The 72,089-nt window shown below is 46.7% G+C and overlaps 1 protein-coding gene across 2 annotated transcripts; it reads right to left on the minus strand.

The window, feature by feature from the left end:
- Positions 1-11,460: 11,460 nt before the first annotated feature.
- LOC147117490 (sterile alpha motif domain-containing protein 9-like) lies at positions 11,461-42,356 on the minus strand. Of its 2 annotated transcripts, none has more exons than XM_085988511.1 (2): positions 42,095-42,356; positions 11,461-24,276 (listed from the first exon to the last, which is right to left on the minus strand). In XM_085988511.1, the coding sequence occupies exon 2, from the start codon at positions 24,260-24,262 to the stop codon at positions 19,283-19,285; it is 4,980 nt and encodes a 1,659-aa protein (XP_085844637.1). In that variant the 5' UTR covers positions 24,263-24,276; positions 42,095-42,356; the 3' UTR covers positions 11,461-19,282. The 2 variants fall into 2 exon arrangements, with proteins under 2 accessions (XP_085844637.1, XP_085844636.1); XM_085988510.1 differs by lacking the exon at positions 42,095-42,356 and adding an exon at positions 41,751-41,879.
- Positions 42,357-72,089: the final 29,733 nt, after the last annotated feature.

Here is a 72,089-nt window from a genome sequence, read left to right on the forward strand (position 1 = left end):
CAGTGTTTTAACATTAGAGACAGAAATGCTGCAATTAGTTTACAAGGTAACTTCCATATAACAAAAGAAAGAAGAGAATCCATTGCGACTCTGCTTAGAGCCCAAGGGGTTAATTTATCAAATCATAATTTTCCTTCTGTCACTGTGGGGAAATATTAACTTAAAATTAAGAAACTTAAATTTAATAATGTCCAATATCTTTAAATTTCATACTTAAGTTGTTGCTTGGTGAACTTAAACAGTTGTTAGTGGGAAGGGTTAACTCCTTTGCAGGTTTTTAAGAAGGTGGAGCAAAACATTATCAGGCGCATGCAATTACGTTACTTCACGTAAATTTAAAAAAACTTTTCCGATCGAATAAGACAGTTGTGTTTTCACACTTTAACTAAACACGAACAGAACAGATAAAACAATACAAAATAGCACATTCTTGCAGAAAATAGTAAATTGTGTCATATTTCTTATTGTCCTTTCTTCAGATGTCTTTCCAAAATACTGTAAAAACATTGAATATATCTGGAGAAAAATTAGTTTTTCACATTTAAACAAATCAAATCAAACTGCTTTAGAAGATTTCACCATAGCAACCGCGACTCCAAGGTTCAATCTTAGACTGAAACTTGATCTTTTGTTAAACAAACTTTTTGTTGTTCTTCTCAGTTTTTACACACCAGCTTAACTTAAATTAGTTCAAAAGTTTTTTTCCAATTCTTGGGGCACAATCTTACTCGCACATTCTTAAAACTTCCAAAATCCAAGACAAGACAAAAGATTTAAACGCTTTTAACACAGAGAAGTGGGTGAAGCTAAAACACACATAACAGAATCTTTCTTTTAAAGACAGACTTTTCAGACAAAAGATATACTGTAACTTCTTAAACATTCATAGTCAGGAAAACATTCACACTTTAACACACATTATCATACAAACTGAAATTCTAGCATTTTTTAAGGTTCCTTTCACTCAGCAATCTTGTGTTTTATTTGTCTCAGCACAGATGTTAATAACTTCCATGTCGGTAAAACTTTAAATTTATCTTTTTTTCCCCTTTTAAATCGGTGTCTCAGCAGCTTTTTCTGGCTTTCCAAATCCTTGTTTTTTCCCTTCCTTTGCTGAGTTTTCAGATTGGTTAGCCTGTAAATTAGATCTTTTTCCTTCTTTATCTCTCCCTCTCTCTCCTGCACTTTATGCTTTACCTCCTTCAGGCTATCTATCAACTGTTCCCGGTGATATGCCAACACCATTGTATTTCTGGTTTTACCTTTCAACAAGCTCTTTACCGCTCCCTTCTTTCAGAGAGAAAAAACACTAAACACAGTCTAACCAACGATCACGTGCATTCGACCGGACCACTCCCTTCTTTCAGAGAGAAAAAACACTATACACAGTCTAAGCAACGATCACACGTGTTTGACCGGTCCCTCCGGTCATCCCAACTGGAACCTTACAACTCCTAACTCTGTGATCCCAATTCTGACACCAATGTAAGATTAGGAATCACAGGCTCACACAGATTACCCAACAGGGTTTTAGAAGTTGCAAGGCTTTTATTAAAGAGCTACAGTTTTAAAGCACAATCAGATATTACATATGGTTTAAGCTGAGTATAATAGACATACAACCCGTGACAGTAGAAAGCGATCTACGACTCCCCGAAGCGGAATGACATGACCGTATGGACGGGGAGGCAGTACGGTGGTCTCGGATTGGGTGGATTCCTGCAGTCTGCTGCAGCGGTCACTTCCGCTGGGTCATCTCTCAATCTGATGGAGGTATTAGGCCATCAGCCACCTCAGAGGCTAAACTTGACCAAGGTGTTAGGCCGTAGCCACCTCGGAGAAGCCTTCGCCCCTGACTGCCTGATTTCCTCTCTCGGTCGTCTATATTTATAGTTATTTCGGTGGGCTGGTAATCACCTGGTATCAATCATTTGATCCCCCATCCTATTGTCCAATTGTGAAGCGGGAAGGCAACCCTCACCGTCCCTTTCTGCATGACTGACAAGGCCTCCTTCTTATCTTTCTGAGGAATGTTTGTCAAGTTTTTTCAAGGGCATTTTATGGCTTCGTGGCTCCTTGTTATCTAGCAGGTGCTATCCTCCCTGTTTCCTTGCATTTTACGATTCCCTCATCACTTCTATTTGTCTTTTGATGCTTGATATTCAACTTTGCTGGAATTTATGCTATCTGTTCCCGGTTGCATGTTGTCAGTCTCTGTTCTAAGAATTAAAACCCATCTTTGAATCTAACAGCTATTTCTTACAGGGCAGGTGCATTGACCAAAGTGATTTTGACCATATCAAAGGCTTTGACTGCCTCAGGTGTCAAATCCAGTCTTGCCTCTCCTGGACGCCCTCCCTTTAGAAGGTTATTTAAGAGACTTGCCAATTCAGTGAAGTCGGCTACATATGTGCGGCAGTAGTTGAACAATCCCCATCACGCTCCACAGGCCAGAAACAGTGACAGGTCGTGGCATTTGTAAAAGTGCTTGAACCCTCTCGGGAGAAGGACAACGCTAGATCTTTCTTGGGGCGTGAAAGGCTGGGACTCGCCCATCGCCCCACCACCTATTTCTCCATTGTTGGCATTAACTCCCGGATTAATCCGGACGGGGCCAGCCATGGGTTTGGATTTCCCTGCCCCAGGTTGAGGCGGTGCTGAAGGGCAGATAGGTTATATTTGGGGGGGGGGGCGGGGGCACGTAGGTTGTGGGGTCTTGTTTTGTTGGGCTTCTATTTTCCCTTAACAATTTGATCAACTAACAGACTTGTTTCTTTCCACCCATTCTTAATCATTCCTCTTTGGTATTTCAAATTTGCCTGTTGGACCCGTTTTTACAACAGTGACACTGGTGGCTATAGCCGGAACATCCGGTGAAAGGGATTTCCCCTCGTCACACATGTCTAATTATTTCATATATCCTTATGCTCTATCTTACTTCACTTTAATCTTATCTTGTACTTTAAATGGCACAAACGTATCACCTTATACTCTAAATCAGCTTATGCTTTAAATTAGAAATACATATGCAGGTCTAGTCAATTCCGTCAATCCGTGGTCTCCGTGAGGAATAATTTAACTATGTGGATAATTTTAATACTGTGGAAGGTGCTTCCGTTGCGAGCACGACTCGCTTCGAGGGAATTACCAGGGGCCCTTAATTACTAGGTCCACCCCTGCTACGAGTTACACAGGAAAGACCTGACTCAACCGTCTCATACAAGACTTTTAACCGAGACTCCAGTCCCGTCGATGCCCTCCAGGACCAAACCACGTCCTACCTGCAACCTGCAATCCAGTATCCCACTTCTGACACCAACTGCTAGATTCGAATTTTTGGAGCAAAACCACATGGAGACGGAACTGCTGACAAAGTAAAAGTTTTATTAGTAAATAGCTAGAAAGCTTGTGCACAAGGGAGAGAGGCTGATTTCCCCAGAATTGAACACTTCCCCTCAACGAAATACAATCTACAAGCCTTGATATACCTTTCGATAGGTAACGCCCATTAAGTTGCAAAAGTAGGTGTACACATACAAACTGCATCACTACCGTCACTCCCTTATTGGTTGGCATGATTAGTCACTCAATGTCGGGAGCCGCCCTGAAGTGTTCTGACATACAGCATAACATCTAGTTTTTAGCTTCTGTGAGCAAGGTCGCTTAAGTCTTGAGATGATAAACAATGTCCGCTTTTGGTTGCGAGCAGATATTACAAAGAAAGATAAGGTGTTTGAGGCAGAGATAGAAATAGCCGACTCCCTATGAAGTTCAGTTTCCCTTATTTCTCAGAAGGCCAGCAGCATTAAACACTGCTTCTATAACACTGATAATGTGGTGGAGCCACTAAGGGACTCCGATCAAATGTATATAATTCCCTTTAACAATATGTTAGCTACAGCTTAAGTCTGTATCTTTGTATATACTGTTTGCATGTACAGAGCGCAGTCCCTTTAAGAGCGCGGGCAAACGCGATGATGGCACGCCGTTCATCACGTGATCACCCACCGGTGGGAAAAACGTGATGACGTCATGATGCCAGCCACGGGACCGCCCAAGCAGTCCTCGTGGAGCCTCCGAACTGACTAGACCTGTATTCGTAGTTTTCTTGCAACTGTTTGTTAAACTCGATTAGTTTTCCATTAAATATCGTTTGTTTGATTGCCTGAGTCGACCTCAGTCTCTTGATAGGAACTAGGCATTCCTACATTGGTGACCCCGACTTTTGCGAACAGTTTTCGCAGAAGGAACGAAGCATGGAAACAAACGTTGTTGCATTGAAGCTGTCACAATTCAGGGAGCAACAAGTGACCGCGTGGTTCATCCAGGTCGAAGTCCAGTTTGCATTACGGAACATTGTTGCGGATCAGACCCGATATTTTTACGTGGTCTCCGCACTCGACAGCTCCACCGCGTCGCGGATCGTCAGCCTGCTTGAGAACCCCCCGGACGACCGCAAGTATGAAACAATCAAGGCGTGATTGTTACAGGTCTTCGGGCTCATGAAGTCGGAGCGCGCCCGCCGAATGCTCGCTATGCCCGGCCTCAGGGACTCCAAGCCGTCTGAGCTCATGAGCCAAATGCTCACGCTCCTGGGCTCCGAACCGGAATGCTTCCTCTTTAGGGAGCTCTTCCTCAGTCAGTTACTGGAGCAAGTACAAGCTGCCCTGGCCAAGTCCGAAGTCACAGACTGCGCAGCGCTTGCTGTCGAAGCAGACAAGATTTTCGCGGTGACACAGCAGTACTGCGCTGCCACGAGGCGCCCATCCCCCACAGACGCCACCCCAGCTCCTCAACCTTCGGGGCTGTGCTCCTACCACGCGCGGTTTGGCGCAAAAGCCAGATGTTGCCGCCCTCCCTGCAGCTTCTCTCCCGAAAAAAAACTGCAACCCCGGCAAAAGAAGAACGGGTCTGACAGGTGCCCCTTGGCTGTGATGGCAATCAGAAATTCTGGCAAGCTGCTGTTCATCACCGATTCCATCTCTGGTCGGTGATTCCTATGCGACACCAGCGCACAGTGCAGCATTATACCCGCGTCCGCTATTGATGTTCAAACTGGGAGGCACGGCCTCTCACTCGAAGCGGCTAATGGCGGAGCTATCCGGACCTTCGGCAAACGGCGGGTCCAGGTGTGCTTCGGCAGCCAGCGATTTGTTTGGGAATTTGTTACGGCCAGGGCTTCACAAGCCATCCTCGGCGCGGATTTCCTGTACGCCAACGGCCTCCTGGTCAATGTGCGGAACCAGCGGCTGATCAACACGGCCACGTTTCACTCCGTTCCTTGCCACCGTGGTACCACCATGTCGCGCACCGTCTCCTGCGCTTTCCCAACTCCGGACGAGTTCGCTCGCCTGCTCGGTGAATTTCAGGACCTGACCAGACCTACGTTCTCCTCTACGTCCACGAAGCATGGTGTGGAACACCACATCACTACCACCGGCCCCCCGGTCCACGCGTGGGCCCGGCGCCTCGAACCCGGCAAGCTGGCGGTCGCGAAGGCGGAGTTCGCTACGATGGAATGCCTGGGGGTAATTCACTGGTCCAATAGTCCCTGGTCTTCGCCTCTCCACATAGTACCAAAACCTGGTGGCGGATGGCGGCCATGCGGCGACTATCGGCGAGTTAACGACGCTACCACTCCTGATCGATACCCAATCCCCCACATTCAGGATTTCTCTGCCAATTTGGCTGGGGACACCGTGTTTTCCAAGGTGGATCTGGTCCGAGGCTACCACCAGGTCCCGGTACACCCGCAGCACATGCAGAAGACCGCAGTCATCACCCCATTCGGCCTTTTTGAATTTTTGAGGATGCCTTTTGGGTTGAAGAACGCTGCCCAGGCCTTCCAGTGCCTCATGGACTCCGTGCTGCGGGACCTCAAGTTCCTTTTCATCTATTTAGACGACATCCTCGTGGCCAGTCAAAATAAGGAGGAACACATTGCGCACCTACGCACCCTCTTTCATCGCCTCAGCCAACACGGCCTGATTCTCAACCCGGCCAAGTGTCAGTTTGGTCTGCCTCACATTGATTTCCTGGGACATCGCATCACATCTGAGGGAGCGGTGCCTTTGCAAGCAAAGGTAGAAGCGGTGACATCCTTTCCGTGCACGCAGACCATCAAGGCCCTGCAGGAGTTCCTCGGGATGGTAAATTTTTACCACCGCTTCGTGCCTAAGGCAGCTCTGCTCATGCAGCCCCCGTACGAGACCCCAAGGGCAAGTCTGGCAAGGATCCGGTAAGCTGGACGGTCGACATGGACCGGGCGTTCGTTGACACAAAAAGCGCCCTCGCCAACGCGACCATGCTGGCGCACCTGCTGCCAGGTGCCACCATCGCCCTCACCACCAACGCGTCAGACTACGCCATCGGCGCAGTGCAGGAACAGTGGATAAAGGGAACGTGGTAACAGCTGGCGTTCTTCAGCCGTCAACTACGGTGAAACGAGCGGAAGTACAGTACCTTCGACCGGGAGTGGCTGGCTCTTTTTCTGGCCGTCCGCCATTTCCGGTTCTTGCTGGAAGGACGTCCTTTCACTGCTTTTGTAGACCATAATCCACTAGCGCTCACTATGGCCAAGACTGCCGAACCGTGGTCAGCCCGACAACAACGTCAGTTATCGTTTATCTCTGAATTCACTACTGATATTCAGCACGTGGCCGGTAAAGACAACCTGGTGGCAGATTGCCTCTCCCGTGCGACCGATCAGGCAGTCCAGCTCGGCACCGACTATGCCCTCATGGCTGTGGATCAAGCCTCGGATCCAGAGGTGCAAGCTTACTGAACCAGCCCCTCTAGCATCCAAGCGGCCGACGTCAAATTCCACGCCACAGGCACCACGCTACTTTGTGACATCTCCGTAGGAGATCCTTGCCCTATCGTGCCAGTCGCCTGGCACCGAAAAGTGTTTGACGCCATACACGGTTTGTCACACCCTGGCATGAAGGCCTCGCAAAGGCTGATGTCATCCAAGTTCGTTTGGCGGGGCATGCATATGGATGTCCGTGACTGGGCCAACACCTGCATGGTCTGCCAAAAGGCCAAGGTGCAGTGTCACGTCAAAGCTCCATTGGCCACCTTCGCTGTTCCGGAGCGACAGTTCGATCACGTGAATGTGGACCTGGTGGGGCCACTTCCAGCTTCTCATGGGTTTACACATATCCTTACGATGGTAGACCGCACCATTAGATGGCCAGAGGCAGTTCCCTTGTCATCTACCACTTTGGCGGACGTAGCCAGGGCATTCATCTCCTCTTGGGTCGCCCGTTTCGGGGTACCGGCGGACATCTCTTCTGATCGTGTACCGCAATTTTCCTCTGAGCTCTGGAACGCAGTGGCTCAGGGGCTCGGCATCAAGCTACATCGCACCACAGTCTACCATCTACAGGCAAACGGCCTGTGCGAACAGTTTCACAGGTCGCTCAAATCCGCACTGAGGGCCAGCCTCCAAGGCGCTGGATGGGTGGACAGGCTATCATGGGTCCTGTTGGGTCTTCACATGGCACCCAAGGAAGATCTTCGTTTGTCCTCGGCAGAGCTCGTCTATGGCCAGCCGCTACACGTACCAGGGGATTTCCTTCCGACTCCAACAGAGCCATGGTCCGCATCCAATCAACTCATCAGCCACCAGGAGGCAGCCAGGTGTTTTGCACCAGTACCAACGTCGCATCACGGCTTTCAGAGCTCCCACGTCCCAGCAGAGCTGAAGAACGCCGAATATGTGTTCATCCGCCACGACGCTTATCGGGATCCGCTCAAGGCCCCTTACACTGGTCCTTTCCGTATGCTAGAGCCGGGAGACAAAACTTTCTCGGTGGATATCGGAGGTAAACCGGACCACATTTTGGTTGACCGGTTGAAGCCAGCGCAATTGGACCTTGACCGCCCGGTCGAGACCGCACAGCCGCCAAAACATGGCCGACCACCCACAGTCGCCGTGCCAGATCAAGCGCAACCGCCCGCCGTCCAGCAGCTTCCACTCCAAGTGTACAGAAGTCGCTCTGACAGGCTTGTCAGGCCTCCTCGCCATTTCACTTTTTCTGTTAAAGACAACTCTGGGGGGCGCATGTGGCAGAGCCACTAAGGGACTCTGATCAAATGTATATAATTCCCTTTAACAATATGTTAGCTACAGCCTGAGTCTGTGTCTTTGTATATGCTGTTTGCATGTACAGAGCGCGGTCCCTTTAAGAGCACGGGCAAACGCAATGCCATCACGCCGTTCATCACGTGATCCCCACCGGCAGGAAAAACGTGATGACGTCATGATGCCAGCCACGGGACCGCCCAAGCAGTCCTCGTGGAGCCTCCGAACTGACTAGACCTGTATTCGTAGTACTCTTGCAACTGTTTGTTAAACTCAATTAGTTTTATATTAAACATCATTTGTTTGATCGCCTGAGTTGACCTCAGTCTCTTGATAGGAACTAGACATTCCTACAATAACAACAAAGACAGAGACTAAGAGTCTAATAAATAATGTATTTCTACAGTACTTGATTAAGAGGGTTAATATGATGCTCAAGTATCCCTTTGCAGCTACCTAAATGCTACATGTCCATTTTATATATATTCCCTAATACATGAATCTAAACATCCTTTGAATGGTTTGTAGTACTGCAGCCCTCCCTACAGCTTTGGTTAATATATTTAAAGACTAGAGGATTCAGGCTTTGATTCACAGGCCTATTTTTGCAATCCAACAAGTAGGTGACAACATTCTGGCTGAATGTTCTTGAGACACTCTACAGGTGTCAAATCTACATCATGAGTGGTATGAAATTGAACCTGTACTAAATGTAGCTGAAATATATCTTAATTTACTGCAAAACCAATCTTCCTGGAAGACTCGCGATCTGGAGGATAGATTTCCATGCAAAGTTTTATCAGTCAGTTATCCAACAACGATAGACATGTGTTTGCTACAGTCTGAGAAATTCAAATACTAATTGGGCAGATTGGACAGAAGCATGGCAGATGCAATATAACGTGGATAAATGCGAGGTTATCCACTTTGCTTTCAAAAAGGCAGATTATTATCTGAATGGCAATAGATTGGGAGAAGGGGAAGTGCAACGAGACTTGGGTGTCCTTGTGCACCAGTCGCTGAAGGTAAGCATGCAGGTGGTTAAGAAGGCAAATGGTATGTTGGCCTTCGTAATGAGAGGGTTTGAGTACAGGAACAAGGATGTCTTGCTGCAGTTGTACAGGGCCTTGGTGAGACCACAACTTGAGTATTGTGTACAGTTTTGGTCGCCTTATCTGAGGAAGGATGTTCTTGCCAGGGAAGGAGTGCAGCGAAGATTCACCAGGCTGATACCTGGGATGGCAGGAATGACGTATGAGGAGAGATTGGGTCGATTGGGCTTGTACTCGCTGGAGTTTAGAAGAATGAGAGGGGACCTCATTGAAGCTTATAAAATTCTAACAGGACTAGACAGACTAGATGCAGGAAGGATGTTCCCGATGGTCGGGGAGTCCAGAACCAGGGGTCACAGTCTAAGGATAAGGGGTAAGCCATTTAGGACAGAGATGAGGAGGAATTTCTTCACCCAGAGAGTGGTGAACCTGTGGAATTCTCTACCACAGAAGGCAGTAGAGGCCAATTCATTAAATATATTCAAGAAGGAGTTGGATATATTTCTTAAGGCTAAAGGGATCAAGGGATATGGGGAGAAAGCAGGGACAGGGTACTGAATTTGGATGGTCAGCCATGATCGCATTGAATGGCAGAGCAGGCTCGAGGGGCCGAATGGCCTACTCCTGCTCCTATCTTCTATGTTTCTATGTTTAATGAAAAGTATTCAGTGAGTTTCCTAGGAGTTGGAATGAGGTGGAATGGAAGTACCTTGTAGTGCATACCTAGCACGTTCAACTCAAATAGTTCACTTGGGACTCTCCACACCTCATGTGGTAAAACCTTGAGGACCAGGATTACTGACAGTTACTGCAATTATCTATGATAGCGCTACCATTTTAAACTTTCCCTTCAATTTAATGGACTTTCAATTCCTACATCTGGTATAGATAGGAATCAAATCTCTTCACCCCAACACTTTGCAGTACTACAAACTGAATTGTCCTGATCTAAAGCCATTCTTTAAATTCCTTCCAAAAAGACCAGCATATGTATTTTGTTGCACACTACTATGAAAATGATTGCTCTGAATTTTCAGGGGCGATCCTGTGAAGTGTCTTGCCCTCCTTAGCAATCTCTTTTACCACAAATCTAAGGACATGAGTTCCCATTGATAGGATATGGTTTCCTTGAGTACTTGCTGTGAGATGGAACAGGAGGAGACAGTGAGGGGTTTATCTTCTCTGGCTCCTTTCTATCGATCCTGCCTGGATCATTTGAATGCTGGGGTGAAGTTTCCTCAGGCCTAACAGAAAATCTGCTTGCTCTTGATGGTAAATCACATGCTGAGCTTGGTAAAACTGGGATATAAGGAAAGCTTTTTCGACATTGTGGGCCCAAAATTACTCATTTTTCATGGCGTTTCTGGTGCTGTTTCAGCAGAATCGCAGTTTCTGAGGCAGATTGTGAGGCAGGACTCATTTCCATCGGGTTTCCGTCATTTAATGGCAGCAATGGCATTTGCATTCAGAACTGGGGCCTCTTTATGATCCGCCTACCGGTTCTATAGGCAGCTACTTTAAATATATGTAAATAAGAAGGCCTGGCATTGGTGTACACTCGCAATTTACTAGGGTAAATGAGAATGATATAAATGAGGCATAACTCTTTCCAGCATCAGCTGAGACAGATGTACTGTTTTACTTTGGAGCCTGCAGCCTAAAGAAACTTTCAAGAGAGATTGATGAAGTTACAGAGTAGCTTTTCAAGTATTTTTGTTTTGCGTTGCGCCTGGATTGAATTGGACTTGCTCTGACAGCCTCAGGGGCCACTCAGCTATTGTTGCTCCCACCCACAGTAAGAGGTCCTGCATACCAGGTATGGGATTCCCAATAGGCATTCCCTTATTTCCAATTTTAATGGAAGAGGAACGATAGAAGATGGAGTACGGGAGAGTGAGGCAACATTTGAGGAGGATGCACCCTATTAACTTCTCTCCCCCCCTCCCAAACAAAAAACATTTTTTTACAGGCCACACATTAAGATTTTGGCGAGGAACTCTGAAAAAGAGGCAACAGGGGAGCTGTGTCAGCTACTACATGAGGTTCTTCGGCCTATATCATCTACTCAGACACCTCTGCTTGGCTTTGTTTGAAAGTGATGACTGAACTCAGTTTTTATGAACTTGGCTCATTTCAAGCAGCCATCTACGTAATATCACTCAGGGTGCCCCCCAGGCATATATACATCAGGTGACTGTAGGGGGTGGTGTTTGGGTCAGCTTCGTCTCTGACTTGTGAGCGGTTCGAATTGCTCCCACTCCCTTGGTTCTAGACCTTGGACTTATTTGGGGGTTGTGATGAAAAGTGCAGCAGACAACTGAATTTGGTGCAAGAACTTTGATCTTTATTTGAGAAAGAAAATACAACACAATAATCTTAACACTCTAAAAATGGGGAACACTTCGGTACATACAAGGGAAAATTCCAGTAGACAAATACTTCACCCCTCCCAATCCCACTTTACTAGCTAAGTTGGGCTCCAAAGGAACAGGGATAACGCTCACCGAATGAATCCTTGATAGTTGAGCTGGTTCGCGGTTTCGGGGTTCGCTGGATGTGTTGGTTGGTGCCTGCCATACCCCGGACGCGGTAAAGGACTTCGACTGCGTGTCTGGTGATGTTCTGGATCGCTGACACTGTTGAGAACTTCTGTGGAGAACTGGTGCTTCCAGAGAGACTGTGAGCTGTTGCTTCCAGAGAGAGTGAACTGTGTAGAGAGAGAGAGCTGCCTTTCTGAACTGACTGCTGAACTTTGTAGAGAACTGCTTCTTGATGAACTCCCCTTGATGAACTAACTGCTTTCTTGTAAAAACAGGCCTCCAATTATACTAAACGAGGCCTGCTAATCTACATGCTAAATCAGTCCTGGCTTATTGTTAGATTTTGGGTGGGCTCATTAATATTGATCTGTTAAATTGATTAATTGGTTTCGGGATGGTTCCATCGCTTGCTTAAGTTGTTTAAGAATGTGTGAAGTGGTTTCGGGATGGTCCCATCGATTGTTTAAACTCTTGTTTAATTGTCAGTTTTGTCTTTAGTCTTTGAGTTTCCTGTGGGGCCTTGAGATTCTTTGTTGGTTGATGGCATGTTTTGTATTATGCATGGTTTTGGATGGTTCTGTAATTTGGGCGGGAACTGCTCTTCCGTAGGTCTATTGTCAGTATGTAAAATTATCTGAGTGACTGAGACAGTTTAGATAATCCCCAGATAGCTTGGTTAATCCCAATACCCAAAACTGTCCGTTTACAGAGACCAATCCCAATCCTTTGTTGCAGCCTTTTCCTTCCACAGGCTCAAACATGCTTTTTAAAATACAAAGGCCTAGAAATTCGGTGGCGCCCCTCTCGTCTGGGCGGCGGAAGTACCGCCCCGGAAGGAGCCGCGAGCGCCAGCCGGAAATTCAGTTTGAGCGCCCCAAACGGAAGCGCGGCGCTACTCGAGGTGCCCTGCATCCGTCTTGGGGCGCTGCAACTGAAGTTCGCAGTGCAACGTGCCACAACACCACACGCTGCGGCACGGCGCGCTGCGGTACTGCAGGCCTTCCTCCCCTTCTTAAAGGGGAGGGGCCTGCTGCAGCGCGATCTAAGATCGTGAGTGCCGGCAAAAGAGCCCAGCACCGAGGAGAAGCGCCGGGCTCTTGGGAGACAGCCGGCACAACGCGGGGGGGGGGCCTCAGGAGGCCGGGGACGGCTGCGCGAAGAGGTGCTGGCAGGCGGCCAGCAAAAAAAATGGCCGCCCCGCACCTCAACGCCTCTACTGCCACAGGTAGGCCCCCCCCCTGAACCGGTCGCAAATTGCGACCGGCGTTACAGCAGGGGGCGCTACCAAATTTTGCGATCGGGCGGTAGCGGAGCGCTGCGCACACCGATGACATAATCGGTGGCGGCGCAGCGCTAACGGCTAACGCCGCCATTAGCGCCCCGTTAAATTTTGCGGGAGGCGTGGCCAGTGGCGCTAAACCTACTAAGTGCCCTCTTCGGGCACTAACTGGTGGCTCAGCCCACCGAATTTCTAGGCCCAAATCTTGAGGTTTTGACTTTGAATCTCTCTCTTTTGGCCCAATATTCTTTTATCATCCTATGATAGTTTAGAATAGTCCAAAATCCCTTCTTTAGGGTTATTCTCCGAGTTTTGGGGGATCTGCGAGATTTTAAGAATCTTACACGACTGACACTCTTTTTGGGAGAGCTGGGAATGACATCCAAGTTGGCATGATGTCAAGGCAGCAATGTAATAGCAACTTGTATTTATATATCACGTTTAATGTAGAAAAACATCCCAAAGCGCTTCAGAGAGGTGTAAGGAAATAAATGGATGGCAAGCCAGAGAATGAGGTATGGAGTAATGGCCAAAGGTAGGGTCAATGAGGTGGGTCTTAAGATGAAGGGCTTCAGAGAGGGAGTTCCAGAGTGCATGGCCTAGGCGGCTGACAGTGATGGGGCAAATAGATAGGGAATGCGTAAGAGGTTTGAGTCAAAGGAATAGAGAGTTGGGAGGGAGGTTGTACAGTTGGAGAAGGTTACAGAGAAAGCTAGAAGTAATGCCAGGGAGGGATTTATAAAGCAGGATGAGAACATTACATACAGGTCAGTGAGGACAAGGGTGATGGGAGAGCAGTATGGTGTGGGATAGGATATGGTCAGCAGAATTTTGGATGAGCTGAATTTTACTGAGGATGGGAGGCCAGCCAGAAGATCATTGAAATAGTCCAATGTGGAGGTGACAAGGGAATGGATAAGCTTCAGCAGCAGATAGATTGAGGCCAGGTGAGACGTTAGAGGGATGGAAGTAGACAGTCTTTGTGATGGATAGGATATGGGTCAGCTTGGGGTCAAATAGGATGCTGAGGTTGTGAAAAGTTTGGTTCAGCCTGAGACAGTGGCCACGGAGAGGGATGGAATCAGTGGTAAGGGTACAGAGTTTGTGGCAGGGGTCGAAGACAATGGCTTCAGTCCTCTCAATGTTTAACTGGAGGAAATTGCAGCTCATCCAAGGCTGGATATTGGCTAAGTAGTCTGACAACATAGAGACAGGGGAGGGAATCGAAAAAGGTGGTGGAGGTAGAGCTTGGTGTCATCAGTATATATGTGGAACCTAACCCTATATCTTCGAATAATGTTGCCAAGGAGCAACTTGTAGAGGGGGCCATGGATAGATAACTCGACCAGCCACATAAATACTGTGGCAACAAGAGCAGGTCAGAGGCGAGGTATTCTGCGGCGAGTGTCTCACCTCGTGACTCCCCACCATCTACAAGGCACACGTAAGGTGTGATGGAATACTCTCCACTTGCCTGGATGAGTGCAGCTCCAACAAGTAGCTCAAGAAGCTCAACACCATCCAAGACAAAACAGCCCATTTGATTGGTACCCCATCCACCACCTTAAATATTCACTCCCTCCACCACCGGTGTACCGTGGCTGCAGTGTGTACCATCTACAAGATGCACTGCAGCAACTTGCCAAGGCTTCTTCGGCAGCACCTCCCAAACCCGCAACCTCTTCTACCTAGAAGGACAAGGGTAGCAGGCGCATGGGAACACCACCACCTCCAGGTTCCCCTCCAAGTCATACACCATCCTGACTTAGAAGTATATCGCCATTCCTTCATCATCACTGGGTCAAAATCCTGGAACTCCCTACCTAACAGCACTGTGGGAGTACCTTCACCACATGGAGTGCAGCGGTTCAAGAAGGCAGCTCACCACCACCTTCTCAAGGCAATTAGGGATGGGCAATAAATGCTGGCCTTGCCAGTGATGCCCATATTCCATAAACAAATTTTTAAAAAATTGGGGGACTCCAGAGGTAATGGTGCAGGGTCGGGAACATTGGTCATTGGTGCAGATGCTCTGGCTATGATTGGATAGATAATAATGTATTGATAGTGACCAGATAATCTGTTTTAGTGATGTTGGTTGAGGGATAAATATTGGCCAGGACACCACAGAGAGATCCACTACCACGGGATTCTTTACACCCACCTGAGAAGGCAGACAGGGCCTCAGTTTGCATGCTTGGGGTCACAAACAAGATGGGCATTGAGGGAATGGAATCACTTTCTGCTTAGAACGATGCCAGAATGATGATGGGAGCAGACTCTGGCACCTTGCACCTGGGGGAGCCTGCAATGCAGGCAAAGTCTAGTGTTCTCTTGTCTTCCTTCGCTCTGTCCATTGGAAAAGAGATGTAGGTGTTCCTCCTGGTGTAGAGAGCCTCGGTGATCTCCCTGACCGTAAACTGTGAGATGTCGCTGATGTCACCTGCTGCAGCCTGGAAAGATCTGTGCCATAAAATTTATAAGGGCCACGGTGACCTTGACAGCGACAGGCAGTGATGTTCATGCCCTAGTGCAAGGCTCGAGTTGTGGCTGCAGCAGGTGACCTAGCTCCTACAAGTTCTGTTGTTTGGACAGATCAATGGGAATGACACAGAACAGCCCGGCTAAGGCCTCCAAGAGTAATGTTGCCTACTATGTTCTGCACAACTTTGCCCTGCAAATCGATTGGACTGTGGAGCAATCAGAAGAGGATGGAGTTGACCATGAGACACAGGAATTGGGCGACAAGTAACTGGCCTTCAAAAGTCACTAAGCAGGATCTAACTGACCAACAGTTTAATTAAGTCATCCTCACATGTGCTCAATGACCTCTGGAAAGGACTGCCCAGCAGGAAGGGAATAACATTTGTCATGGTAACGTTAGAGATTTTATACATTTCTGATTAGATGTTCTATCTACTCCTCAAATCAATAAGATTCTTTGATGTTGAAGCCAGTGTTCATAGTTTATTAAGCATACAGTACATGTAATAGTGGTTAATACACTTAACAGATAGTACTTGCAACTGCACCAGGGCATGGATAGGTTGGCGATGCAAGCATGTTACAATTCTAAGCTCAGCATACAGGTTTTTTGAATCCAAGATATCTGTAAAAACTGCCACTTTTTATATATTTCTCTCACCCCCTTTGCAGGCTACGGAGAAAGGGCCAGGGAGTGGGACTAGCTGAAGTGCTCTTGCAGAGGGCCGGCACAAGCTCGATGGGCCAAATGGCCTCCTTCTATGCTGTAACCATTCTATGATTCTACTTGACAATCCACATGTTTCTGCATTACGATTATACAAAAAGTTAAAATACAGCTCTCATATAAAGGAGAATTGATCTGAACTTGCCCCTTATCAATAGCCTTAATGAACTAGCTCTTTTTCCATTGAGCTAATGAGATTGGTATAACTCCCTTACTTTGTTATCAATAGTTTTGCTATCTCCTGATTCTACAGAATCCCCAAATAAAAGATGTCTACCCAGACATTTTTCTTTTGCAGGACTGTTTCCCCTGCACCTATCACCAATGATTACAGCTCCCTGAGACCAGTGTGCAATGCCACATCTTTAATTACATTTCCTCATTACTCAGGTGATTACTTCATCCTGAAACTGACCACTGCTGAAGGGTCAGCCTCAGTGGTCACTACTTTAAAATGTAATCATACTGCCTGGCTTAACAAACACAGGCTAATAGCTAACATTACTACAATGTAAAAAAAATAGCACTATATCATTAGCAGACTTCAGAACAGTATGATTGACCCTCTCCTTACAGTAGCAATGCCAAAGCTTATATCCATGGCCAATGGGTGGTCAAAGGACAAATCAGACTTCTTTTTACTTATTCACTGGGGATCAAAAAGTCTAGCCTTTTATTCCCCACTGGATCTTTTACATCAATCCAGACTTTTTAGAATTACAGAATTCCTGTAACCATGCTAAATTCCAAAATGTGCAATCAGGAGTGAGAAATGAACCGCCATCCACAAGGGTTCAAAGTTTGCATGGGAGAATCTCAAGGAACATGCATTTTTTTTGGCATTTATGACATTTCTGAAAATGAAAGGCTAGGTAGTCTAACTTTAATTCAACAACTGCATATAAATTGCTATATTTGTCTTTAATCTTAAAACATTACAATATGACACCTGTAACAAATGCATTGTAATTTTTTTTGTAACAAAAGTACAAGAGGAAAACCCCCACTTTCTCAGAGTACAGTTTGTAAAAATAAAATTGCTGCACATATTCTTGACTAAATTTTCCCAGCAAGTTGTACAAGGTTTGAAAAATGCTTTTTAAAATTGTGTCTGAGTCATAAGATTCAGAGGCAGATAATGTTATCTCATTGTCCAAATGAACTGAGCGTGCACCATATTGCAAGGTCAGAGCATTGAAATATATTTTGGATGCTCCCAGTGCATAGCACAGGATGTGCTGGGAGTGCACCAAATTTGCATGGGCAGAATTTCAGGCGCCAGAAGCATCTAATAATCAAGTTCCTTTTGTTGGGAGAGAAGAGTACTACACTGGGGAAGAATCGGCCAGTGCTGACAGAGAAGGTAGGCTAGGTGGTCTCTTCCGAGTACAAAGTCAGGCCCACCCAGAACCTTCTTATCAGGTGCAGTTATTAGAGGGCACTGAGTGACCAGAGTGCTGTTCAGGTATTCCGGTCACATTGGTAGAGGTATCTAATTTGAGCCTTGTGTAAAGTTTGCACCTTGCACTGGTCGACTGCATTTTGGGAGGCTCAGCGCCTTGAACATGTTGCAGGCCTTGGAGCTCCAGGCATTTGATGCCTCACATCACATTACTGGCCTCATGACATCAGCCTTTCACTTGCAATGCTTTCAGGAAAAGCTCCTAAATCAATCAGGAAAATCCTGCTGAAGTTGAAAATTACTCCCCTAATCTCTGGCATATAAAATGATACATGTGGATAAAAGTGCTGAAATCGGAATTAAAAATATGAAATCTAAAATAAAACTAAAAATGCTGAAAATACACCGAAAGATTCTGGTGAAGTTGTGATGAAAAGTCCCACACAAAATGTTAATCTGTCTTTTCTCTTTCAAACGCTGACTGATCTGTTGCAAATTTCCAGTATTTTTTAATTGTAACACAGAAAGATATATTGAATAATAACCAAGCATAACATTGCATTCTGCATCTTCCGACAGCCTAGCCAGTGCTAATATCAATTCTGTATAAACATCTACTTATTTTTCTTAAGCACTACCTGTCATACAAATCTAAGCATGTAAAAAAGACTTACATTTATATAGCGCCTTTTATGACCTCAGGACGTCCCAAAGCGCTTTACAGCCAATGAAGTACTTTAGAGGTGTGGTCACTGTTATAATGTAGGAAACGCGGCAGCCAATTTGCGCACAGCAAGCCCCCAAAAACAGCAATGTGATAATTAGCAGATAATTTTTTTTGTGATGTTGACTGAGGGATAAATATTGGCCAGGACACCAGGGATAAATAACACCCCTGCTCCTCTTCGAAATAGTGCCATGGGATCTTTTACGGTTTAACATCTCATCCAGTGCAGCACCCCCTCAGTATTGCTCAAGTCTCTGGAGTGGGACTTGAGTCCACAACTTTCTGACTCCGAGGCGAGGGTACTCCCAACTGAACCATGGCTGACACAGGCCCTGAAAAATCACAGCCTCGCATCCTAACTTTGGTGGGTGTACACAGAGTGGCTGGAAACTTGGCTGGCAGCCAGCCATGCCAGATTCCAGCCTTGAGCCAAAGATTCTGGATGGCTCTGTGGTGCTGGAGCCTCTAGCAGCACGTTATAAGGCCATCAATGTAAGGGGCTGGCAGGGGCAGGGACTCTGAACGCCGAGTTTCCCATGCCCCATACCATCTTAACAACCTGAAATACGGTTGGCCCAGGAACACCTGATCAGACTACATGTATGGCTGTGGGGATCAGGCTAGGATTGAGATCTGGACCACTGAATCTGTGTACACTAAATTGTATTACATTTTTTTGAAGTAGCCCCCTAATGGGCCGCTGTTAGCTCCTATATTTTTTTCTGGGGAACTCGATAGCCCCCCCTCCCCCCCCTCACTTGATCCTGCGAACTTTGGCGGGGTCAGTAGTGGAAGCGAGGGGCGGGTCTCACAGATTTGCAGGATCAGAATCAATCTGGAAAAATGTCTCCCTAAAGCTATATTTGATCTGATAAATATACAAGATCTCAATAATGTAACTTTCATACTGAAATATATGTATATACTGTAGACATTGGAACAAGGTTGTGTTCCAATGTTATCCATCAGTCCATGTCTATAGATGTTAATTTGTATCCTCTATGTCATATGCTATTGGTCCATCCATAGAGAATCCCAAGTAAAAGGATACTTTCTCAATGCTTAGACCACTTCTCAGCTTGCCCAAATATACAGGTCGCACAGGAATTTTGATTCTTTCCTCAATGCCAAACTCTATGTACACCTTGTTATCTTCCCCTGTTCTACCATTCATACGAAGGAGAAGCTTTTTGACTTTGCTTTCTTTCCAGATTTCTCCAGATTGCCATAAGGAATTCAGGTGTGGCACTGCACTGAACAATTGATCAATTTTTGCTTTGTGAACAAATCTGTTCAAACCTTCTTTTTTGCAGAGATAGAAATGTGCAACCGGATGTTTGGAATGACTCATTCGCCCATATCGTCCTCTAAATGACTGTTTGATTGCAGTCATGCACTTCAGAAGAAGTCTGGAATCGTCATTAACTTCATTATCTTTTGTTGGCCAAAATAATAGGGAAGCCAAGAAATATGGCTCAACATGACCACAATCAAACCCCACATCTTGCAGCACTTCTTTCAAAAGATCTCGAAGTTTATCATAAGTTTCAATTTTCTTGGTCTTTGGTTTAACACAGTTAAGTACAATGTTGGCCAAGATAAAATTTTGTTTCTGTCTTGTTAACTTTTTTGTTGTTGAATTTTGAAGGAAAAATTGGTATTTATTGACAATTTCTTCCATTCTTTGCCCAGCTCCATGATTATTCGTAAGGAACTCAAGTAAACCAGCAAAGCGGTCAGCTTTGTGCAATTCTAAAAACATTTTGCATTCTTCCAACTCAAGTGGCAGGCTGAGTTTTGGCTTGTTCATCCTTGCAGCGGTATTTTCAAACTGTGATGGACAGAATATTTTTGTGTATTTTCCAAAACATTCTGAAACTTTTCTGCGTGTCCTAAATTCTGCTGTTTCTCTCTCAATATTCTTTGTTTTGAAATAGACAAAATAGTCTTCAAAAAAGTCAAAAGCTGTTTTCATAGTGATCTGAATATTCATCAGGTATCGGTTATATTCTTCAACCACTGAACATAACTCTTCATCAATACTGCTTGTCTTTTCAATGTGCCCAAGATTCATGTTTCCTGAGAGTAAATGCATTAATTGCATTTTACTTATTTCGTCCTTTCCACTGAAGAATGGTATCATTCTGAGGATATCTATAGCGTACAGAGCAACTTCAATGTCTCCAACATAACCAGAAGTGTTGTACACATCATATTTCCGTTTAGTCGTCTGTACTTGCCATTCGATTCTGTCTTCTCCTTTCTTTTCTGTCAGTTGCTGGGATTCTCTGAAAGCTTTTGAAGCAGATTGTGCAAGACCCAGGAACTCCCTCAACTGACTAGAAGTCAACACAGTTTGTTTGTCAATTTGAACACATTCTATCCTGTGTTTTAACTTGCTTTTAAAAACTTGGCCTAATGTATCAGTTATGTAAGAGTTGTCTTTTGCTTGATCTTTAGCTTTTAAAGCCCATTCAAGCGCTGAATCAAAATCCTTTATTTTCAGATAGAAGTGTCTTGCTAGGACCTGGGAAATGAAGGGATTTTGGTCAAACTTGTTTGATGCTTCAGTCAAAACATTTATGACTTGATCATTTCCTTCCTCCCTCTGTATTGCTTCAATTAAAGGGGAGAACAAAGTATCTGTTTCATCTCCATGTTCTTTTCGCTGTCTTGTAATCAACATACTCCATGTGTCTTGTAGAAGTTTTTCTTTTCCAATGCTACGTTGGAGAAACATGTTTTGACAGAGCAAATCTATGGCAATTTTACTCTTGGGAAGATTGTAGGAATGCTCCAATTCTTTCAAGCAGCGACTTGCAATCAACGGGTGGATGATCCGAATTCCCTCGTATCTTCCATATTCTTCCACTTCTATACGAATAAGAAGGGTGCAGTAAGTGCCCATCACATCTTCAAACTTTTCTGGACCCCAGAATGAAGTTTTCACTTGTTGTAATCCCAAGAATTCTTCACATTTTGAAACTGATATTGAAGAATCTTTAACATACCAATTCAGCAAAGCCAAAAATGAAATCAGCTGTCCTTGCTTGCTTACAATAATTAGGTCCTTCAAAATATTATGGACCACGTTTTCAATGTACTTTTTATCAAAGTCACTCTTCATGATCATGAAAGAGTAGAAGTCTTCAGGTTTTGTGTGCTGTTGCTCAATTTCCTTAAGCTTTAACTCAAACAACTGTTGCTCATTACCAGACAGTTTATGTTTTAGGGCAACACTGTCCAAAACACTCCTTTTTGAGCTACTGACTGGATCCTGGGATCTCATGCAGTTTAGAATGATTACCAAGGGCATCTCAAACCGCAGGCTTTTCTCTGCAACAGCAGACTGAATTGAGTTCTGTAAAACATGCACATTGTCTAATTCTTCAAAGTCATCTATCAAAAGTAATACTGGTAAGTAATCAGAGTTAGAGCTTCCTCCATAAGTGACCAGATGAATGACTTGTCTTCCAATTTCTAAAAAGTCTTCTTTACTGTTCTTCAATACAGCACATCTGAACTTTTTCCTCGACTCCCATAAAACATGCATGGCTAATGTTGTCCCACCACAGCCTGGATGATGAAATAGATTGGTAATCTTCACACACGTTGCCGAAGGTGATTTTGCATTAATCAATCCATCAAGTGTGGCGTAACTGAATCGTTTGATAAAAGGGACTTCTGTGGAAAAGTAAAAATTCCACCATGATGCTTTGCCACCTCTGTAAAACTGCTCCTCCTTGGATTTTTGAAATTCCTTAAAACGATTTTGATCATTTTCTATTTCAGTGCCCTCGCATTCATTTTCACACAGGACTTCAAGTGCAGTCATGAGCTCCTCCTCTTTCTTCTGAAGAACAACAGATGCTGAATTTGCTGAGGGTAAGAATCGTCTTGTAGATCGAGTACCTGATTTTAATTTCAGAACAGTAGCATTGACTTCATCAAGGCTTAAGGCAGAAACACATCTATCTGTAAGTTCCGGTGAATCACATGTGCACAGAATGAGGTCCTTCCATCGCAAGAATGTTTGCTCACTTTCACAGATGCACATTAAGTCTTCTGTCCCTTTCAGTTCCTGGTAAAATGAACAGAAAGTTTCAAGAAAGGGATCTCTTGGATCATCTACTTTAGACAGGAGGAAAAAAACTACCAGAAATTTCCCTTTTGGCAGGATATCTGGTCTGCACAGAAATGAAACCAGTTTCCTGACATCTGCAGCTCGTTCTTTATACCACACTTTGGGCGGTAGTGGCTTATAGGTCTGATCTTCAAGGTCTGACCTTCCATTGCAAAATATCCAGCTTGTTTGCTTATACAAGTTCAGGTGTTTAATCTTTTCATTAATTGCTGTATCAATATCTTGGAAGTGACCAGGGAAGTGAAGATTTGCTGTTCTCTCTTCACGATATGACTTACACACACCCCTGGTTAAAGACTCCGGATCAAACTCTAGCACACAAAACAATTGAATTTCCTTTAGAAACTCTAAATGTTGAGTTTGAGTCTGCTGGGATTTGTTTGTCACTAATATGTACCATTGGTAATAGGATGTGTCAATCATTTCTGAGCCACCTGTAATCATCCTAATCAGCTTGTATCCCTCTTGTTTTTTTGTCTGCTTTTGTGGTTTTTGTTCAGCACTTTTCCGTTTCTCCACCAAGGTTTCGACTGTCTCAGTGAGGAACCTTCTATATTCAGCCTCTCTTTCTGTGCTATTTTTATTTCCCAGAATATCTCTGGAGCTGCTTCCATCACGTATGAACAGGTGTTTCTCTTTACTCTTCATCCATCTTTTGTCAGCCTGATTCATCAAGTAAATATGGTACAACTTGGAACCACAAATCGTGTAGCTTGGTACAATATCAACTTCAATGACAAACTTTGCTAACGATGTTTGATCTGGGTTCAAAATCTCCACAAAGCGAGGTGGTCTAATGCACAATTTTGCATCTGTAATGTCTTCTTTATCAAAGTAGTTAACAATATTCTGGTGAATATAGTCAACGTACTTATCTGTGCTATCCACAGACACACCTATAATCTCACCATGTTCATATCCACTTCTTGTGTCTCCTACCCCAAAATGGATGGTACCATTAGTTCTGCTATTCATGCATGCAGCTGAGAATCTAAAAACTTCATTGCCAAACTTCTTCTTCATATCTTCCTCTGTTGCATTCTCTGTAGAAGTAAAAAGTTTAAACTCGTGTACTGAATCAATTAGATTGGAGGGCCCAGTTTCAGGAGGAAGAATATAGTTCTTTATGTACCTTGTACCTACGTGAAGTTGGTCAAATGGATATGGTTCACATCTTGGTTTTGATGTATTTTGTTCCAACTGCTGTTTGTGTTTTCTTGCTCCTGATTTTGTGGCAGGTTGTATTATTGCATCAGTAGCAGAAGTCTGCTGTGAACACTGCTGTTCTTTTGTTACGCTTTCCTCTGATTTTGTAGGAGTAGCCCAGTTTGGTTGTGTTTCTGTGTCTACTTGACATCCAATGGTAAAGCTATCAGATTTACTTTTACCTTTTTTATTATTTGCCTTGTGTTTTTGTTGTTTAGATTTATTTGTGAAGTCTATGGAATCTGTTTTATTACTCTGATCCTCTGTTTCACTACTGACAGCCACCTTGCAATCTGAACCATTTGCTCCTGCAGAAGGGGATCTTTCCGAACTTTCTTCCTTATCATTGGCAACAGTTGCTGGTTTTGTGTTCAACTTTGAGCCCTTGCTGAATTCATCTCGTTTACGTATTATCACAGCAGCTGGTCCAGCCTTTACGCCCATTTCATTTATGTCTGCTTTAGTAAGTACCTCTAATACTACTCCACAGACATCTTCTTTGTACAGTATGTCACCATATTTCTGACCAAGTTTCAGTAGATCAACTACCCAGTGTTTCACATGCTCTTTGGTCCATTCAGTTAAGTTATCAGGTAAATCGCACAGTTTGTTCATCTTTGGTTCTTCACCTTTAATAGAAATACAAATTGCAGGATTATTTATTCTGTCAAAGATTTAAATTTTGTGCAACTATCATGTGTTCTTTTATATTATTATTAATTGAGAAATAAGCAGCAGTTCTAAGACTGAGAGTGCAGGACACTATCAAAGTTGAAAAAAGATGACAAGATTTTCATGGGGCTTCCCTGATCTCCCACTGTAACTTTGACAAAAGAAACATCTTAAATGGCAATTTACTCCATTTCTCCAGGATTACTGCCTACCTTCTGCAGAAGTTGCAGCAGGAGATTGGGAGCAGCCTCAGGGAAATTACTGGCAAGGAAGTCCTAATCAGATGATGGAAAATTTGAATTTCAAGATGCTGTGGATTGTAGAAGGAAGGATAAACTGGGGAGGTTAGTAATTTTAGTTTTCATGTCCTGCAAATGGAAGAGCTGGACAGGAGATAGTACAATGAGTTCAACGCAGTGAGGACATAGGGAAGAAAATATAGGATGTCATGTTTGGAGCTGATGGAAGAACAAAAAATAAAAGCAGTGGCTGTAAAAGAAGGACAAACAAAACATTGTGACATAGAGAATGATACAACTCCAATAGGGCTGGATTCTCCTCTGGGGCTGATTTGCAACTGGGGTGAGTCACAACCCATATGATGAGGAGAGGCCACCGAACGCAAGTATCCCTTTGGATGTCAACTCAGAATTCAGAGCCGGTGCTCCAGTCTCCACTCACCGTGACTGTCTGGAATGGGATTTTAACCCTGCACCTCCTGGCTCAGAGACGGGAATGCTACAATTAAGCCAAAGCCTCACTCCTGCATACTGCTGAGGTTATAGAAATGATTCTATCAGGCCAGAAAATTTTAGACTCTTTCACCCATTATCTGGTAGTTCCTTAGAACCATGGGAAGCTTTCCGATTTCTCTCGGCCTCAGGCTACTGAATCCTTCAATCTTGATGGGAAAACTCAAGGTAGTTACCCATCTGCAGATAATGCAGGCAGTGCAGTCAAAACACGGAATAGCCAGGGTCTAACGAATAATGTATATCTTTGCACTGGGATAGGGAAGATCCAGGGTGTCTCTGGTTCAACACTGGCAAGGTACACTGCCAGAATACATTAATTGTGTGACTACATTCCCTGGATCTTTATAAAGTGCTTGCTGATTGTGGCAGCCTTTCTGAGGCAAAAAGAACTACACATCTACTCATACCATGGTAGGTGTTTTTTGCAATGGCCTTGCAAAAAAAATTAAAATAGCACTCCAACAGTTCTAGGTGCTATTGGTAAATATGAGATTTGTGATCAACTGAAAAAATCCCAATTGTGCCCAGCACAACATTTGTCATTCATATGAGTTCATTTCAAGAGTATCATTTGTCTTCCACCAGGCAGGTTTAGAACCAAGCAGGGTCTTACCTAACTTAGGTAGAGTCCATGTTACATTGTTGGACTCTTTCTCAGATATTCTTCTCATCTTCAGCACCCTTAGGTAAGCTCTCACTTGCTACAAGTCAGATTATGACTTAAAATGCACAAATATCTAGTAATGCAGCATGCATAGGGGTCGTACAGAAAACTTTGTTCTTCAGCTTCTTTGTGAACTCCTGGCCCAAGAAATTGGATAAGGCCCGAAAATGGGCACGGGGATCGCAATGTGCGATCAAACTGTACCTGTTCGGAGGACTGCAGTCAGAAAGCAAACTTTGTGCTGCCTGCTAATTTACATGCACTGAATGCGGTGCTGAGTGACTGAACGTTCAGCAGGGGGCCCAAATTTGTGCGAGACTAGCTCGCATTAAAGCTAGCCTGCACTTCATAAAGGCATTCTGCACCTCTTAAAGGGGAGGTACTTTCTGCCTGCAGCAGCTGCTGGAAATGGTTGTGGAGGCAAGGCTGAGAAAGAAGACTACTGAATAATGGCTCCACAGGCCAGAGAAAGGCTCCAAGGTTCTCGGATGCAGCACTGGAGGCCTTGGTCCAGGAGGTCAACTCCAGGAGAGAGGTCCTCTTTCCACAGGAGGCCAGGAGGCCCTCCAGGCAACAGACCAGACTGCAGTGGTAGCAGGCAGCCACGGTGGTAAATGCCAGCAGTTTAGACCTGAGGACCTAGACTCAGTACAGGAAGAAATCTAATGACATCACCCGCGTGGTCAAGGTCAGTGAATTCATCTTCAAATGCCACATCCCACCAACTGCACCACCAGCCTCAGACACTGCTCAATGCACCACACCCCTATCACTCACCTACCAACAATCTCTATCAAACACGACTCACACCTCACGGCACCATGGGTGGCTCAGCTGCACAAGGGGGAAGAAGTGGTAGAGCAATAGTGGTAAGGGATTCGACAGTTAGGGGAGCAGACAGGCATTTCTGCAGCTGCAGACGTGACTCCAGGATGGTATGTTGCCTCCCTGGTGCCAGGGTCAAGGATGTCACTGAGCGGCTGCAGGACAATGTGAACAGCCACAGGTCGTGGCCCATATTGGTATCAACGACATAGGTAGAAAGAGGGATGAGGTCCTGCAGGCAGATTAAAAAGTAGGACCTCAAAGTAGTAATCTCCAGGTTACTCCCGGTGCCACGTGCTACTGAGTACAGAAATAGGAGGATAGAGCAGATGAATGCATGGCTGGGGAGATGGTGCAGGAGGGAGGGCTTTAGATTCCTGAGGCATTGGGACTGTTTCTGGGGAAGGTGTTGACCTGTACAAGCCAGATGGGTTGCACCTCAACAGGACCAGGACCAATATCCTCACGGGGGGGATTGCTAGTGCTGTTGGGGAGGGTTTAAACTAGCTTGGCAAGGGGACGGGAACCTGAGAGTAGATTCAGAAGGGAGAGAAGCAAAGCTGGAAATGGAAGGCAGAAAATTACTAAGCGAGTTTGGAAGGCAGAGGAAACAAAGGCTGGAAAATAGACAACAAGGGAGTTTGGCAGTGCTAAATGGTATATACTTCAACGCAAGGAGTCTAGGGAATAAAGCAGATGAGCTGAGGGCACCATTAGGCACGTGGGAGTATGATATCATAGCTATTATTACTGAGACAAGGCTGAAAGAAGGGCAGGAATGGCAGCTCAGCTGGTTACAGGGTTTTCAGATGAGATAGAGAGGGGGATAAAAAAGGGGGTCGCAATATTGATTAAAGAAACCATTACAGCTGTGAGGAGGGATGATATTTTAGAAGAATCATCCAACGAGGTCATATGGGTTGAACTGAGAAGCAATAAAGGGGCAATCACACTGCTGGGAGTGTACTATAGACCCCCAAACAGTCAGAGGGGGATAGAAGAGCAAATATGTAGACAAATTTCTGAGATGTGCAAAAATCGGGCAGTGCTAGTAGGGGATTTCAACTTCCCTAATATTAACTGGGATAAAATTAGTGTGAAAGGCATAGAGGGAGCAGAATTCTTAAAATGCATTCAGGAGAACTTTATTAGTCAGTACGTAGCAAGCCCAACAAGAGAGGGGGCGGTTCTTGACCTAGTTTTAGGGAATGAAGCTGGGCAGGTAGAAAGGGTATCAGTGGGAGTGCATATCAGTGGTAGTGATCATAATTCAGTTAGATTTAGCGTAGTTATGGAAAAGGACAAGGATAGACCAGGAATAAAAGTTATTAATTGGGGAAAAGCTAATTTTACTAAGCTGCGATGTGATTTAGCCAAGTGGACTGGGGATAGAAACTTGAAGGTAAATCAGTGTCAGAGCAGTGGGAGGCATTCAAAGAGGAGATAGTGAGGGTTCAGAGCAAGTATGTTCCCTTAAAGAAAAAGGGTGGGACTAACAAATCTAGAGCTCCCTGCATGTCAAGGGGCATACAGGGAAGGATAAAGAAATAAAGGGAAGCTTACGACAGATACCGAGGGCTTCAATACTGCAGAAATCCTAGAGGAGTATAGAAAGTGCAGGGGTGAAATTAAAAGGAAATTAGGAAAGCAAAGAGAGGGCATGAAAAAATATTGGCAAGCAAAATCAAGGAAAACCCAGATGTTTTATAAATACATTAAGAGCAAGAGGATAACTAAAGTAAGATTAGGGCCTGTTAGGGACCTGATGCGCTATCAATTCTAATGAGAGGCTGAGCAGAGTTCAGAACGACAGGCTTTTATTAACTACTGAATTGCACTTCAGACAGATCAGGACTATGCCTCTAGTGGATGACCGAATGCCTGGAGCTGCCATGCGGCCGTCCTTATACTCGGTAGCCGAGGGCGGAGTCAGCTGAGGCATAGTCAGACATAACAGTTAAACAAGAGTGAACGACAACGACAACAACAACAAGTGAACACAGTGAACTACAGTGGTTTACCACAGGACCAAAAAGGTAACCTGTGTGTGGAGGCGGAAGACATGGGTATGGTTCTTAATGAATACTTTGCGTCTGTTTTCACAAAAGAGAGGGACGATACAGGAATGGCAATCAGGGAGGAGTATGAACTATTAGATGAAATAAGCATAGTGAAAGAGGAACTATTAAGGGGTTTAGCATCTTTGAAAGTGGATAAATGCCCAGACTGTTAAGAGAAGTAAGAGAGGAAATAGCAGAGGCTCTCACCAACATTTTCCAATCCTCTCTGGCTACAGGTGTGGTGCCGGAGGACTGGAGGACTGCTAATGTGGTACCTTTGTTTAAAAAGGGAGAAAGGGATAGACCGAGTAATTACAGGCCAGTCAGCCTAACCTTGGTGGTGGGAAAATTATTGGAAAAAATTCTGAGGGACAGGATAAATCTTCATTTAGAAAGACACGGATTAATCAGGAACAGTCAGCATGGATTTTTTAAGGGAAGGTCATGTCTGACTAACTTGATTGAATTTTTTGAGGAGGTAACAAGGTGGGTCGATGAGGCTAGTTCATTTGATGTAGTCTATATGGATTTTAGCAAGGCTTTTGATAAGGTCCTGGCAGACTGGTCACGAAAGTAAAAGCCCATGGGATCCAAGGCAAAGTGGCAAGTTGGATCTGAAATTGGCTCAGAGACAGGAAACAAAGGGTAATGGTCGAAGGGTGTTTTTGTGACTGGAAGGCTGTTTCCAGTGGGGTTCCGCAGGGCTCAGTACTGGGTCCTTTGCTTTTTGTGGTATATATCAATGATTTGGACTTGAAGGTAGGAAGTATGATTAAGAAGTTTGCAGATAATACAAAAATTGGCCGTGTGGTTGATAATGAAGAAAGCCGTAGACTGCAGGAAGATATCAATGGACTGGTCAGGTGGGCAGAACAGTGGCAAATGGAATTCAATCTGGAGAAGTGTGAGGTAATGCATTTGGGGAGGGCTAACAAGGCAAGGGAATACACAATAAATGGTAGGACACTGCGAAGTGCAGAGGATCAGAGGGGCCTTGGAGTGCATGTCCACAGATCCCGGAAGGTAGCAGGACAGGTAGATAAGGTGGTTAAGAAGGCATATGGGGATACTTGCCTTTATTAGCCGAGGCACAGAATATAAGAGCAGGGAGGTTATGCCTGAACTAGTTAGACCGCAGCTACAATACTGCATGCAGTTCTGATCACCACATTACAGGAAGAGAGGGTGCAGAGGAGATTTACGAGGATGTTGCCTGGGCTGGGAAATTTTAGCTATGAGGAAAGATTGGATAGGCTGGGGTTGTTTTCTTTGGAACAGAGGAGGCGGAGGGGAGACCTAATTGAGGAGTATAAAATTATGAGGGGCCTAGATAGAGTGGATAGGAAGGACCTATTTCCCTTAGCAGAGGGGTCAAAAACCAGGGGGCATAGATTTAAAGTAATTGGTAGGAGGTTTAGAGGGGATTTGAGGAGATTTTTTTTCACCCAGAGGTTGGTGGCGGTCTGGAACTCACTGCCTGAAAAGGTGGTAGAGGCAGAAACCCTCATCACATTTAAAAAGTACTTGGATATGCACTTGAAGTGCCATAACCTACAAGGATACGGACCAAGTGCTGGAAAGTGGGATTAGGCTGGATAGTTCTTTGTTGGCCGGCACGTACAAGATAGGCCGAATGGCCTCCTTCTGTGCTGTAAATTTCTATGACTCCTAGCTTCACCTCACCCACACACACTTATCAATATTGCAAGCCTCACACCCACATCGCACAGCTTGCAAACACTGCCAGCTATTACCCAAACACATTACACCACTCACTGACACACTGCCCTATCTCTTGCAGGAAAAGGTGGCACATAACTGTCTGTCTGTGTGGAGTTTGCACATTCTCCCCGTGTTTGCGTGGGTTTCCTCCGGGTGCTCCGGTTTCCTCCCACAGTCCAAAGATGTGCGGGTTAGGTTGATTGGCTATGATAAATTGACCCTTAGTGTTAGGGGGATTAAAATACGTGGGGTTACGGGGATAGGGTGGGATATGTGTCGGTGCAGGCTCGATGGGCCGAAATGGCCTCTATCTGCACTGTGGGGTTTCTGTGATTCTGTGATAACTGGCACCAGGAAACCTTAACTGGTGGGGGACAGGCTTATCTGCATTACCTCACCCACTTGGAGGAGACGATGCTGGCCATTCTTGGCTGGGGCATGGCCGAGCCCGTGGCCAGCAGCAGTGCTGAATGAACAGAAGATGCCGGTATCCTCATACATTCGGTCACGGAGCGTTTAACGCGGCCAGAAATCCTTCCACTACTTCATACTGTTCCCCAAAGGGAACAGTGTGTAGACACGATAAGAAGAAGATCCTCCTTTTCACATCCCACTTTCTCCTCATTCCACAATCTCTTCTGATTTAGAATCTGCAGATGGTGTAAACATACAGCTCTTGCTTTACCCCCTTCCCTCACCACAACCTTACCCTTGTGCGTTTCTCATTTCACCCAAGAAATCCAGCCTGCCCAGCCAGTGGGTCACCATGAAGAGGGAGAGGGCACTAAAGAAGAATCATCACCGTCACTCGACTTCACATTCCCAGCCACCAGCTCAGACACTCCACATACTTTAGTGAATAGGTTAGAGGCGGGATCTGCATGTGGTGAGATACCAGGCATGAGTGGCCTGCAGCCAGGGCAGGGGGAAAAGGGTAGTTCAGGTGCCAGCTCCCTGGAGGGCGAGGTCACACATGAGTACTGCTGCAAAGGACTCAGATAAAGAATTTAATGAGGCAGCCTACAGAAGGCCACTGCTGGGTATGCACAATGAAATGCTTGGTGCATTGGCAGGCCTGCCAGAAAGCCTGAGTGCAATATCAAGGAACTTGTAGCCCATCCTTTCCAGCATAGGGGTGGGCAAAACTATTAATGCACTTGTCCTCCCACCACTGTCACTTTGTCAGTGCCCTAACTGTTGCCTGTCAGCCTGCCAGCCCAGATCGCTGCCAGCCATGCCGAGGTGGTGCAGTCCAAAGCTGGGCCTAGTAGGCCCAGAGCTCCTCGAGGTTGTCCTGCAAGGCCATCTGCTGTCTCCCCCTCTGAAAGTCAGCAACCTTCCACCAGCCATGATGCAGTCACTGGGGTAGCACTGCGTAGGAGCACTAGGATAGGCAAAGCCACACGCAAGATGCTCACTAAGAGAATGCACAAGGGTGATTAGTTGATTTTTTCATGTAATATTGGATGGATAAAGGTTTAAAGTTAGATTGGAATGTTTCCTTTGTGCTGGCTTTTATTTCAGCATTGTGGCCAAGAGGACGCTGTGATGGTCAGTAACAGAGGGAAGGTGTGGAACTAATATTGAATGGGGAATTGGGGTTGTGTTCACTTGTACTGCAGGTGGATGATTTGATCCCGGAAAACCCGGCCGGAAAGGGGCTGTCTCGGATGCCTCCTTCCTTCTGCTTCGTCCTCCTCCTCCTGAGCTCGTGGCCGTATCCCTGCAGGCAAGGGCTGTGCCCTCATGATGGCCAGGTTGTGGAGGATACAGCAGGAATTGAGACACATGCTACGCGAAGTGAGTAATCCAGGGCTCCTCCAGAGCAGTCCAGGCAGCGGGACCATTGCTTCAGCACCCCAATGGTCTGCTCTATGATATTTCATGTGGCAGCATGGCTCTCATTGTGCACATGCTGGCCACGTGTGGTTGGGTTGCAGAGTGCAGTCATAAGCCAGGTGGTCAGCGGATAGCCCTTATCGCCCAATAACCACCCTCTGGTTTGTCTTGGTGGCTCAAAGACTGAGGGAACAGCGGACTGGCGCAGAATAAAAGCATCATGATGCCAGGATACATTCACCATCATGATGTGCTGAATATGGTCATACACCAACTGCACATTCAGCGAGTGGTAACCTTTGCAGTTACGGTACATCTCTGCATTTATACATGGTGCCCGCAATGTCACGTGTGTGCAGTCGATGGCACTCTGCACTATGGGGAAGTCCACTATCAAGGCAAAGCTCGAGCATGCTCCGTCTACTTCTCTCTGGTCAGAGAGAAGACAATGAAGTCCCCTCTACTGGCATAAAAAGCTTCTGTCACCTCTCTTATGCAGCAGTAGATGGTGAACTGGGAGATGTTACAGGTGTTGTCTGCTCGGACACTATTTTCAACCCAATTCGGCACCTGTAGTGCCCAACCTATAGGCGCTACTCGCAACTGAATTCCTAGGCCCTGAACTTTAAAAAATGGTAAAATAAATAGTGGTCTAGGCTACAAACTACAGAGTAGATTTCTTTTAACAATAAATAGTTAAATAAACAGTAGCAAAGGCAAACAACAGATTGATAGTAAAATATATAACATAGAACATGATAGAGTAAATAAGGAGAAACTGTTTCCATTTGGTAACCAAAGGACACAGATTTAAGATAAATGGTAAAAGAAACAGAGGGGAGATGAGAATTTTTTTTACACAGTGAGTTGTTATGAGCTGGAATGTACTGCCTGAAAGGGTGGTACTTTCAAAAGGGAATTGGATATATAACTGAAAAGGAAACATTTTCAGGGCTATGAGGAAAGAGTGTGGGAATGGGACTGATTGAATATATGAAAGAGCCGGCACAGGCATGATGTGCCGAATGGCCTCAATCTGTGATGCAAGAATCTATGATTCTAACTGTTCCTCATTGAATGTAGAAAATAACCATGCCATTCCCTATGCCAAAAATCAAAGTTAAATTTGACCGGAAATAGAGCCCCTGACAATAATTTTACATGGCGTGGAAGACTAACCTCCCATGGAGCTTCCTGCCTCACTCTCTGTTGGCCTCAGAAAGAACTATATCCTGGGAGCATGCTCCCAGAGATGTATCCATGGTATCCTTTGATATTTGGGAACGAAGGACATCAAAATATCTATCTCTCATCATTTCATTAGGCTCCTTTCCAGGATTAAAGTAACCGCACTTTGTAAGGACCGAGAGACTTCCCCCTTCTCTGATTCATAAAACAGATAGGAGTAGATTTTAAATCCCACTGCTAGGCAGAAAACTGGCAGTAGCAGATCGGCCATTTGTTATACACCCCGCCCAATTTTCCTTTCCATATCTCGAAGATTTTCAGCCGATCAGAGAGAGCCAGGATGGATTTGTGAAAGGTAGGTCACGCCTGACAAACCTGGTTGAAATTTTTGAGGAGGTGACTAAAGTAGTGGACAAGGGAATGTCTATAGATGTTATCTATATGGACTTCTAGAAGGAATTTGATAAAGTCCCTCATTAGAGACTGTTAACTAAGGTAGAAGCCCATTGAATTGAAGGCAATTTATTTACTTGGTTAGGAAATTGGCTGAGCGGCAGGAGGCAGAGAGTAGGGATAATGGGCAGGTACTCAAATTGGCAGGTCGTGACTAGTGGTGTCCCGCAGGGATTTGCGTTGGGGCTGCAACTATTCACTGTATTTATTAACGACTTAGATGATGGCATAGAAAGTCATATATCCAAATTTGCTGATGACACAAAGATAGGCAGCATTGTAGGCAGTGTAGATGAAAGCATAAAATTGCAAAGGGATATCGATAGATTAAGTGAACGCGCAAAACTGTGGCAAATGGATTTCAATGTAGGCAAATGTGGTCATCCACCTTTGACCTAAAAAGGATAGAACTTTCTATACTTTCTAAATGGTGAAAAGCTAAAAACAGTGGAAGTTCAAAGGGACTTGGGGGTCCAGGTACATAGATCATTAAAATGTCATGAACAGGTACAGAAAATAATCAAAAAGGCTAATGGAATGCTGGCCTTTATATCTAGAGGACTAGAATACAAGGGGGTAGAAGTTGTGCTGCAGCTGTACAAAACCCTGGTTAGACCACACCTGGAGCACTGTGAGCAGTTCTGGGCACCACACCTTAGGAAGGATGTATTGGCCTTGGAGGGAGTGCAGCGTAGGTTTACCACAATGATACCCAGACTTCAAGGGTTAAGTTACAAGGAGAGATTGCATAAATTAGGGTTTTATTCCCTAGAATTTAGAAGGTTATGGGGTTATTTGATCGAAGTTTTCAAGATATTATGGGGAACGGATAGGGTCAATAGGGAGAAACTATTTCCACTGGTTGGAGATTCTATGACTAGGGGGCACAGTCTAAAAATTAGAGCCAGACCTTTCAGGAGTGAAATTAGGAAATACTTCTGCACACAAAGGGTGGTAGAAGTTTGGAACTCTCTTCTGCAAATGGCAATTGATGCTAGATCAGTTGATAATTTTAAAGCTGAGATTGATAGATTTTTGTTAACCAAAGGTATTAAGGGATATGGGCCAAAGTTGGGTATATGGAGTTAGGTCGCAGATCAGCCATGATCTCACTGAATGGCGGAACAAGCTCAAGGAGCTAAATGGCCTAGATGGTTCACTATGTACTTTAGGGAAGGATATCTGTCATCCTTACCTGGTCTGGCCTATATGTGACTCCAGACACACAGCAACTCTTAACTGCCCTCTAAAATGGTCTAACAAGCCACTCAGTTGAAAAAAAACGCTATGAAAAACAGTAAGAATAAAACCTGATGGACCACCCGGCATCGACCTCGGCACCGGCTAAGGACATGGCAATTGCACACACAGCCCAGTCGACCCTTCAAAGTCCTCCTCACCAACATATTGTGCCACAATTGGGAGAGCTGTCCCACAGACTAGTCAAGCAACAGCCTGACATAGTCATATTCACAGGATCATATCTTTCAGCCAATGTCCCAAACTCCTCTATCACCATCCCTGGGTACGTCCTGTCCCACAGGCAGGACAGACCCACCAGGGGTGGCGGCACAGTGGTATACAGTCGGGCTGGAGTGGCCCTGGGAGTCCTCAACATTGACTCCGGACCCCATGAAATCTCATGGCTTCAGGTCAAGCATGGGCAAGGAAACCTCCTGCTAATTACCACCCACCGCCCTTCCTCAGCTGATGAATCAGTATTCCTCCATGTAGAACACCACTTGGAAGAAGCACTGAGAGTAGCAAGGGCACAGAATGTACTCTGGGTGGGGGACTTCAATGTCCATCACCAACAGTGGCTCCGTAGCACCACTACTGACCGAGCTGGCCGAGTCCTGAAGGACATAACTGCCAATCTAGGCCTGCGACAGGTGGTGAGAGAACCAACACGAGGGAAAAACCTACTTGACCTCATCTTCACCAATCTACTTGTCACAGATGCATCTGTCCATAACAGCATTGGTAGCAGTAACCATCGCACCATGCTAAATGGGATAGATTCAGAACAGATCTAGCTGCTCAAAACTGGTCATCCATGAGGCGCTGTGGGCCATCAGCAGCAGCAGAACTGTATTCCACCACAACCTGTAACCTCATGGCCCAGCATATCCCTCACACTACCATTACCATCAACCCAGGAGGCCCAACCCTGGTTCAATAAGGAGTGTAGAAGAGCATGCCAGGAGCAGCACCAGGCATAGCGAAAAATGCAGTGCCAACCTGGGGAAGCTGCAACACAGGACTATATGTATGCTAAAAAGTGGAAGCAGCATGCTATAGACAGGGCTGAGCACAATCAACGGATCAAATCAAAGCTCTGCAGTCCTATCACATCCAGTCATGAATGGTGGTGGAACATTAAACAACTAACGGGAGGAGGAGGTTCCATGAATATCCCCATCCTCAATTATGGTGGAGCCCAGCATGTGAGTGCAAAAGACAAAGCTGAAGCATTTGCAACCATCTTCAGCCAGAAGTGGCAAGTGGATGATCCATATCAGTCTCCTCCTGAGGTCCCCACCATCATAGAAGCAAATCTTCAGCCAATTCGATTCGCTCCACATGATATCAAGCAACGGCTATCATGGTGAAGACTTGTACTCCAGAACTAGCTGCGCCTCTAGCCACTGGCACCTAACCGACAATGTGGAAAACTGCCCTGGTATGTTCTGTCCACAAAAAGCAGGCCAAATCCAATCCAACCAATTGCCGCCCCATCAGTCTACTCTCAATCATCAGCTAAGTGATGTAAGGTGTCATCGACAGTGCTATCAAGCGGCACTTGCTCACAATAATCTGCTCACCAATGCTCAGTTTGGGCTCGGCCAGGACTACTCGGCTCCAAACCTCATTACAGCCTTGGTCCAAACATGGACAAAAGAGCTGAATTCCAGAGGTGAGGTGAGAGTGACTGCCCTTGATATCAAGGCAGCATTTGACCAAGTGTGGCATCAAGGAGCCCTAGTAAAACTGAAGTAAATGGGAATCGGGGGGAAACTCTCCACTGGCTGGAGTTATACCTAGCACAAAGGAAGATGACTGTGCTTGTTGGAGGTCAATCATCACAGCCCCAGGACATCACTGCAGGAGTTCCTCAGGGCAATGTCCTCGGCTCAACCATGTTCAGCTGCTTCATCAATGACCTTCCCTCCAACATAAGGTCGAGTGGGGATGATCGCTGATGACTGCATTGTTCAATGCTATTCGCAACTCCTCAGATAATGAAGCAGTCCATGCCCGCATGCAGCAAGAACTGGACGACATTCAGGCTGGTGCTGATAAGTGGCAGGTAACATTCGCACCACACAGGTGCCAGGTAATGACTGTCTCCAAAAAGCGAGCGTCTAACCACCGGTGGCCCCTTAACATTCAATGGCATTACCATCGCTGAATCCACCACCATCAATATCGTGGGGGTCACCATTGACCAGAAACTTAACTGGACCAGCCACATAAAAACTGTGGCAACAAGAGCAGGTCAGAGGCTGGGTATTCTGTGGTGAGTGTCTCACCTCCTGACTCCCCAAAGCCTTTCCACCATCTACAAGGCAAAAGTTAGGAGTGTGATGGAATACTCTCCACTTGCCTGGATGAGTGCAGCTCCAACAACACTCAAGAAGCTCGACACCATCCAAGACAAAGAAGCCCACTTTCGGGATGGCTTCTTAGAACAATACGTTGTGGAACCAACCAGGGAGCAGGCTTTTTTAGATCTGGTAATATGTAATGAGACAGAATTAATGATCTCATTGTAAAAGCTCCTCTAGGGAAGAGTGATCATAGCATGATTGAATTTCAAATTCAGTTTGAGGGTGAGAAACCCGTGTCTGAAACTAGTGTCCTAAACTTAAATAAAGGCAATTACAAAGGTATGAAGACAGAGTTGGCTGAAGTGGACTGGGAAAATAGATTAAAGGGTAAAACGGTAGAAACGCAGTGGCAGACATTTAAGGAGATATTTCATAACTCTCAGCAAAGCTTTATTCCAGCGAGAAAGACTCTACGAGAAGGATGAACCATCCGTGGCTAACTAAGGAAGTTAAGGATGGAATCAAATTGAAGGAAAAGGCATACAATGTTGCAAAGATTAGTGGTAGGCCAGAGGATTGGGAAATTTTTAGAAAGCAGCAAAGAATGACTAAAAAAATAAAAAAGAGGGAAAAGATAGATTATGAGAGTAAAGTAGCAAAAAAATATAAAAAGACAGTAAGAGCTCCTACAGGTATATAAAATGGAAGAGAGTAGCTAAAGTAAACATTGGTACCTTAGAGGATGAGACTGGGGAATTAATAATGGGAAACAGGAAAATGGCAGAGGCTTTGAACAAATATTTTGTATCGGTCTTCACGGTAGAAGACACTAAAAGCATCCCATTAATAATTGATAATCAAAGGGCTATTGGAAGGGAGGAACTTAAAACAATCACTATCACTAGAGAAAAAGTACTAGGCAAACTAATGGGACTAAAGGCTGGACCTGATGGCCTGCATCCTAGGATATTAAAAGAAAAGGCTGCAGAGATAGTGGATGCGTTGGTTATAGTCTACCAAAATTCCCTGGATTCTGGAAAAGTCCCAGCGGATTGGAAAACCGCAAATGTAACTCCCCTATTTAAGAAAGAAGACAGAAAGCAGGAAACTATAGGCCAGTTAGCCTAACGTCTGTCATTGGGAAAATGCTGGAATCCATTGTTAAGGAAGTAATTGCAGGACATTTAGAAAATCGTAATACAGGGAGCCCTCCCCAACTGCGGGTTTGTCATACGCAGATTTCACGTATCCGTGGTTTCCCCTCTGCGACAATTTTTGTCAACCGCGGCCGTGAAATTCGCGTATCCGCGGTTTTTTAATTTAGGAATAAGGTAAAAAACATGATTTTTATGCTATTTATATAATTTTTATGCTATTTATATGCTTTTTATATGTGTTTATAGTGAATTTGCCAACCGCGGTTTTACTAACCACAGGGGTTTTCAGAGACGTATCCCCCGCGGTTGGGGAGGGATTCCTGTACAATCAAGCAGAGTCAGCATGGTTTTATGAAAGGGAATTCGTGCTTGATAAATTTACTAGAGTTCTTTGAGGATGTAACGAGCAGGGTGGATAAAGGGGAACCAGTAGATGTAGTGTATTTGGATTACCAGAAGGCATTCGAGAAGGTGCCGCATAAAACGTTACTGCACAAGTTAAGAGCTCACAGTGTTGGGGGTAATATATTAGATTGGATAGAGGATTGGCTAACTAACAGAAAACAGAGAGTCAGAATAAATGGGTCATTTTCAGGTTGGCAAACTGTAACAAGTGGGGTGCCACAGGGATCAGTGCTGGGGCCTCAACTATGTAAAATCTATATTAATGACTTGGGTGAAGGGACCGAGTGCACTGTTGCCAAATTTGCTGACGATACAAAAGATAGGTGGGAAGGAGTAAACAAAGAGTCTGCAAAGGGGTATAGATAGGTTAAGTGAGTGGACAAAAATTTGGCAGATGGAGTAGGAAGAATAAAAAAGTAAAATATTATTTAAATTGAGCGAGACTACAGAATGCTGTGGTACAGAGGGATCTGGGTGTCCTCGTACATGAAACACAAAAAGTTAGCATGCAGGTGCAGCAAGTAATTAGGAAAGCAAATGGAATATTGGTCTTTATTGCAATGGGGATGGAGTATAAAAGTAGGGAAGTCTTGCTACAACTGTACAGGGCATTGGTGAGACCACATCTGGAGTACTGCATACAATTTTGGTCTCCTTATTTAAGGAAGGATATAGTTGCATTGGAGTCAGTTCAGAGAAGGTTCACGAGGTTGATTCCTAAGTTGAAAGGGTTGTCTTATGAGGAAAGGTTCAGCAGGTTGGACCTATACTCATTGAAGTTTAGAAGAATGAGAGGTGATCTTTTTGAAATATATAAGATTCTGAGGGGGCTTGACAGGTTAGATGCAGGGAGGACGTTTCCCCTCGTGGGGGAATCTAGATCTAGGGGCATAGTTTCAGAATAAGGGGTCACCCATTTAAAACGGAGATGAGGAGGAATTTCTTCTCTCAGAGGGTCGAGAATCTTTGGAATTCTCTACCCCAGAGAGCTGTGGAGGCTGAGCTATTGAATATATTCAAGGCGGAGATAGAGAGATTTTTGAAAAACAGGGGAATCAAGGGTTATGGGAGCGGGCAGAAAAGTGGAGTTCAGGCCAAGATCAGATCAGCCATGATCTTATTGAATGGCAGAGCAGGCTCAAGGGACCGAATGGCCTACTCCTGCTTCTATTTCTTATGTTCTTATGTTCATTCACCACCTTAAACATTCAGTCCCTCCACCACCGGTGTACCATGGCTGCAGTGTGTACCACCTACAAGATGCACTGCAATAACTCGCCAAGGCCTCTTCGGCAGCACCTCCTAAACCCGTGATCTCTACCACCTAGAAGGACAAGGGCAGCAGGTGCATGGGAACACCACCACCTCCAAGTTCCACTCCTAGTCACACACCAACCTGACTTGGAAATATATCGCCGTTCCTTCATCGTCGCTGGGTCAAAATCCTGGAACTCCCTCCCTAACAGCACTGTGGGAGTACCTTCACCACATGGGCTGCAGCGGTTCAAGAAGGTGGCTCATCACCACCTTCTCAAGGGCAACTAGGGATGAGCAATAAATGCTGGCCTTGCCAGTGACGCCCATATCCCATGAACGAGTAAAAAAAAACTCCTGTTGCTATCTTCCATTGATGTCAACTTAAAGGAAAATCCAGCCGTGTGTATATTGGGAAGTTGATCTGCAACACCGAGTTTACCACCCAGCAGAGAAAGTTAAAAGCTATCCTTTGTCTCCAGAGTTGTTGTGTATTAACCAGCCTTTTTTTTTAAAGTGAACCTGGTTTAACTCCAAAGGTAACTGCAACAAAAAAATAGAACAGAAATAATATACGTCAACAAGGCTGGTTAACAAAATTGAGGCTCATGGAATAGGGGGTCAGTGGCAGCTTGGATAAGGAATTGGCTTAAGGACAGAAAACAGCAAGTCGCGGTAAATGGCTGTTTTTCAGACTGGAGGATGGTAGACAGTGGTGTTCCCCAAGGGTCAGTGCTGGGGCCACTGCTTTTCTTGATATATATAAATGACCTGGATATTGGAATACAGAGTAGAATTTCTAAATTTGCCGATGACACCAACTTGGGGGGGTGGCAAACAGTGAGGATGATACCAATCGACTGCAGCAAGACATAGAAAGGCTAGCAGAATGGGCAGACAAGTGGCAGATGGAATTTAATGCAGAGAAGTGTGAGGTGATGCATTTTGGCAGAAGGAACAGGGAGAGGCAATATACACTTAATGGAACAGTTTTAAAGAGTGTGCAGGGACAGAAGGACCTGGGAGTTAATGTGCATAGGTCCCTAAAGGTGGCGGGACATATTGAGAGAGTGGTTAGCAAAGCATAGGGGATCTTGGGCTTCATAAATAGAGGTATTGAGTACAAAAGTAAAGTTATGCTGAACCTTTATAAAGCACTGGTTAGGCCACAACTGGAGTATTGCATCTAGTTCTGGTCACCACACTTTAAGAAGGATGTGAAGGCCCTTGAAAGGGTGCAGAGGAGATTTACCAGAATGTTTCCAGGGATTGGGGGATCTTAGGTACAAGGACAGATTGGAGAAGCTGGATTTGTTTTCATTAGAGCAAGAGGTTATGGGGTGATTTGATAGAGGTGTACAAGATTATGACGGGTTTGGATAGGCTAGACGGGGAAAGGCTGTTCCCATTAGTTGATGGTACAAGGACGAGGGAGCACAGGTATAAGGTTTCGGAAAATACGGGCCTAAGATTTTAAACAAAACAAAAATCCACCCCCCCCCCACCCCAGTTTTGCTTGAAATGCCCCAGTGCTGTCGATTCCCCCAGGTGTGCTGACCTATGGCTGGGGGCCTCGGTCAGGAGACTGAATGGAGGACGCGATCGGTCAAAATGTACACGCTGACTGACGTGATGTCCTTTCCTCATCCTACACCTTATGTCCTCTGTCCTGCCAAATATAAAACACCAATTAAAATAAAACCTACAATTTGTTTCGCCCAAAACTCACACATGATCATTCTTGGTAGAATTTTTTTTTTAAAAGCAAATGATGTTTAAAAAAATTGGATAAATAATTGCATAATTACATTCCTAAATGAAAGTCACAATAACACAAATAAACCGCTCGAACCGAATTGGTGCTGTTTTATTTATTACTGTACTTATCAGTGTATTGTTTACCTCACAGATTTGATCCTCCAAATGTCGGCTGCTGGGTTGCCGGGTTTCCGTCTCATGTCCTCCTGACTCGCGTCTTTCTCTCACCGACAGAAACCACTTCAAAGAATAAAAAAACAAGAGCAAGAGGAGTTATTTCAGAATAAATTTCAGCTGCGTAGTTTGCTGTTGGCTCGCGGAAGAGACAGAAACAGAAAGCAGCCTCCAGTTTCCGCACAGTCCCAGCGCCCGCCTTTCACATTTGTTGACGACATCGGGAGCTTGCAGCGCACGGAAGTGGTGCTCAAATCATCAAATGGACTAATAATGACATACCCGTGTGTCGTATGTCGATTAGGTGATAGGATACAGTGTAACCCATTAAAATATTCTCTTGAAACCGTGAAGATTGGTTAGTGCCAAATTGTTTGGATCTATCCGAGGACTGTTGTATAGAATTACAATGAATTTTACAGCACAGGAAGCAGGCCATTCGGCCCAACAGGCTGGTGTTTATGCTCCACACAAGCCTCCTCCCACCTTCATCACACCTTATCAACATATTGTTCTATTCCCTTTTCCCTCATGTACTTATCTAGCTTCCCTTAAATGCATCTATGCTATTTTCCTCAACCATTCCATGTGATAGCAAGTTCCACATTTTCACCACACTCCATAATTTCTCCTGAATTCCTTATTGGATTGATTAATGACTATCTTATATTTATAGACCCTTGTTTTGGACTCCCCCAGAAGTGGAAATACCTTCTCTACGTCTACTCTATGGAATCCCTTCATCATTTTAAAGACCTCTATCAGGTCACCTCTCAGTCTTCTCTGGAGAAAAGAGCCCCAGCTGATTCAGTTTTCCCTGAGAGTTGTTCCTCTCAGTTCTAGTATCATCATTGTAAACCTTTTTTGGACTTTCTCCAGTGCTTCTTTATCCTTTTTGTAATATGGATTCTTACAGTATTTTCTGTTTTGTTTTACACATATGAGTCTAAAAATTACTCCTGGTGATATTAGCAGACAAAAGTGCTGCACATTCACATGACACACCTCTACACCTATTAATCAGTTTGTTGTAAAACCTGTTAGTTAAAATAACAGACAGAGGAATATCCTATGAATATATTAAATTTATTCCAGTAATTTCGGCCACAGTATTTCCTGGCAGTGGGCTTTAGAGAGTCAAGAAGAAGGTTCAGCCTCTGGTGGAATGTTTCCATTTTTGTATCAAAGTAGCATTTTTGCATCAGTGCAAAGCAGTTTCAGCTATGCATCAACTCTGAAGTGGCAGCATAATTCAAATGTTAGGTTGTGATCTGACCAAAGGACAAACCTATGACAAAAATTGGATATTTTTGTCCAGTTTTGAATTAGTGGATGTTCCTTCAAATGTTGTAACAGCCCAGATGCAGTTTAAAAAGAAACAACATTAGTTCAAGTTCTGACGAAGGGTCATCGACCTGAAACGTTAACTCTGTTTCTCTCTCCACAAATGCTGCCTGACCTGCTGAGTATTTCCAACATTTTCTGTTTTTATTTCAGATTTCCAGCATCCACAGTATTTTGCTTTTGTATTAGTTCAAGTTCTCTGTATTAAACTTATTTAAATACAATCTTGCATTTATCAACAGTTAAAGACTGAAGCGAGAAATAATTCAAATTTAAATAGCTGTGATTGACTCAGTTTGTGCATGACTAACATTTCCTTTTTAAATCTCAGTGCTGAGCTATTCAAATCTCAGAAGTGTCAGCAACTCTTTCCCAGGATATAAAAAGGAACTGTTTTGTTCAAATCAAATGGTCGTAATTTTCTGGGGGGGGGGTTGGCCAGCGGGCAGGATTGGTGATGGGTCGGGAGGGAAATTTGATTTTTTTTTTGACAGTGGGTTGGAACCCCGCTGTCAACCCACCATGTGTGATCTCCGATCTGACCCGACCCGCAGAGGTGGGCGACCCAAGGAAACCAATTATTGGGTTGTTGACAGGCAGTTGATTTGAACAAAACAGTTTGTTTATATCCTGGGAAAGAGTTGACAGATTGGGTTAATAATGCTTTTAACCTTACCTCTCAACTTTAACTGCTTGCCCACGGGCTCCACGCTGCTCGGGGATCACATCTGTGAACCTGAGGTGGGAGTTGAATGGCCATTGCTGATTATTGACAGCTTCAAACGTACAGTAAAAGCTCCCACCTGACAGATCATCACTTTCCTCAGTCACAAGTTGTTTCTCAGTCCATTTCCAGCACAGATTCTGCAGGCTTTCCACTCTCCATCCACTCTTACCTCATTGAAAGAACTTTCTCACCATTGACAGAAAGCTTCCATCATCCCAACTTTACCTGCCATCTATTCCATCAACATGGTTGCCCTTTATACTGTCTCACCTTTGTCCACAGAATCCGACCACCATCAGCCCCAACACCAGCAGCACCAACAACAACACCAACCTTCTCCGCAATCACCTGATGCTGCACAGGACAGAGGGCATCAGCACCCGACCACATTGCTGCCTGGGAAGCCAGGGATGGCCTCACCATGGCCACATTTACTTCACTTGATGCTGTATACCCTGCCTGCCACAAGATATGCCAGGTTGGCACCGCCCCACATCAACACCATAAAGCATCCCTACAATGTGCAAGCCGTTCCTTTCACATTCATCACCATTGCGGGGGGTACCGTTATATCTCATCATTCACTACAACTCATTAAGCCACTTAGTTGGTATGATTGCACTAGGATGAGGGTGAGTATGATGGCTCCCAAAGAATTCTGCATGTCATTCCACTGGGCCCTTATTCATGCTCGCCATCTCTGGGATTTTCCTGCTGGAATTGATGAAAGCGTAGGTTATGTCTGCCCTAATATGATTGGGTGTATTCTATAGACACTCAAATGAGGGGAAATGTATCAGTACCCCAACTCTACAATGCATAGAGCATGGTGCTCCTACTTCCAGCTAACCTAGGAGCAGTGCTTGTGGAGGTTGAAAGACAGAATATGCATTTATATTGTGCCTGTCACAACCTCAGGATGTCCCAAAGCGCTTTACCCAGGGAGTGGCTAGAATGTGGAACTTGCTACCACAAGGAGCGGTTGTGACGAATAGCAGAGATGCATTTAAGGGAAAGCTAAATAAACACATGAGTAAGAAAGGAATAGAAGGTTATGTTGTGTTAGAAATCAGGGATGTTTAAAATGTATATGGTTTTGCAGATAAAACAGTGATGCGAACAATGCTGTATTTACATGATTGTATTAGAACTGGAGACAGAAAGTCTCTCAGATGAGTATATTAGAATAATTAGATAGATGCGTAGAATCTGCCTGTGTTTTGGTTCCCTGCAGATGTTATAGCATTCTGCAGTGTGACGGTCATAAATAATCTTGTTTTCAAGTTAGGATTTCAACTTTGTTTATGTTTCTCTAATTTGACCATGCAAGGCCCAATGTTATATTTCTTCCATTACTGCTAATAACCAAATTATAATGCTAAGTTAGAATTTTGACTTTGTTTAACAAAACTGCTTTAAAATGCGTATATTAACCAGTGTATGAGAATAGAATAGAAGATATCTTTGGGAATTTAACGATTCATTCCATGGTACAATAGTCTGATAATGACATAGTATTGCATAGCTAAAGCTGCATGAACAGCATGAACATAAATAACTGATAACAAGCAGTTACGAACATCTGATGGCCGAGAATGGCATGTCCGACTCCTAACTAGGGAGGATAGAGACAAGGGAGATAAGACCCAAATTCCAAAGGAAGAACCTTCAGAAAAATTGAACAATAAGACAAATTGTATGAGCTAATGAGACCCCCTTTTGGGGAGGGCTTTCATCCAAGAACCAAGACAAAGAACTTGAGGTGTCATTGGGTGATGAGGTTTTAGAGCAACCTCTATAGGTTAAATAGTCTTGTCAATAACTTGGCCTCAGGCCCACCTCTAAAAAGAGAATAAAAGTGACACCCCAAGTGCTTGCCCACACAGACGGTGGAGGGGAGAGCCAGACAGAACTTAGACTGGTTGAACGCTCTTTTGAGAGTGATCCCACACTCACCAACTCGAAGGCCCTAGAGAGAGAGAGAGGCCGGAAGCTAGAAAACTATTCATGCACGTCAGCCGTCTGTCCAATCGGGACCGGTACCAGCTGCTTGTCACGGTCGTATGCTTTTGCTGTATAACTAGCATGTTATATTCCGTCTTAAACTCTGATTATACACAATATACCCACCATATTGGTTTGCAGTTGATCCTGATTATTCGAAAGACTAGAGATAAGCTACTAATTGGCTAAATCTCTACAGCTGATAGGATTAGATGAAACAGGGTGGGGAGGAGGGTCGTGTGGACCATAAACACCGGCATAGTCGAGTTGGGCTGCATGGCCTGTCTCTGTGCTGCAAATTGTATGTAATATCTCAGGCCCTCAACGAAACAAAAATAAACAAAATGGGCGTAAAGGCTTGACCAGCTGCTGTGATAATATGAATTCATAAAGGGCTTAAAATTGGACACAAAACCAACAATGTCTGAGTTTGCTTGACCTTTTAGGTTAGCCATTTACTTTATGCCCAATAACATTCGGCTCCCGGCATTGTTGTGTGTTGCTGCTTACAGTTGCTGTGCAGAAGCTTGTTACTGCGGGTTATACAGCTCCCTTCACTTCTTGTTCATAGCAGGCATGCCTGGACAGCATTTTTCAGAAGGGAGTTGCCATTTATCAAAGAATGGAATTTCACTTTTAAACCTTCAGTGCACACCCACATCAACTTTGAACACAGCAACAAGCGTTGCGTAAATTATTTGCCTATAAAACTGCTTGGAGTATAACCAAAACAAGTTTAGTTACCACAAATGTTTGGGGGAAAATGTTGGATTTTACAGAGCCAGACCTTATGGCAACCAAAGTTATAATTAAAATTTGGTCATTATCTTTTATTATGACCTTGATATTAAGGCAACAGCTGCACTGGACAAACCCTGTAAGCTGCACTATTTTTTTCAACTAAGCACTATTACACAAACTTGAGGGGTAGAAATTGGAACTTGATTTACCAACATCCTGTGCCCCAAGGACATCTGGAAAATGTCTGACTTGAAATTGGGTTGGGCCATTTTTCAGACGTTCCTGGTGGCCACCTAAAACAGGCGTTAAGTCCCTTAAATAGGGAAATGAGGGCCTAATGTCTGTTTGCTGTCCCCTCACAGAAATTGGGCAGTGATGAGGGGGCAGGTGTCGGGCGTGTCCCACTCAGGATTCTTCAGTGGCCCCTTGCAGCCCAAGCAGCATCCGCCAACTAAAGGTAAGTATATAAAAACCTTTTTTACAAAACCTTCCTTTGGAGCTAGGAGGAGTAGGAGTGTTCCCCCGATTCTACGGTTGTCATGATCACATCACCACCTCTGTCCCCACCTCCGCCCCCCATTGCCCGCTCCATTCTCCCTCCCAGGACTTACCTTTGGACCACTTCTGGCTTGATATTCTTCTAAATCAATAGGTGAGCTGCCTGTGGGGGCGCAACGGGCCCCAGCAGCTTGCACAAACAATGTTAATAAGGCTCGAGGCCCAATTTTGGGTGGGGTGTAGAAATGATTGATTTTTAAAGCGGGAGTGTACCCCGGCTCCAACAGAGGCGTGTTTGGATGGCGGTGAGAAACCTAGTCACCGAAGTCAGAGATTTCCTAATTGGATGTGGGCGGGTACTTACTGGGGTATTTCATGTCCTTAGGAGGCTTTAATGAGGTATTTTTAAGTTGTGTTTATCTTAGCTCTAAATTTTACTTGAGCAGGACGGGTTAACTGGCAAGGAAAACAAGCAAGTTTGATCAGCAGTTCAGGTGGGTATTTAAACTTGTCATTGTCTCATCTGAATAAAACCTCACTTACTGCAGCTGCTACCTCAGTTCCCTCTGGTAAATGTCTGACAGAAAATGCTTGTGTGGTTACAGCTTTTTTCTACCTTGGAGGATTTCAAATTGACAAGATCAGGATGGGAGGCACCTTGTATGTATTTGAGAGCACATCAGAGGAAGAAGACCATCACCATCCACGGCACCCACGATGTGCTGTGGTGGGATCATCATGTGCACAGGAGAGAGGTCCACAGGAGGGACATTTGCAGGTGGAGGAGGATAAAGGGGCTCATCACTCATCTTTGGATGAGGAGAACATAGAGGAACAGGAGCAGGAGGATGAAGGTGGGACACCCATCGACAGACCAGCCGCTTACATTGCTGCCCGGGATGCCCTAGTATCATGACAGTTCACCTAGTGTGAAACATAACAAATGAAACCCCATGGACCGCTCCCACCACCAGCACCAACACTCACCACCCCCGTCCTTTGCACTAAACAGTCCTTCAACCAGTCATCCACCCACTGCACATTTACCCTGGCGTGTATTGACATTCATCAAGAAACAAGTGAAAGGACGAGTTGACCCTCGGGATGCAATAATGGGCAAGATGTGGAAGTGGTGCAAATCATTAAATTTTATGTGGCATTATAAGAAAGCGGAAACTTAACAACATAACATTTAGCCAAGCACCCTTGTGCATACCCTTGATGAACTACAATTTCTTCGACTTACACTTCCTACTGCGTCTATATGGTGCATCCCGTGTGGCTTCAGCAGAGGTAGAGGCAGGCAGCTCAGATCCCTGCCCTGATGGCTAAGATGCTTTTGGCCTATGAGCGCTGGGTTTTGAAGCCCCTGAGGGCCCCATCAAAGACTGCTCTACCTGTACCTGTGCAGGGGCAAACCTGGCCATCGGGAGTCAAGGGCCCCGTCAAAGACTGCTCCACCTACACCTGTGCAGGGGCAAACTTGGCCATCGGGTGTTGAGCTGGCATGTTGGGTACTGGCTGAGGTAGGTGGGGCATAGGTGGCAATGGGTGAGAAGCGGGAGTCCCTTTTTGCCATCATCCCTCTCCTGGGCCAGCACCACATCACTCCTACCACTCTGCTGGAGAGCAGCACGGTGCAGATCAGTGACACGTTGTAAGGTCATGGATAAGCTATTTGTCATAACAACAGAAAATGCTGGAAACACTCAGCAGGTTAGGAAATATCGAGGAGAGAGAAACAGAGTTAACGTTTCGGGTCAAGGACGCTTAGTCAGAACTGGAAAAAGTTAGAGAAGAGAGATTTTTAAGCAAGTGCAGCGGCAGGGACAGGGAGAAGGGGAGGAAAGAACAAAGGGAGGGTCTGTGATAGGCTGGAAGGCAGGAGAGATTGACTGACAAAAGGGATGATGGTGCAAGGCAAAAGGAGAGGTAATGGGACAAGTTAAGAAACAAAAGATGACTGTAGATGAGGTGTAAATGGCGATGGCAGACTCATCAACAGCTGCCATGTGAGAGAAAAAAAGGGGGAAAAAAATAGGGGACGAGGTTATAGTCTGAAATTGTTGAACTCGATGTTGAGTCCAGAAGGCTGTAAAGTGCCTAATCGAAAGAGGAGGTGCTGTTCCTCGAGCTTACATTGAGCTTCATTGGAACAGTGTAAGAGGCCGAGGACGGTGAAGTCCGAGTGGGAATGGAGCGGTGAATTAAAGTGACAGGCCACCGGAAGCTCGAGGTCACCCTTACGGACTGAACGGAGGTGTTCCGCAAAGTGGTCACCCAATCTGCGTTTGGTCTCCCCAATGTAGAGGAGACCGCATCCTAAACAGCGAATACAGTATACTAGGTTGTAAGAAGTACAAGTAAATCGCTGTTTCACCTGGAAGGAGTGTTTGGGGCCCTGGACAGTGGGAAGGGTGGAGGTAAAAAGGCAGGTGTTGCATCTCCTGCGCTTGCATGGAAAGGTGCCGGGCGATGGGGAAGGGGTGTTGGGGGTGATAGAGGAGTGGACCAGGGTGTCACGGAGGAAGCAGTCCCTTCGGAATACTGAAAGCGGGGGGAGGGGAAGATGTGTTTGGTGGTAGGATCACGCTGGAGGTGGCGGAAATGGCACAGGATGATCCGTTGAATGTGAAGGCTGGTGGGGTGGAAGGTGAGGACAAAGGGAACCCTATCATGGTTTTAGGAGGGAAGGGAAGGGGTGAGAGCAGAAGTGCGGGAAATGGAATGGACACAGTCGAGGGCCATGTCAACCATGGTAGAGGGGAATCCTCGGTTGAGGAAATAGGAAAACATATCGGAAGCACTGGTATGGAAGGTGGCATCATCAGAACAGATGCGGCAGAGATGGAGAAACTGGCTGAATGGAATAGAGTCCTTATAGGAAGTGGGGTGGAAGGAAGTGTAGTCCAGGTAGCTGTGGGAGTCAGTGGGCTTATAGTGGATGTTGGTCGATAGCCTATCCCCAGAAATGGAGACAGAGAAGTCGAGGAAGGGAAAGAAAGAGTCGGAGATGGACCATGTGAAGGTGAGGGAAGGGTGGAAATTGGAAGCAAAGTGAATTGAAATTTTCTAGTTCAGGGCGAGAGCAGCACCGTCATCAATGTACCTGATAAACAGGTGAGGGAGGGGACCTGAGTAGGACTGGAACAAAGAATATTCCACATATCCCACAAAAAGGAAGGCATAGCTGGGGCCCAAGTAGGTTCCCATAGCAGCACCTTTAATTTGGAGGAAGTGAGTGGAGTCAAAGGAGAAGTTGTTCAATGTGAGAACAAGTTCAGCCAGGTGAAGGAGGGTGGTGGTGGATGGGGACTGGTTGGGCCTCTGTTCAAGGAAGATATCTGTGGAAGGTATCTGTCATCCTGTTTAAGGTGGCAGACAGGTTTGCATTCAAAGTCAGCACTGCCATGGTCATGGCCTGCATGGACGCATTTGGAAGCCTTGCTTGAAGCTCCATGGAGACGACCATTCTCTCCATGGTTCTAAATTGGGGGAAGGCCGATTTTAATATGATAAGGCAGGATCTGGCCAAAGTGGACTGGGAGCAGCTGCTTATAGGAAAATCCACATCAAAACAGTGGGAGACTTTCAGAAGGGAAATAGAGAGAGTACAACGCCAACATGTTCCTGTAAAGGTCAAGGGTGGGACCAACAAGCAAAGGGAACCTTGGATGACAAGGGATATACAAAAATGCATTAGAAATAAGAGGGGGGCTTTTGGCAGTTACAAAAGACTAAAGACAGAAGAAGCCCTAGAGGAGTATAAAAAGTGCAGGGGCATACTTAAAAAAGAAATTAGGAGGGCGAGGAGGGGCCATGAAATAACACTGGCGAGCAAAATAAAGGAAAATCCTAAGATGTTTTATAAGTATATTAAGGGCAAGAGGATAACCAGGGAAAGGGTAGGGCCCATTAGGGACCAAAGTGGCAATCTGTGTGTAGAGCCAGAGGATGTAGGCGGGGTTTTAAATGAATTTTTTGCATCTGTGTTCACTATGGAGAAAGACGATGCAGACATAGAAATCGGGCAAGGGGACTGTGACATACTTGAACATATTAGCATCGAGAGGGAGGAGGTACTAGCGGTTTTAGCGGGCCAAAAAGTGGATAAATCCCCAGGCCCGGACGAGATGTATCCCAGGCTGCTGTGGGAGGCAAGGGAGGAGATTGCAGGGGCTCTGACACTAATTTTCAGAACCTCTCTGGCCACAGGGGATGTACCAGAGGACTGGAGAACAGCTAACGTAGTACCATTATTCAAGAAGGGTAGCAGGGATAAACCAGGGAATTACAGGCCAGTGAGTCTAACATCTGTGGTGGGGAAATTATTGGAAAAAATTCTGAGGGACAAAATTAATCTCCACTTGGAGAGGCAAGGATTAATCGGGGATAGTCAGCATGGCTTTGTCAAGGGTAAATCATGTCTAACAAATCTGATCGAATTTTTCGAGGGGGTGACTAGTGGGGTGGATGAGGGAAATGCTGTGGATGTGGTGTACATGGACTTCAGTAAAGCTTTTGACAAAGTCCCGCATAGGAGACTGGTCAAGAAGGTAAGAGCCCATGGGATCCAGGGTGCCTTGGCGCATTGGATCCTAAACTGGCTGAGTGGCAGGAGGCAGAGGGTGATGGTCGAAGGTTGCTTTTGTGACTGGAAGCCTGTGTCCAGTGGGGTACCTCAGGGATCGGTGCTGGGTCCCTTATTGTTTGTGATCTACATAAATGATTTGGATGAAAATGTAAAAGGTATGATCAGTAAGTTCGCAGATGACACGAAAATTGGTGGGGTGGTAAATTGCGAGGAGGAAAGCCTTCGGCTACAGGACGATATAAACGGGTTGGTCAGATGGGCGGAAAAGTGGCAAATGGAATTTAACCCTGAAAAGTGCGAGGTGATGCATTTTGGACGGACAAATAAGGCAAGGGAATACACAATGAGTGGTAGGACCCTAGGAAGTACAGAGGGTCAGAGGGACCTTGGTGTACATGTACATAGATCCCTGAAGGCAGCGGAGCAGGTAGATAAGGTGGTTAAAAAGGCATATGGGATACTTGCCTTCATTAGCCGAGGCATAGAATATAAGAGCAGGGAGGTTATGATGGAGCTGTACAGAACGCTGGTGAGGCCACAGCTGGAGTACTGTGTGCAGTTCTGGTCGCCTCACTATAGGAAGGATGTGATTGCTTTGGAGAGGGTGCAGAGAAGATTCACCAGGATGTTACCTGGGATGGAGCGCCTCAGCTATGAAGAGAGGCTGGACAGGCTGGAGTTGTTTTCCTTGGAGCAGAGAAGGCTGAGGGGGGACCTGATTGAGGTGTACAAAATAATGAGGGGCATAGATAGGGTAGATAAAGAGGAACTTTTCCCCTTAGTGGGGGGGTCAATAACAAGGGGGCATAGATTCAGGGTAAGGGGCAGGAGATTTAGAGGGGATTTGAGGAGGAACTTTTTCACCCAGAGGGTGGTTGGAATGTGGAACTCAATGCCTGAAAGGGTGGTGGAGGCAGGAACCCTCACAACATTCAAGAAGCATTTGGATGAGCACTTGAAATGCCATTGCATACAAGGCTATGGACCAAATGCTGGAAAATGGGATTAGACTGGACAGGGATGGATGGGCGGCGCAGACACGATGGGCCGAAGGGCCTCTTTCTGTGCTGTAAAACTCTATGGCCTAGAAATTGGGTTCTGGTCTTGCCAGGGCTGTAGCGCCAGAAAGTTTGCGCCAGCGGTAATGCGGCAGCGCCCGACGAAAATTCGGGTGCGCCGGGCCCAGACGGCGGCGGGCGCTAAAACCCTCCTTTAGCGCCTCAAAACGGGCGTCAACTTGGGTTTCCCGGCGCTAATCCCCCGCTGCGGCACCCGATGCGGTGCGGCAGGCGGGGGAACTGCAGGCCTCCTCCTCCTGTTAAGGAGGAGCTGCCTGCAGCCGACAACTGTCCGGCGGATTGACCCGACATCTGAGCCCGGCACCTCGGGGAAGTGCCGGGCTCGCATGAGACACTGATCAGGGCCGCGGGGGGGGAATGCAGGAGTCCGGGAAGGGAGGTGCGGGCAGGCGGCCGCCGGAAACGCGGCCGGCCGCCGCTCCACCTTTATGCGCCGGCGCACACTGGGGGAAGACTCTGTTGCCAGAGTCTTAGTTGCGCCTGCCACGGGCGAGGCGGGCGCAACTGAATTTCGGCTTGGGGCCGGGTTACCACGGCAACCGGGACGCTGCGCACACCGATGACGTCATCGGTGCCGGCGCAGCGCTACCGGTCTACCGCCGCGGAAGGGCCCCAGGCAATTTAGGAACCGGCGCCAATTGCAGCGCTAGGCCCTCTAGCACCGCAAAATCGGTGCTAAGGGCACTGAATTTCTCGGCCAATGACTCTGTGGCCTAGAAATTGAGTTTTGGCGCAGCCAGGGCTTTAGCGCCGGAAGTTAGTGCCGGAGCTAAGTCGCGCTGGTCGGGCCCAAAATTCACCAATTCTGCGCCCAAACGGCTGCCGGCGCTGCTGAGAGCTGTTTGCGCCTGAAAACTGGCGCTACGCGCTGAATATCGGCGCTATTCCGGCGCTGCGGCGCCCGCTGCGGTGCGGCAGGTTCGGGAAGTGCAGGCCTCCTCCTTCCCTTAAGGAGGAGCTGCCTGCACCCGGCCGCGGCCCGCGAAAATCTTTTTAAAAATGAGCCCGGCACCTCGGACAAGTGCCGGGCTTGCTTCTGTTCCGGGGAGGGGGGGGAAGTCCGGGGAGGGAGCTGCGGCCAGGCGGCCGGCGGGAAAGCGGCCGGCCGCCGCGGTGCCTTTAATGCGCCGGCGCAAAGTCATGTAAGACTCTGTTGCCAGAGTCTTAGGCCTAGAAATTCAGTGCCCTTAGCGCCGATTTTGCGGCGCTAGAGGGCCTAGCGCTGCAATTGGCGCCGGCGCCGAAATTGCCTGGGGCCCTTCCGCCGCGGTAGACCGGTAGCGCTGCGCCGGCACCGATGACGTCATCGGTGTGCGCAGCGTCCCGGTTGCCATGCCGACGGGCCCCAGCGCCGAAATTCAGTTGCGGCCGCCTCGCCCGTGGCAGCCGCAACTAAGACTCTGGCAACAGAGTCTTACATGACTTTGCGCCGGCGCATTAAAGGCACCGCGGCGGCCGGCCGCTTTCCCGCCGGCCGCCTGGCCGCAGCTCCCTCCCCGGACTTCCCCCCCTCCCCCCCGGAACAGAAGCAAGCCCGGCACTTGTCCGAGGTGCCGGGCTCATTTTTAAAAAGATTTTCGCGGGCCGCGGCCGGGTGCAGGCAGCTCCTCCTTAAGGGAAGGAGGAGGCCTGCACTTCCCGAACCTGCCGCACCGCAGCGGGCGCCGCAGCGCCGGAATAGCGCCGATATTCAGCACGTAGCGCCAGTTTTCAGGCGCAAACAGCTCTCAGCAGCGCCGGCAGCCGTTTGGGCGCAGAATTGGTGAATTTTGGGCCCGACCAGCGCGACTTAGCTCCGGCACTAACTTCCGGCGCTAAAGCCCTGGCTGCGCCAAAACTCAATTTCTAGGCCACAGTTGCGGCTGCCACGGGCGAGGCGGCCGCAACTGAATTTCGGCGCTGGGGCCCGTCGGCATGGCAACCGGGACGCTGCGCACACCGATGACGTCATCGGTGCCGGCGCAGCGCTACCGGTCTACCGCGGCGGAAGGGCCCCAGGCAATTTCGGCGCCGGCGCCAATTGCAGCGCTAGGCCCTCTAGCGCCGCAAAATCGGCGCTAAGGGCACTGAATTTCTAGGCCTATGACTCTATGACTTTATGGCAGACTTTCTTGCAATTCCCTGTTCCACCAATCCACCAGAGATCAAGTTGGACTCCTCCACCCTCTCTGATATTGTAGTGTGTGTGCCTGGCATGTCTGCCAGTACCTGGCTAAGTTTCTGATGCACCTCTAGCACTCTCAACGATAGCCCCTGGGGTTCAGCATCTGTGTCCAGCTGAGCAGAGCTTGTCGAGGATTACCCCCACTATTGCCCCCCAAAGCAGACCCTCTCCACAGCTGTCCCTGCCACCAGTATCTTTTTGTACTCATTTTTGAGGCGTGAATCACCAGGTGACAACGCAACTAACTGTCTGAGTGCTCCCACTGAAGTGGGAATATCTGCACTGGTGCATGGCAGTTCATCCTGTGATGGTGCATCGTTAGAAGGAATGAGGTCTTCTGAGGAATTGTCCGCATGGATGTCCTGCAACACTTGCTGTACATGTGAAGGCCCTGGAAGACAAAAAAAAAAATGATTTAGTTGTGGCAAAGTCACAATCTCGACAATCACCATACTCAGTCTTCTCATAGTTTAGTCATTAATGAAATGAAGTCAGCATAAGTGGGTCAGAGATATTTGTAATTCTATCACCAGCTATGTGCAAGCTCCCTGTCTCTCCATCTCTGACTGAGAGGGATGCAGATGTGCCACTTATCTCCAGAGTGTCCTCCTCTATGAGCTGGACTATTTGTGGTGGCCCACCTCCAGTCCTCTCCCTCTCCCTTCTGTTTTGCACTCCCTTCTCCTACAAGGAGCAAAAAAACAGACCTAAGAGTGAGTGAAGGTGAAGTATTCACCCGATGGATGCAATGCATTTGGTGAGGATGACTATGCGACACAAGCACCACATTGCATAGGGATTGGGGCGAGTGTCAACGGTGGATGGATAAATGGGGAGGTGATGAAGTGCATAGAGAGTGAAGGCTGGGGGCTGCTGATAGTTGAGTGGGTGTGAGGAACGATGCGTGTGATGTGTCTGCAACTTGGCCATCATGAGGATTGCGGGATCACCTCAGGAGGAGGACAATGGAGAGGAGGACGAGGAGGAAGACAACGAGGAGCAAGAGGAAGGAGGCAGGCAGCCAATTGTCCTTCCCGATGGGCTGTCCGTGAATGGCTCATCAATCTCCGATTCAAAGGAATGAAACCCCAGATCCCCCTTGCTCACCACATCCCCATTATACCATTACGATAGCAAAATACTGCAGATGCTGGAAATCCAAAATAACAACAGAAAATGCTGGAAAAACTCAGCAGGCCAGGCAACATCTGTGGAGAGAAAATAGAGTCAACGTTTCGGGTGAAAACCCCTTTGTCAAGGCTAACAAAGCACAGGAATGAAATGGATTAAAAGGCCAGGCTGGGAGAGAACAAAAGAGAAGAAGAGACATTAAGAGGTATTCAAAACGAGACGAGATGGTGATAGGAGCCGTCTTTTGTCTCCACTAGTCCTATCACCATCTCGTCTCGTTTTGAATACCTCTTAATGTCTCTTCTTCTCTTTTGTTCTCTCTCAGCCTGGCCTCTTAATCCATTTCATTTCCTGTGCTTCTTTAGTCTTGACAAAGGTGTTTTCACCCGAAACGTTGACTCTATTTTCTCTCCACGGATGTTGCCTGGCCTGCTGAGTTTTTCCAGCGTTTTCTGTTGTTATTCCCATCATACCATTCCTGTCTCGCAGAATATCACAGCGTCCCCCTGGGCACAAAGCTGAAATGAGACACACCACAAAAGATTCCAAACAAAATTAATAAATTTATCACAAATCAATTCACACATATTTACATACAATATTAACTAATCACCCTTATGCAATCCCTTAGTGCCTGCCGTTCGGGTGCCCTTTCCTGCTCTGGTGCTCCTATGCACTGCTCCCACACTGGCTACAGCATGGCTGGTGGAAGGCTGCTGAGTTTCTGTGCGGGACATTTCAGATGCCCTTGCAGGGCGACCTTGAGCAGCTGTGAACCTAGAAGGCCTGGCTGTAGACTGCACCACCTCAGCATGGGCGGCAGCAGTCTGGGCTGGCTGGCTGTCAGGCAGCTGCAAGGGCAATGGTGGAGTGGCAGTGGTGGGGTAGGAATGCTGTCATACTGAGAGAGGAGCAGCCCGAGGCGGGAGAGGTACTTAAGGAGCAGTCAGAGGCACCGAGGCCCACAGCCCCGAGACCGGAGAAGCAGCGGACCTGCGCGGGAGCAGCCTGAGGCGGGAGAGGTACTTAAGGAGCAGTCAGAGGCACCGAGGCCCACAGCCCCGAGACCGGAGAAGCAGCGGACCTGCGCGGGAGCAGCCCGAGGCGGGAGAGGTACTTAAGGAGCAGTCAGAGGCACCGAGGCCCACAGCCCCGAGACCGGAGAAGCAGCGGACCTGCGCGGGAGCAGCCCGAGGTGGGAGAGGTACTTAAGGAGCAGTCAGAGGCACCGAGGCCCACAGCCCCGAGACCGGAGAAGCAGCGGACCTGCGCGGGAGCAGCCCGAGGCGGGAGAGGTACTTAAGGAGCAGTCAGAGGCACCAAGGCCCACAGCCCCGAGACCGGAGAAGCAGCGGACCTGCGCGGGAGCAGCCCGAGGTGGGAGAGGTACTTAAGGAGCAGTCAGAGGCACCGAGGCCCACAGCCCCGAGACCGGAGAAGCAGCGGACCTGCGCGGGAGCAGCCCGAGGTGGGGGAGGTACTTAAGGAGCAGTCAGAGGCACCGAGGCATACCAATCCAGGTTCCAGGAGAGAGGTAAAAAGTAATCCAAGTGTGACGTCAGCAGGAAGCAGGTAAGTGATTGGTTGGTGAGTATTTCTCTCTTTTCAATACAAGCTTGAATTCTGTGGTGTTAAATTTCTTGGGTCTCTGTGGTGTAGTGGGGACAGTTGGTAAATAAAGCGCCCTAGAGTATACCTGTAACTGGGGTATTGAATAAATTTTTAAATTAATTAAAGGAGTAAGTCATGGCAGGAGAGTTCAGACCCGTGTTCTGCTCCTCTTGCTCCATGTGGGAAGTCAGGGACGCTGCCAGTGTCCCTGACGACTATGTGTGCGGGAAATGCATCCAGCTGCAGCTACTTGTAGACCGCATTGCGGCGCTCGAGCTGCGGGTGGATGAATTTTGGAGCATGCGCGATGCTGAGAGGGTCGTGGATAGCACGTTTAGCGAGTTGTTCACGCCTCAGGGTAGGGCTGCACAGGCAGAAAGAAAGTGGGTGACCATCAGGCGGAGCAACAGAGGCAGGCAGGAAGTGCAGGGAACCCCTGCGGACATCCCCCTTTCAAACAGGTATACCAAGTTGGATACTGTTGAGGGGGATGACTCACCAGGGGAAGGCAGCAGCAGCCAGCTTCCTGGCACCAGGGACGCTTCTGCTGCTCAGAAAGGGAGGAAAAAGAGTGGGAGAGCAATAGTGGTAGGGGATTCTATCGTAAGGGGAACAGATAGGCGTTTCTGTGGCCGCAAACGTGACTCCAGGATGGTTTGTTGCCTCCCTGGGGCCAGGGTCATGGATGTCACTGTGCGGCTACAGGGCATTCTTAAGGGGGAGGGTGAGCAGGCAGAGGTCGTGGTCCACATTAGGACCAACGACATAGGTAGGAAGGGGGATGAGGTCCTGCATCAAGAATTTAGGGAGCTAGGTAACAGATTAAAGAGCAGGACCTCAAAGGTTGTAATCTCTGGATTACTCCCAGTGCCACGTGCTAGTGAGTATAGGAATGGAGGATAGAGCAGATGAATGCGTGGCTAAAGAGTTGGTGTAGGGGGGAGGGTTTTACTTTCCTGGATCACTGGGCCTGCTTCTGGGAAAGGTGAGACTTGTACAAGTCGGACAGGTTGCACCTGAACCAGAGCGGGACAAATATCCTTGCAGGGAGGTTTGCTAGCACTGTTGGGGGGGGTTTAAACTAACTTGGCAGGGGGATGGGATACAGAGGGGAGCTGAAATAGGGGGTGATGTGCTGCCAATTAAAGAGAAAAAAACAAGTCAGCTTGGTAGACAGGGCAAACATATAAGGGCAAGGCTGGATGGCATCTATTTTAATGCAAGGAATCTTGCAAATAAGGTGGATGAACTGAAGGTGTTGATAAACACATGGGAGTATGATATTGTTGCTATCACAGAGACATGGTTGAGGGAGGGGCAAGACTGGCAGCTCAATATTCCGGGGTACAGAATCTTCAGGCGAGACAGAGGGGGGGGTATAAGAGGAGGGGGTGTCGCAATATTAATTAAGGAGTCAATTACTGCAGTAAGGAGGGATGATATATTAGCAGGTTCCTCTAATGAGGCCATATGGGTGGAGCTTAAAAACAAAAAGGGGGCAAGCACTTTGCTGGGAGTGTACTATAGGCCTCCAAACAGTCAGGGGGAGATAGAGGAACAGATATGTAGGCAAATCTCAGAGAAATGTGCAAATAATAGGGTAATAATAATGGGGGATTTCAACTTCCCCAATATTAACTGGGATAGTCAGAGTGTGAAAGGCTCAGAGGGTGTAGAATTCTTAAAGTGCATCCAGGAGAGCTTTTTGAGCCAGCATGTAGAAAGTCCTACAAGAGAGGGGGCGGTACTGGACCTAATTCTAGGGAATGTGGCTGGCCAAGTGGAAAAAGTGCTAGTAGGTGAGCACTTTGGTGACAGTGACCATAATATGGTGAGATTTAATGTGGTCATGGAAAAGGACAGGGATGGGCCGGAAATAAAGGTTCTAAATTTGGGGAAGGCCGATTTTAATAGGATAAGGCAGGATCTGGCCAAAATGGACTGGGATCAGCTACTTGTAGGAAAATCCGCATCGGAGCAATGGGAGGCTTTCAGAAGGGAGATTGAGATCATACAATGGCAACATGTTCCCGTAAAGGTCAAGGGTGGTTCCAAAAACCACAGGGAACCTTGGATGTCAGGGGATATACGAGAATGGATTAGGAAAAAAAGGAGGGCTTTTGGTAGATACAAAAGGCTAAAGACGGAGGAAGCCCTAGAGGAGTACAAAAAGTGCAGGGGGATACTTAAAAAAGAAATTAGGAGATCAAGGAGGGGCCATGAAATAACACTGGCGAGCAAAATAAAGGAAAATCCTAAGATGTTTTATAAGTATATTAAGGGTAAGAGGATAACTAGGGAAAAAATAGGGCCCATTAGGGACAAAAGTGGCAATCTGTGTGTGGAGCCGGAAGATGTAGGAGGGGTTCTAAATGAATTTTTTGCATCTGTTTTCACTATGGAGAAGGACGATGTAGACATAGAAATAGGGCGGGGGGACTGTGATATGCTCGAACATATTAACATCGAGAGGGAGGAGGTATTGGCGGTTTTAGCTGGCCTAAAAATGGATAAATCCCCAGGCCCGGATGAAATGTATCCCAGGCTGCTGCGTGAGGCAAAGGAAGAGATTGCGGGGGCTCTAACACATATATTCAGGACCTCTCTGGCCACAGGGGATGTGCCAGAGGACTGGAGAACCGCTAATGTAGTACCATTATTCAAGAAGGGAAGTAGGGAAAAATCGGGGAACTACAGGCCAGTGAGCCTAACATCAGTGGTAGGAAAATTATTGGAAAAAATTCTGAGGGACAAAATTTGTCTCCACTTGGAGAGGCAAGGATTAATCAGGGATAGTCAACATGGCTTTGTCAAGGGAAGATCATGTCTGACTAATTTGACTGAATTTTTTGAGGGGGTGACTCGGTGTGTGGATGAGGGTAACGCAGTGGATGTGGTATACATGGATTTCAGTAAGGCCTTCGATAAAGTCCCGCACAGGAGACTGGTCAAGAAGGTAAGAGCCCATGGAATCCAGGTGCCTTGGCACATTGGATACAAAACTGGCTTAGTGGCAGAAGGCAGAGGGTGATGGTCGAAGGTTGTTTTTGTGACTGGAAGCCTGTGGCCAGTGGGGTACCACAGGGATCGGTGCTGGGTCCCTTGCTGTTTGTGGTCTACATTAATGACTTGGATATGAATGTAAAAGATATTGATCAGTAAGTTCGCGGATGATACAAAAATTGGTAGGGTGGTAAATAGCGAGGAGGGTAGCCTCAGTCTGCAGGACGATATAGATGGGTTGGTCAGATGGGCGGAACAGTGGCAAATGGAATTTAACCCGGAAAAGTGCGAGGTGATGCACTTTGGGGGGACTAACAAGGCAAGGGAATACACAATGAATGGTAAGACCCTAGGCAAGACGGAGGGTCAGAGGGATCTGGGTGTGCAAGTACACAGATCCCTGAAGGCGGCGGAACAGGTGGATAAGGTGGTAAAAAAGGCATATGGGATACTTGCCTTCATTAGCCGAGGCATTGAATATAAGAGCAAGGAGGTTATGATGGAGCTGTATAAAACACTGGTTAGGCCACAGCTGGAATACTGTGTGCAGTTCTGGTCGCCACACTACAGGAAGGATGTGATCGCGCTGGAGAGGGTGCAGAGGAGGTTCACCAGGATGTTACCAGGGCTGGAGCGCTTCAGCTATGAAGAGAGACTGGGCAGATTGGGTTTGTTTTCCTTGGAGCAGAGGAGGCTGAGGGGGGACATGATTGAGGTGTACAAAATTATGAGGGGCATAGATAGGATGGATGCTGAGGAGCTTTTTCCCTTAGTAGAGGGGTCAATAACTAGGGGGCATAGATTCAAGGTAAAGGGCGGGAGGTTTAGAGGGGATTTGAGAAAGAACTTTTTCACCCAGAGGGTGGTTGGAGTCTGGAACTCACTGCCTGAAAGGGTTGTGGAGGCAGGAACCCTCACAACATTTAAGAAGCATTTGGATGAGCACTTGAAATGCCATAGCATACAAGGCTACGGACCAAATGCTGGAATATGGGATTAGATTAGACAGGGCTTGATGGCCAGCGCGGACACGATGGGCCGAAGGGCCTCTATCCGTGCTGTTTAACTCTATGACTCTATGACTCTATGACAGCAGGTTCTTGCTGCACAGAGCCACTGCCACTCCCCTGGGGCAGCACCTCAGCATCCCAAGCAATGTGTTGGAGCATAGATTACTGGCCTGCTGCGACACCCTGAAAGCCGCGGTCGATGGTGTAAACCCAGCCACGATGGCAGCAATTAGAGCTTGGGTGGCTTCAAGCTGAGGCTGCATGAGAGCAGTCTGTGATTCTGCTGCAGCACTAAGATGTTGGGTTACTTCTGTCTGTGCTGCAATGGAAGCTGTGACATCGCCCATCATGTGCACCATCACGTCTGGGTTGCCACGGCCTCTTTGGAAGTGTACCATCATTTCCAGGTTGGAAATCCTGGACTCCAAGCTCTGCGCAGTTGGAGGCGGACTCGTCCACTCTCCTTGACATTGCCAAGAAGCTCTCTGGCAAGCTTGCCATTGCACCCATGCAATTCTATGTGCATGCACATCTCCCTTCTTCTGAAGGTCTCCCCATCGATGTCCTCATCTGAGTCTTGTGCAGCAGTACTCACACGTGAACTCATCCTCCGGGGAGCTGGCCCCCGAGCTACCCTTTCCCCCTGACCTTGCTGCAGCCCACTCGTGCCCGCTGCCTCGCCCTGTGCAGATCCCACTTCTACACCAGCCTCTAATGTTCGCGTGGTGCCAGTTTCTGAGCTGGTGTCTGCAAAAGAAAAATGCAGTGTCGCGGTGTTTTCTTCCTCCACTTCTTCTTCTTCTGCCCCCTTACTCTCTGTGGTGCCCTCAGGGTCAGACTACTCGGGTGCTTGTTGATTAACTGAAAGCAGAAAGGCACAAGAGTCGGGTTATGGTGAGGGGGGTGCGGTGAGGGGCAGAAATGCATGCATACAGCATGAGTAGCTTGAAAGTGAGAAAAGATAGCGGGCTGAGGAGGAAGTGAGATGTGAGAAGAGGGATTAGGAATGAACATACCGTTGTCATCTCCAAGGGGTTCAACCTCGCTGATTGCCACAGGGTCGACGATGTGGCGCCAATGATCTGGAGAACTCGCTCCTCCAGCTAGCTTAGGTCCTGCGTGTCTGCCTGATCTACGCCTGTCTGTTGCTGTTCCCAGCGATTATGTGCCAGCTTGGCCCGCAAGAGAAAGAAAAGTGTGTGAGTGAGTGTGGTGCAATCTGCCTGCCAGTCAGGACCTCAGGAAGCTCGCCTTAGCCGGCAAGGCAGGAGCTCATCGGCCATTGTGCTACTTCATTTAAGTGATAGCTGGAAAAAGCACATAAGGAAGCTGGTTGTGGTCGTTGGAGGTCAATCATTACAGCCCCAGGACATTGCTGCAGGAGTTCCTCAGGGCAGTGTCCTAGGCCCAAACATCTTCAACTGCTTCATCAATGACCTTCCCTCCATCATAAGATCAGAAGTGGGGTTGTTCGCTGATGACTGCACAGTGCCATTCACAACTCCCCAGATAATGAAGCAGTCCATGCCCACATGCAACAAGAACTGGACGACATTCAGGCTTGTGGTTAATAAGTGGCAGGTAACATTCGCTCCACACAAGTGCCAGGCAATGGACTATCTCCAACAAGTGAGCATCCGACCACCGCCCCTTGACATTCAACGGCATTACCATCGCCGAATCCCCCGCTGTTAGGTCCGTGTATCTTAATGTTGTGTCCTTCAATAATCAGACAACAGACTGCAGGGAACGATTCAACAGGTGTTTACTCAACGTGGTTCAAACTGCAACTGAAACAACAGATTACTACTCAGCGTTATATACAGGTGTGGTCACTGCCGGTACTAAAGTATACATGAGCTGTAGAAAGTAGTTCCCCCCCTTAAAGGTACATACATTACAATTTCTCCCCTTTTAGATTAACAGTACCATAACACTCATTTAACAATTAAATATCAAACTAATTACAATTAACACTTTTAACATGCAACATTAACTGAAAATAGTCTATTTATATATTCAGTCTTTGGGGAGGCTTCCTGATCCTTTCTGGATAGCGCCTTTCCCGAGTGTCTTGCTCTTGGTGCGGAGGCGATTCTGGCCCCCTGTCGTCGGTTGGTTCATCAGCTTCTGATGCCACTGTTTCTGGGGTAGATGCTACCTGTACGTCGGGTTCATCACCAGGTACGTATGGGCGAGGCATGGGGTTGGCTTGTTCCTGTGACTCTAGGATCTGGTCAGCATGGCGTCTCACGATGCTCTCCCCAACGTCCACTGTGTACATTAGTGGGCCCTGCTGTGTGCATATCGTTCCTGGTTGCCATTTTTCTGTTCGGTAGTCGTGGGCCAAGACTGGTTGCCCTACATTGAAGGTCCTTGTTGGCTTCTCATGGATGTGCTGGAATTGCTTACTCTCAACATCTCTTCGTACATTTGGTCTGAGCAAATCCAGGCGAGATCTTAACCTTCAGTTAAAGAATATCACGGCTGGGGCCTGGTTGGTGACTGCATGTGTCACATTCCGGTAGGCGAACAGGAAATTGTCCACCTTGTGCTGCAGCGGAATGTTGTCATTGTACATAGCCTTTATTGCCTTCTTAAAGGTTTGTACGAACCTCTCAGCCAATCCATTTGTGGCTGGATGATACGGGGCGGATGTGTAATGCCTTACCCCATTCTTTTTCAAGAACATCCGGAACTCTTCGGACACAAACTGTGGTCCGTTGTCGGAGCAAATCTGTTCTGGCAAGCCATTCCTGGCAAAAATGGTCCGTAGGACTGCAATAGTTTTCTCCGTGGTGGTGGAGGACATTTTGATGACCTCAGGCCATTTCGAGTGTGCATCCACAGCTATTAAAAACATTGAGTCCATGAATGGACCAGCAAAATCAATATGCACCCGTTGCCATGGAGATGAGGGCCTCTTCCATGGGTGTAGAGGGGCCTGTGGTGGTGCATTTTGGACTTTCTGGCATCCTGAGCAGCTCTTGGTCAGGTCCTCGATTTGTTTATCGATTCCCGGCCACCACACATAAGCCCTGGCTAGGCTTTTCATTTTTACCCCTCCCAGATGACCCTCATGAAGCTCATTGAGCACTCTATCCCTTAACTTGGGTGGAATTACCACTCAGGATCCACACATCAAGTTCCCCAGGCACACTGACAGCTGTTCTCTCCTTGTTGAGAATGCTGGCAACAGTGAGTTGCCATGTGCTGGCCATCCCTTCACCGACAAATCATATACCCGAGACAGTGTCGGGTCATTTCGGGTTTCCTTTTCGATACAAGCGTTAGTTACCGGTAGGTATTCAACTATAGTCGAATGGAATATTTCGACAGGATCCACTGCTGGTGCTTCCTCCGCAGCAGGCAGTGGCAGGTGTGATAGCCCATCAGCATTTCCATGCTGTTTCGTGCCCTTATATTCAATCTCATAGTGGTGTGCCCCTAGAAAAAGTGACCATCTTTGTAGTCGTTGCGCAGTCATCACCGGAACGCTCTTCTTTGGATTAAAAATGGAGACAAGAGGCTGGTGATCAGTCAGCAAGGTGAATTTCTGCCCGTGCAGATAGTGATTGAACACTAGGCTGAGGGCCTCCCTGTCAATCTGGGTGTAGTTACGCTCGGCTGAGGTTAGTGATCGTGACGCAAAGGCTATTGGCCTCTCTGAGCCATCCGAGAATTTATGCGACAGCACCGCTCCAATGCCGTAAGGCGACGCATCACATACCAACCGAATTGGTAATGCTGGGTTGCATTGGGCCAATACCTCTTTCGATGTGATTAGTGTTTTGCTCTTCTGGAAAGCTCGTCTACATTTGTCACTTCACTTCCATGGCACCCCAGTTTGCAGTAGGGTGTTCAGTGGGTGTAGTATTGTAGACAAATTTGGCAAGAACTTATGGTAGTAGTTTACCAGCCCAAGGAACGACCTCAGTTGTGACACATTTTCCGGTGCTGGAGCCTTGACTACTGCCTCAATCTTCTCTGGGGACTTATGTAACCCCTCTTTATTGATAACGTGGCCACAATACGAGATCTGTTTTCTAAAAAACTCGCATTTGGAGCGGTTAGCTCGGAGCCCATATTCCTGCAATCTAATGAGCACCTGCTCCAGGTTGGCAAGGTGATCACTGTCATTTTCGCCCGTGACCAGGATGTCATCCAAATAACACTGGGTCCCTGGGATCCCTTGCAGGACTTGTTCCATTGCCTTCTGCCAAATAGCCAGAGCTGATGCTACCCCGAATACCAGCCGGTTGTATTGGTAGAGACCTTTATGGGTGTTGATTGTGAGGTATTTTTTTGATGCTTCTTCTACCTCCATTTGCAGATACGCCTGGGCCAGATCAATCTTAGTGAAGCGTTTCCCTCCAGATAGCGAGGTGAAAATATCTTCAATCCGCGGAAGTGGATATTGTACGGTGTGAAGGACCGGGTTCACTGTTACCTTAAAGTCCCCACAGATGCGAACCTTCCTTGGTTCCCCAGGCGTGCTGCTCAATGACTTTTTCATCACAGGGACGATGGGTGTAGCCCACTCGCTCCAGTCTACCTTGGACAGTACACCTGAACGTCCCAGACTCTCCAGCTCTGCTTCGACAGCTGGGTGGATCGCATAAGGTACCGGTCTGGCCTTAAAAAATTTTGGGCTTGCGTTTTCTTCAATTTTAATCGTCGCTGTCATGCCTTTTAGTGTTCCGAGTCCTTGCTGGAACACTTCTTTAGCGTCAGTTAGGATCTTTGACAGTCGCTCAGGTGTGACGTCATCATCCTTTTTGTCAGCCACAGTCAGTGCCTGTATGGAATGCCAATCCAGTTGTATTTTCCGGATCCATTCACGTCCCAGTAATGGTGGTCCTCCATCTTGCAATATATACAGGTCTAGTTTTGGTGTTTCCTTACCGTTATATATAACAGTCACCCTTATTGTTCCTTTGGGGTAGACTTTTTGCCCCGTGTACTGTGGTGTATGTAACCTGTTCCACCTTAAGAGAACTACCTTAAGAGATGTACTACTTTCTCTTGGTTGCTGTATACTGTAGTACCGGTGGTGACCACACCGGTATATAAGCGTTGTGTAGTGATTTACTGGGCAGTTCAGCCCTGACCTCCGAATAGTAAAGACCTGTTAAAGTTATTCTTGTGGTCTGTGTCCAGTGATTTATAATAAGCATAACTGGGACACACAGACTTAACAGTGGCGACGAGTCCGATCTTACCCTGCGGCAGTTTTACATCCAAGGCAGCTTCGTCCTCAGAACGGGCGTCGAGAAGAGGCATCCGCCCTCATCATCCTGCTGAGCACCATCGCACGGGAGGCATCGAGAACCCGGGTTAAAAAGAAATATTCTGACCACGAAGCCCTCCATCAGCGACAGGCAGTGATCATCCCTTCTACCACGGTGGTGGGTAAGCCGATCAGCGACACGAGCAGAAAGTCAGCCGCGTTGACTGTGGAGTGGGGGAGGGAAAATGGAGGAAAAAGGGCGGAGAACTCGACCACGGCCGGTGAAAAGGGCCGGGCTGCAATCGAGGCCGAGAGGCGCAGTGACTGGGGCAGCTTAAGGCACGAGAGCCACGGAGAACTCAAACGCAGCCGGTGTAAAGGACCGGGCTGCATGCGGGGCTGAGAGGCGCAACAGCAGGGGAAGCGTGAATGCCCACGGGAACCGCGGGGAATTGAGAACCACTGGGGAGGCGAGAACAGCAGCAGCACGGCAATCGCCATTGCAGCCAGCGGGGGAAGAAGGCAAACGCGGGAATCCGCCATTGTAGTCGGCGGGGGAAGAAGACGAGCGCGGGAAAGACCGCCAAGCGCGGGAAGCTGCCATTTTAGTAGGCGGGGGAAGAAGGCAAGCGCGGGAAGCCGCCATTTTGAGAAAAAGAAAAATTTAAAAACTTGCAAGGATGCCTAAACATGGGAACATTAATACCTTTGATAGCGATATCGAAGATTGAACCACGTATGTAGAACGCATGGAAGTTTATTGTAAAGCAAATAAGGTACCAGATGATGAGAAAGCACTAACCTTATTAAGCTCAATGGGTGCGAAGACATACGGGCTATTGAAGCACCTTCTATCACCAGATAAACCGGCGGATCAGTCTTTCACGAATATTGTTACTGTCCTGAAAAATCATTTAAACCCCACGCCGCTGATGATAGTGGAACGATTTAAATTTTACAGAAGAACGCAGCTGAAAGACGAAAGCAACGCTGAATTTTTAATTGAACTGCGTAAGCTATCAAAGTACTGTCAGTTTGGAACAGGACTAGCAGATGCGCTGAGAGATAAATTTGTGTGTGGATTGTTAAAAGAAGGGACACAAAAGCGACTGCTTGAGGAGAATGATCTTACGCTTGATAAAGCTGTCACTATTGCAGCATCGCACGAAGCCGCAGCGAGAGGCACTGCGGAAATGCAGCTACGGTCACCGGAACTCAGCACCAATCAAATGGTCTTGGGTACAGTAAAATGTTATCGTTGTGGAAAGACAACGCACGATCAGAACCAGTGCTGGTTCAAAAATCAGGAATGCAGAAAATGTGGCAGGCTTGGTCACATAGCTAAAGTATGCCGGTCAGGAAAGAAGACCAGCAACAAAAAGTCACCGCAGGAAAAGTACAGAAAGGTACACAAGGTGACAGAGAACAGTTCGAACTACAGAAGTCAAATTCAGACTCCAGCAGTAATGAACTGGGTAGTCTAAGAGTACACAATGTTGGTAATGAAGCAGACCTCCAAACAATCTGGGTCACACTTCAGATAGCAGGAGTACAAGTGAAGATGGAATTGGACACTGGATCGACATTGACGGTCATGAATAAGCAAGATTACAAAAGGTTATTCCCACATATTCCCCTACGGGATACGGAGATTGCATTGAAAACATACACGGGGCAAAGAGTATACCCCATCGGGAAGATAGAGGTAAAGGTGGTCCACAAGGGCAAAGAAAGCCGAGGAATGGACTTATACGTGCTACCTGAGGGAGGTCCACCACTACTGGGACGGGAGTGGATTAGGAAAATAAATATGGACTGGCATTCCTTAAAAGCACTAACGGTAGATTCCGGTAAAAAAGATGTCAAACCTAAACGATTGTCCAGAATATTGGACGATGCTAAAAAGGTGTTCCAACAGGGACTGGGAACACTGAGAGGAATTACGCCAAACATCAAGGTTGAAGAACATGCAAACCCGAAATTTTTCAAAGCCAGACCGGTACCTTATGCGATACGGCCTGCTGTGGAAGCTGAGCTGGAAGGGCTAGAATGTTCAGGAGTACTGTCTAAGGTAGACTGGAGTGAGTGGGCCACGCCCATTGTCCCCGTCATGAAGCGTTCATCGAGCAACAAGCCGGGGGAACCGGGGAAGGTTCGCATCTGTGGAGATTTCAAGATCACTGTTAATCTGGTGCTTCACACGGTGCAGTATCCGCTTCCGCGGATTGAGGATATCTTCGCTTCGTTGTCTGGCGGGAAACACTTCACCAAGATAGACCTGGCGCAGGCGTACTTACAGATGGAAGTTGAGGAAGAGTCACGCCAATATCTCACGATCAACACGCATAGAGGCTTGTACCGGTATAATAGACTGGTTTTTGGAGTGGCATCGGCTCCAGCAATTTGGCAGAGGGCCATGGAGCAGGTATTACAGGGAATTCCAGGCACACAATGTTACCTGGATGATATTCTGATTACAGGAGATGATGACGAGGAACACCTTGCAAATTTGGAACTGGTGCTCACCAGATTGAAAGAATATGGACTTCGAGTTAATCGCCAGAAATGTGAGTTCTTTCAGAAGCGGATCTCGTACTGTGGTCATGTCATTGACCAGGAGGGGCTTCATAAGTCTCCTGACAAGATCGAAGCTGTTGTGAAGGCTCCCGCTCCAGATAATGTATCCCAGTTGAGGTCGTTCCTAGGGTTGATTAACTATTACCATAAGTTTCTGCCAAATTTATCCACGGTGCTGCACCCGCTGAACGCTCTTTTGCAGAAGGGAGTACCATGGAAGTGGAGCGAGGATTGTAAGAGGGCCTTTCGCAAAAGCAAGGCATTGATCACCTCAGAGGAAGTGTTGGCTCACTTCAACCCAACGCTGCCTATTTGTTTGGCTTGTGATGCTTCTCCATATGGTATTGGGGCAGTACTCTCACACAAGTTGCCAAATGGCCTGGAGAGGCCAGTTACGTTCGCATCCAGATCATTGACCTCCGCTGAGCGCAACTATGCTCAGATAGATAGGGAGGCTCTCAGCCTTGTGTGGGGAGTAAAGAAGTTTAATCATTACCTGCAGGGCCAAAAGTTTACGCTTCTGACAGACCACCAGCCGTTGGTATCCATTTTTAACCCTAAGAAGGGTGTTTCGGTGATGACAGCACAGAGACTCCAGAGATGGTCCCTTTTCCTAGGGGCACATCAATATCAGATCGAATTCAAAGGTACAAAGCAGCATGGTAATGCTGATGGGCTGTCGCGCCTGCCACTACCTACAGAGGAGGAGGCACCGACGGTTGACCCTGTTGAGTTATTTCACTCAACCATCATCGAATGTTTACCAGTCACCAATGCAAGTATTGAAAGAGAAACCAGGAACGACCCGACACTGTCCCGGGTCTACAAAGTGACAGTGAAGGGATGGCCAGCACATGGTGGTCCACTGTTACCGGCATTCTCAGCAAGACGAGAACAGCTGTCCATCTGTCAAGGAACATTGATGTATGGAACAAGGGTGATTATTCCTCCTAAGTTAAGAGAGAGAGTTCTAAAGGAACTGCATGAAGGTCATCTGGGGGGAGTCAAGATGAAAAGCTTTGCTAGGGCTTATGTGTGGTGGCCGGGTATCGACCAACAGATAGAGGATCTGACGAAAAGCTGCTCAGGGTGCCAAAAAGTGCAAAATGCACCTCCGATTGCACCGCTGCATCCATGGGAATGGCCTTCAACCCCATGGCAACGTGTACATATTGACTTTGCTGGTCCATTCATGGACTCCATGTTTTTAATTGCGGTGGACGCACATTCTAAATGGCCAGAAGTGATTAAGATGACTACCACTACCTCGGAAAAGACGATCGCGGTGCTAAGAACGATATTTGCAAGAAATGGATTGCCAGAACAAATATGTTCAGACAACGGACCGCAGTTCGTGTCAGAAGAATTCCAGAAATTCATGAAGAAGAATGGCGTGAAACATTATACCTCTGCCCCATATCATCCGGCTACAAACGGGTTGGCCGAGAGATTTGTACAAACGTTCAAAAAAGCAATAAAGGCCATGAGCGAAGATCAGATTCCACTACAACACAAGGTGGACAAATTCCTACTGGCATATCGAAACGCCACTCATGCAGTGACAAACCAAAGTCCTGCCATGATGTTCTATAACAGGAGGTTGCGGTCCAGGTTGGACTTGTTAAAACCAAATGTGCGGAGGGAAGTTGAAAACAAACAGTTCCAGCATATAAATAACAAGACCACTCGGAGTTTCGAAATAGGACAACCAGTGTTAGCCCGGGACTATAAAAACGAGAAATGGCAATCTGGAACAATTCGGGCCAGACAAGGACCCCTGATGTACACGGTAGATATTGGTGAAGATGTAATACGGCGTCATGCTGACCAACTGGTAGAATCGAGAACAAGGGTCGAACCCAGGGTTACCGCAGAGACAACTGTGGAAGAAGTTAGTGAACCTGAAGCATCTACCTCAGAAGTGAATGTACCTGATGATGATGTCCAATCCATAAGAGATCAACTAGATGAGTCACCCCAGCAACGAGAATCAGAGACCCCTGAAAGGCGTTATCCAACTCGAATCAGGAGGCCTCCTCAGAGACTGAATCTTTGAACTGTTTTGCATGAAGTTGTATATATATATATATCTATATGTTATTATGTTATGTTAAATGGGGATATAACTGTTAAGCTAAAAAGGGAGGATTGTGGTGTATGTAACCTGTTCCACCTTAAGAGAACTACCTTAAGAGATGTACTACTTTCTCTTGGTTGCTGTATACTGTAGTACCGGTGGTGACCACACCGGT

The sequence above is a fragment of the Somniosus microcephalus genome, chromosome 5 (genome assembly GCF_052327205.1).
Source record: "Somniosus microcephalus isolate GS21.2 chromosome 5, FLI_Smic_1.0, whole genome shotgun sequence".
Taxonomy (NCBI): domain Eukaryota; kingdom Metazoa; phylum Chordata; class Chondrichthyes; order Squaliformes; family Somniosidae; genus Somniosus; species Somniosus microcephalus.

What these genes read in the sequence shown, in the direction of transcription:
- LOC147117490 (XM_085988511.1), bottom strand. Translation starts at nt 24,262, where the DNA reads ATGAACAAACTGTGCGATTTACCTGATAACTTAACTGAATGGACCAAA.